This window comes from Ambystoma mexicanum, chromosome 11, assembly GCF_040938575.1.
Source record: "Ambystoma mexicanum isolate Mex_15411 chromosome 11, UKY_AmexF1_1, whole genome shotgun sequence".
Classification (NCBI taxonomy): Eukaryota; Metazoa; Chordata; class Amphibia; order Caudata; family Ambystomatidae; genus Ambystoma; species Ambystoma mexicanum.
The window spans coordinates 442,744,771-442,816,859 of NC_090934.1; positions in this window are offsets into that span (position 1 = coordinate 442,744,771).

Consider the following 72,089-nt stretch of genomic DNA (forward strand, 5'->3'; position numbering starts at 1 on the left):
GGCCTTCCATTTCCTGAAGGAATCCTTACGCCAGGCTCCTGGTTTTAGGGGCACCTTATTGGAAGAGACCTTTTTTAGTGCAGACAGATGTCTATGACTCTAGGATAGTTGGGTAACTTTCACGGCATGATGACAAAGGTGAGGAGCAACCTATATGTCACAAAAGCTACCAGTTTACATGAGGAGAACAGAGGTGGACTGAGGAGGAGAAAAGATGTTTTTCCATCACATGGTGCATTAGGAAGTTGAAGTCCTACGTCCATGGGACTCGCTTCACTGTTTATGCTCACCCTAAGCCTTTGAAGTGGTTGGTGGATATTAAGGGAGAGAATCCAAAGTGGGCCAGGTGGTTAATGAGTCTGCAGTCCTTGAACTTCACTATTGGGCATAGGCCAGATCCCAAATGTAGAGATTGGGATGGGCAATTCAATTGGGATAACCGACTGTAACAGAGTACTCATCCAGGGGTGAATAAGTTCCCCTTTCCCTAGACTGGGGGGAGGGGCGAGTGTTAGAAAATAATTCTCTCTACTGCACCTTTCCTTCCATTTATATGGACCCCCAAACATTTTACTTTTATTTTTGATCCTGACCTGTGCTTTTTACAGTACAGTGAAGCCTTAAGCTTTACTACACTGTCTTTTGTTCATCTGTTATGGGGAAACGGACATATGCTTCAAGCTGTCAGTACTGGGAAACACTGTTTCCTTTAGTCTTGCGACTTTGTTAATACTTTTAGTAACTTGTTATCACTTGTGGTAACTTTTATCATTGTACAATGCATCTTATAATGCAGAACAATGGGGTACTCTTTTTGTTTTGCCCTAGACTAAACTCAAAGGATTTTTGGTTACTGCGTTTACCGTGCTTGGCTACTAATGATGGCTAGTGACCAAACATGGCCGTGCCACATGGTTTTTCGCTTGTCCTTTGGCCATCTTGTTGTATAGACTTCTTCCTTATATGGGTTTACAGTGCCCAGGAAAGCAGAGGCTTTTGGCAGGCTACTGGTGGGCAATGTGTGTTTGCTGGCAGTATGTCGGCTGGGACCATCTGGTCCCAATCCACAAACTGGCTTCAGTGTTTCTGAGTGGTAGGCATAAGTGTTCCCGCCAGTGGGCCTGATTCGACCACTGCTGGTGTGTGTGTGTGGCTAGTCCTGCTATTGGCTAGAAGGAGTATCGGCTCTTACCTGACTTTTAGGATATGAAGAGGACCCCTGCACACATTCTTCAGAGATCCTTGAGTAACGTGATGGAGCCAAGTTCAGTTGTGAGACCTGTGAAGAAGGAGGCCTGGCAACCAATTTCTGCTGCTGTCCTGGTGGAGCCATAGCTTGCTCTTGATCTTCAGGAGTCCTGCAAGGGAGCTGTAACCCTTGGAGTGGAGGGAACATCCATTCCTGACGTCTGCTCTATACCCTATAAAGAAGAGCTGTCGGAAGTGTCGCGGGACGTCCTATGGCTCACCAGCTCTGAGTCTGGGAAACAGTGCTGCTCACATCACTGTTCCGAGTTGAGGCCTAGAACTTGGGGGATCCTCAGCGTGTCCTACATGACTTACCTCAGCCAAATGTCCTAGCATCGAGGGGACCCAAGATAGGAGGGAAAGTCTGACCGTGAAATGTGAGGCCCTTTGCATCACTGTGCTGTGGTGACCACCATCCGAAACAGCTTACCTGTGTCATGTCCAGTTCTGAGAGGGGTCCTGCATCGTATTATTCTGCATTCTTCATCTGAGAGTCCTTACACTAGCGAAAAACACCCACCAGAGATCTGCTCGAACCTGCAACCCTTGCCTATCAAGGACTAAGACTGACGGTGGGAAAAGCAACCTTGGACCTTTATCCATTGAACAGCCAAGTCCTGGGAAGAATCGCAGTACAGGGTCTAAGTTATAGTGGTTATCACCTACCCCTAAACTCTGTTTAAAAGTGTTCCTAACTTTTACAAAACATTTGCTATACTTTGCGCTGCCATTGTTTGCTTGCGCAAGCCTTTCTGAAAGTTACAGACACTTCTATTAGATGGAATATACTGTCCTCTAACCCTTGGAACTGTTCACTGGACCCCAGACACCCTGCCTTCATTGTTTTCTACATCATAAACTGTGTTGGAACTTTTCTGAACTTTTGGGTGTAAGGCCCCAGACAATTTAGGGAAGAGCTTTTGAAGTTAGGGTGAATTCTGTGTGGACCTGTAGTACATAACACCAATCTGAACTTTCTTTCACAGGAGTTTGATTTGTAGTATGCCCTACTGTGTAAATGTGATCTATTATTAGTATTGTGTGTTATTTCTACCTGTTAGAAGTAATTTTTCATAGTGATATTTGGCAATAAATAATTAACTATTGTTATACATACTGTCGAAGAGTAATTTGTGATTCCCATTGTGTGTACCCATTGTGGACTTTTTAAAAGCTCACCACTCCTTGAGACCTAGCCTAGACCTATCATCAATGCTACCTTAAACTAGTTTGTCTACAGCTCCCAGAGTTGTCCTTGTCACAATATAAGTTGGCCTTCTATACATCTGTCCACCAGGCCAGAGTATAGAAAATTAGTCCTAGCACTAACCATGAAAAATGGAAATGGAAAATTATGCTTGAGACCCATTTTAAAGTGATTGAAGTGAGTGCTCCCTAAACCTGGGCACATCTCTCAGATTAACGTGTCCTTGAGTGAGGCAGCCTGAGCATTTTATAATTGTTCTATTCAGAGATAAGTGGGATGTGTCTCATATGGTTCCAAAAATGAAATATCCTCCAAAAGTGGCCAGGGGTGGACTGAGACCAAAAAAGGCCCTGGAAATAATGTTCACAGTGGCGCTATATTACACATTTGTCAGCAAGCCCAGCCCTTTGCTCGTGAGAAAATCTCAAAATTAAATAGGTACCACACAAAAGAGACCCAGGGTGCAGATGCCCCCTGGGAAATCTCCAGAATCCCCTATAGGCCAGTCAGCCCCTGAATGTGGCCACCTTCCGAACATATAACCCTATGAGGTAAGAACAGACTCAGATAGATTTCCCTGCGTACACAAACCTGGGCATTTACACCTAATTGGCAACAACCTGAGCATGCAGATCCTTTAAGAGTACAGTTTGTCCCAATGGCGGTCAAAGTGCCACGCGAAACATTTTAGAAAAATTGGCCATTTTATGCCAGGACTTCAGAGCATTAACCTGTGAAAGGAGACTTTACATTTCTGCTGGCATCTAATGACTGCTTGTCGGGTGAAAGGAGTTTCAGTAGCACACCCGGCACTGTGGCCTCGAATGGAACTTCACACTGTGCTCTCGAATGGGTCTGAACTTGTGTCCAGGCCCTGTCCCAAGGAGGGAAGACTTGTCAGAGAGGCCACGAGAATGTGATTGCAGGGTTTTAGAAAAAAGGGCAATGCTTTAATAAGAGAAAAAAACAAAAACATGTTCAGGATTGTGCACAGTTAACGACATAAATATTGGACAGAAGCAAAACTGTGAACATAGATGTGTTACGCTCTCACAGTGTGTGAGAACTGGGGAGTCTGGTGTCAACAAACCCACTCAAGAGTGCAGACCATTGTTAGTGTTCTATTAGGAGATGATAAGAAGAAAACAAGGGAACTCGATCTGTGGTGATGGGGGCAGGGAAGGACTTTTTTTGTGGGGATGGCGAAGTTTGTAACAAAACATGAAACACACACGGCGACAAATCACCTTGCACCCGCCCCAGTGAAAGGATTCTGCACTAAAAACACGTATAGATAATGAATGAGCTGTCACAAAAAGCCCTCAAGAAACCCTCCCCTCCCACAAACTGTTGTAACAGAGCCAGTTAGGAAGACAATACACTTACACGACTGCATACAATAGTAGTGGGGTCTGCAAGCATCTAGGACGTGTTTTTCTGAGAAAAAATGAACATGTATTGTTGGGAACCGTGGGAGCAGTATATGGAAGTCACGGGCATGCCCAAAGCAGGCATTGGATTCGTTTCATCCTTGTCTTTGAGCCATTACTCTGGGATCATCCCATTTGCTACCTCATTCTGATTGGAACTTGCTCTTCCAGACTGCTGGTGTTATCCTCTTTAATCTATTTCATTCTAAACACTTTGAACCACCTGTTGTGTTATTGGAAAGCGCTTAAAAATCATCGAACAATGCTAACACATCAAGGATCCCTCGGCTAAGACTTGCTCTGGATTTCTGCAAGCGATCGAGACACGGTGCTGTTCACCCCCCAATGGCGTATCTCTTCTTTCTCATAATCAGATAGCACATGGGTGTTAGAAGGTTTGCTTCTTCAGTTCAGACATTCTTCAATTGAAGCCTGGGCCATAAGCAGCTATTGCACTTAGAATGAAACTACACATGCATCCACATGCTTCCCAATGCTTGAAAGGCCTTTATAACCCACCTTGCTAGTAAGCATGATACAGTCAGGGATGTCAATTCACCAACATGCGAGGGGTAGCAGAAGTGACATTGCACACCTGTTGCCATCACATGATGTGACATCACACGACCTTTGACTGCAACGATTTCATGGGCAGTAGTTCAAATCATCATTAACTCAATGATGTCACAGGAAGTGAAATCACTTAAGAAACCTTAGAAAGGGGCTCCGTTCAATAAAACAGCAAGTAGTTACAAAGAGAGGCGGAAATAAAGTGTTAACCAGGCATGGTGCAGCTTGTTGTTTCAAAAATGAATACAAATGCATACGATGTTTAAGAGATGCCAATTACACCTGACGCAATGCTACCTTATTAACTAGGGTTCTTCAGTGATATACCCAGGGTACATACAGCAGGGCCATCAGTGCACAGAACAACTGTCATCATATGCCACTGCATCCTCATAGCCAATTAGCGTCACTCACAGTTAGAGTCTCACATGACAGGACTAGTGTTCCCAACTGCTGCCTTATAAATCAACAATATATACATATGTTACATCTTTATAAGATCAGTTGTTCTCATAATATTTCAAGTTCAAACCTATACAGCAAGTTGCTACATACTGTGCCATTTCTAGTCTCACATGCAGCATACAGCTTTGCATTATCAGGTACAGACATAAGAGGCCAGGTACAGCCAACTATACTTAGAAAGTGCATTCATTTGGCAGGTGGGCTTCATATGTCTCATATAGTCAGATGAAAGGCACAATTTCACAGGGTCAACTTCTGCCATCTAATGATGATTGCAACCTCTCATGCAAAAGTCCTTGAAACACTTATGTATAGGCGTGTTATAAATGTATATCATATCATATGAAATGGCTGGCATAGATTCGTAGTTATAGTAATCACATGCAAAATAGACCCTCACATGCCCAGGTCTTTCGAACTTACACACTGCAGACATACATGCCCATGTAGTGCCATCTTATGTTGGGTATCACATCGTAATAAATTATAGTAAAAATTACAAGTGTGGGTATACCATCAGGATTGCTGCGACTGATTGTGGGATTGTATAGTACTCCAAGGATTTAGGTTATCCTAAACCATCAGCGAGGTTTATCCCGGCCCATCCCTGCCTTGTTTGGGGCTAGACAAGGCTGTTTTTTAGCAGCCTGTCTGTCTAAACGATAACGTGCGGATGCAGACAACTCCTTGCGGTCTTCAGCCTTTGTGTCACCTAAATAGGGCACCTAAAGGATAATATCTCTGGCCTATGCTGATGATTTCTTGCTTTTTGATTGCACTGTGGTTGGCCTTCAGCGGTTGATTAACTCGTTTGTGAATTACATCTCCGTCTTACTGGCATTGAGACAAAGATTGTTAGCCACACGCAATGCCTTGATGATGATAAAACAATCAGGGATAAACAACAATGATAACAAATGAGTCCACGGAAGTTTAAGGAAAGCTGTGTTTTATTAATATAGCACTACAAATGAGGAAAAAGGAAAGATAACATGTGAACCAGAGGGACGAAATAGATATGGAAGAACCACAATGATAGGATAAATGCATAGGGTACTCTGCAGGTACACAGTGAGGTGGTGCAGTACAAACAGCCCAGTTGCAGCTGGTAAGGGCGGTTAGTAAGGAAAACAAACCAGCCATTCCAGTGCCCGATCCATGATACTAATGGTATCGTATAACTGTTTAATGAGGATACAATTGTTGTCCGTTTGAAAGGCGGAGGAGATATCATGGAGCACTGTCCTCAATTTTACTACAAACAGAAATACCATATTCACTTTAATTATACCATTCTACCATATTACATACACGTGTACACGTGGGGGTGTAAGTATACACACCCACATTACCTATAATTACTATGCACATATTGCTATACAATGGGCCTCATTACAAGTTTGGCAGTAGCCTTGCCAGTAAAACCGGCAGGCTGACGCCAAACTTGACATTTTTTCTAGCGCCCGCAAATGGGCAATTACCGGGTTATTGCGGCCCTGCCGGACCCAGTAATTGCCCATTTGCGGCCGCTGGAAAAAAGATGCTCCCCATACCCATTCGCCCCATAGGGCTGAATGGGAATGGGGATGTTGGATGCACCGGCAGCGCTTATAATAGTGCCGGTGCATCCGACTTGCTGTGCTCGCGGGTGCCTTTCTGCCCAACAGGTGTAACCTGGTGGGCAGAAAGGCACCAGTGAGCACAACTCGTAGTTTGCCGGTCTGGGAACTACGGTACCGGCAAATTTCTGATGAGTCCCAATGTGTTGCCAGTGGCCCGATTTTTGCCCTCAAGAATATGGCCACTGTCCACAACCGCCACATTAGAATTAAACCATATAACAAGTACGTACAATACACCTTCACATAACAAAACTCGCCCTGAATCCCCTGCAATTGAAATGATATCCGCGGACACCAATATTGACCGGGGACTCTGCGGCATCTGCAAACCATTTTTTCACTTATAAGAACAGGTCCATTTCATCTTTATTCCACGCCCCAACCCTTTCAGCCATCACATATAATCAAAAGTGTTTTCCAAACTGTGCGTCCACAGCGCTGTCACAGCCCTTTTTTACCTATGAAAAGAGCCACATATCACCTTTATTCCACACCCCACCCTTTCCAGCCCCTCTTTTGACTACCAAATAATCCCAGATGTGTTTTCCAGATTTGTTCCCAACTGCCTATGCACAGACACCGGCGGCTGTCCACGGATCCAATATGACGACTGTTCCGAAAAATATGACGCACCTCACACTTTTCACTATCCAATCAGCGGGAACGCCCGATGTTGGCAGACATCACACTGGACTTCACACTGGACTTCACGGATTTACACCAAATTTACAAAAGCACGCCTTTGGAACCAAGCCGCCATAACTGGTGCAAATTTGGTTAAAATACGTCCAGCGGTTCGGGCTGTAAGTGTGAGCAAAAACAAACTAAAACGAACTAGCAACAAACTTTGCAGAATCATTCCGAGCGGGGCATATACTGTTTTTGCAAAGTTTTGTGAGGATCCGTCTGTGGAGGGTGAATTTATAAGCTGTCCAAAAAGGGCTCTTCCTATGTGTTCAGCAATTTACCCATAACTACACGGATGCAGCCGCAGGACCTGTAATTCACTGAAAAAAACTTTAGTTAGGGAACAGTTAAGGTAATCTGATGTAACGCATTAAACACTTGAAATTCAGCAGATGTGTGAAGTGATGACCATCTTAACTCAGCATCCACCTGTTGATGACCCCTAGAATCTATTGATTGGTTCTCACACAAATAAGAGCCGCAAGTGCACAGCCAACTGAGCTATATTGCTGGTCTCTAACTTTGTCATTGTGAATCCCATCTGTTATGTATGTGCTCATGGGCTTTGCAACAGTGGGGACACGGAGTTATCATTAGAATCACGTTATCCATCCAGTGAATTTCAAGGATTTTGTTTGTGTTAAATCTGATCACCTTAACTTTCCCTTAACTAAAGTTTTTTCAGTGAGTTTCAAAGATTTTGTTATACCATAGTTTATTCAAAGTCACTAACCATGGCCTTCGGCTGTGGCCACTGTGCATGTTCCGCCTACATGTAACCCTTGTCAGAACTGCAGGTCTGGCACCGATCCATTATATTTCATAGTTACGGTATTTAGAGCCACTTGGTGGTTGCTGATGACTAGGTGGCTAGATATGAAGCACACCTATGGTACCTTAAGCTTTGGAAATGTGTGCTGTGTGTGACATGTAGCCAGTATTTTTTGTGAAACTACTTATCCATAGTGTGGGGATTTCATGGTATGTGCACTGTAGAAATTGTGAAATGCTGGTTGTATGGTCTCGTTTCCGTCACAAGGAAAGTAATTCAGATTATAAATCAATCAGAGAAATATTCCACGATTTTGCAGTACAGCTACATTTTCGTCTTTACACCCATGGGACTGGTAGGTGGATCAGGTAAATGTGTCACCGTCAGGGGGGATAGCCATGGTCCTCTGGAGGTCTAAAGAGGACCCCATTGCATTGGTTATGATGGTATGGTCCTATGGTTTAGGGGAGCCTGCATTTTTCTGGTTGAGAGTTGGGAAGGTGTGTACGGATAAGGTGAGGTGTTCCTGTCTGTGCTGAACAGTCCATTCCGGCCTTTGATAGTCTCTCTTCCCCTGAGGGAGATTACAGAAAGGGAGCAGAGAACCTTGGCGAGGGCCTGTCGGTTCAGACGTTCGCTTTGCCAATTCCTGTCAGGGGAAAGATGATGGCTGATGGGGTTAGGTACCTCAATTGAGGACTGGAGACAGGCTGCTGGCTGTGTTCACATGGGCACAGTGCTGTTCTCTATACAGAGGTTACAGTTTTTTTTATTTTTTAAGGCAGTCCCCTACCTCCTCTGATCCAGCGGCTACAGAAAGGCAGGAGGGGGATGTAAATGAATTGCGTGACAACCAGGTTTACGTCTATTGCCCAGTAATGGAGTGAACTGGCTATCGTTGTTCTGGTAATCCTGGTTCTGAGAAAAAAGGGCAGACTTGTTTACTCACTATTGGGGATAGGTTTGACTCGCACAGGTATTTGTTGGGTATTCTGTTTTGAGGCCTCCCAGGTTTGTTACATATTTTTGGTTTCACGTAGAAACACGGTGTGTGACGCAGTGGTCCACAGTATAGTAAGGCAAATTCAGTCTTAGCACCGGGTAACGTGCAACAAAGTAAAAGGTTGTTGCGCTATAATGGAAATGCAGGGATTGAGAATCCACCCGACTTTTCCCACCAGAGATAAACATTTGTGTCCTGGCTAAGTTTGACACGAGAAATTACATTGAGGGTTTCTTTCAGTAATTGGTTGCCTCTCTCCTCTAATGTTCAAGTGAAATGATTCTTGGCACATGTGAGTCATTGTAGGGGAAGGCAACAACACGAGAGAAGTCGTCTATAGGTAAGAACGAAATTGCAGGAGCAGTTGCTATGTTTTGGGTTGGGTAGTTGTCAGAGTATATATAAATGCACTATAGGTGCGTCACGTTAGGGTTCCAGTCTTCACTTTTTTTCATCTATCAATGTTTTTAAGGCTGCAAACTCCATGGCACTGATAATTCAGTTCTTTAATGAGAAGCCAATGTTTTTAAAGCTGTGTACTCTGGTTGTTCATGGCACTGGTCACTTCTTTTAATTGGAAGCCAATGTATTTAAAACTGTGAACTTGGATTATCCATGACACTGGCCACTCAGTTCTTTTAATGAGAAGCTAATGTATGCGAAGCACCAATATTCATCTATGTATCCATAAGGCATCTGTTACCAGGGCCACCTGCTAATGTATGCACAGCAATTCATCCATCTATCCATAAGACAAATGTTACCAGGGTCATCTGTTAATGTATACAAAGCACTCATATCTATCTGTTTATACACAAGGGATCTGTCACCAGGGCCATCCGTTAATTTATGTAAAGCACTGAAATCTATTTATTGATCCATCAGGTAGCTGTTACCTGTGCCATGTAGTAATGTATACATTAGGAAGATGTCTATTATTGCGTGGTGCACATTTTTTTGTTAATGAAATCTGTGTGCTGTTGCAACACTTACCTGGTGTCTTGCAAGGGCGGACGGTGACTCAGTTTCTGAAGGGATGCTTATACCCACACCTCTTTGTGGCGCAAGCTCATGCAGCGCTCTAAGGTGCTCAAACGCACTTGTAGCAGAGGAGTTGGGATGTGTTAGTGGTGACGTTTTGGGATAGCCTCTCCTTGAAATACTGTTCATTAATTGGTACCAACGTGTGGTTGTCTATGGGAGACAGAGGGAATTGTTATAGTGTTTTAGAAATATCCTAGTATGCCTCGCTTCCATTACTATTCCAGATGCCAATGCCAGTATCTACATTTCCAAAAGGATCTCACAGGTAGAACTGTTGTATTCTTATATGGAGTTTTGCTGTGGAGATTTTCCAGTTCCTTGAGTGGATGGAGACCCAGACTTGCTGTGATCTCCACTACTTGCAGGATTCTGTGTTGCTTTAATTAACTCCAAATGTCCACCAATGTCTCTTTTCACTTTCTGGAATGAGCATTAAATGTCTAAGGAAGTCCTTCTCTTTCGTCTTAGAGGTGCCGCTTCATTTAGCAGAAAAGAGAGGCAGCTGAGCCTCGTGCAGCGCTGGAAGCTCTCGAGTCAGTAAGTATGTTTGTGTGGCCATGAAATGCTTCTCGTTCATCACGTTACATTCACAGGCTACTATTAAGTTACCTCACTACGTTATGTTCACGGGCGACTGTAAAAGATCCACTCGGTCACGCTGTGTCTGAGAGGGCGTTATACACACAGGCAGATATAAGTTCCTCATGGGCGAATTGCTGCCACTCCAAAAGGCGCACTGTGTTAGGAGCACATTGACTTCACGTGTTCTATTTAGAAACGCACTCTTACTTCTTGTAAAGCCTTGCTGGAGAGCACGCGATAGAGCTGGCTTAACCATTTGTCTTTTCTTTGTTGCAGGAATCGAATTCGGGAGATGCTGACAAGGATCACCGGAGACTGGACCAGAAGACATAGGATGGGAAGTGCGGTAAGCATTTGGCAAGCGTTTCTAAGCTTGCAATGCAATGCGAAGCATGGGCGTGAACCAGGGCAAGGTTATTATAGCACTGGGTCGTTGAAACACTGCACTGCTTCTTGCTATTAACTAAGAGGGCTAATTCAGAGGTCATCCTGGTCCTATTTCATTTTGGAACACTGGAAGCCTGTTTTGATGCTCTCAAACCTACCCCCACAAGGACCTTGTCAGAAAGTGCTCAGGAGATTCTATAGGAGAAGCAACTAGAAATCCAACAGCAGGAATAAGCTCCACCAAGACTAGTATAGACAACTCGATGATGACCCAGCATCCTGGGATGAATTACATCGGATGTCAGACTAAGGCTAAGTCAGGTCCAACATTTGATCATCTTGGTCAGGTCCATGAACTCTGTAACAACAAGGCTGAGCTGTTTCCAGGCTGAAAACAAAACAGTATACCAACCATGGCATCTAAGCTGGTCTCATTGGGCCTACAATGACCGTCTCAGTCAACCTTGAAGGGCAGAGAACTACATCCCTGTTGGACAGTGGATTTCAGTTCACCATAATGTATAAACATTATTATTGCCAACATATGACACACCTACCTCTGGAATAGCTAGAAGTGTTAAATCTGATGGGAATTGGAGATACCGCCGGCAGATGGATATTTCTGCCTGAAAATTCATCTGACACAAGAAGTGGCTGTAGTGAGCACCACATTGAACACATTGGCATTGGTGTTCACCATGAAGAACCAAAATCCCGAAGTACCACTAGTCATGGGCACCAACTCTGCAATGTGTGACACTGGCACAGCTGTGTAAAAAGTGGAAAGGCCCTCTTTTTGCCTGAATGCTGAAGATGCATCCAGCATGCCAACAGGCTTACCTCAAGAGAGACATGGAGAAGATTAGTTGACCTGAAGGGCCTGTGGGAGACGTGACTACCACCAATCATGGTCAAGCTAAAATAGCACTTGGAAAGACTCTGATGGTGCCTGGATGCATAAGCCTCAGAAAACATGACAGTTACAGAAGTTTGGGAATGGAGGCTACAGAGAGGGAATACATGCCTTGAGGTCTCATGGTACAATGCACGCTGGTACCGATGACGGCCGAGGGCTGAAAAATATTAAGGTCACTATTACTAATATAACAGACAAAAGCATACATATCCTTGGAGATTTGAAGATTGCACAATTCTATCTCACTGACTATATGGCTCAGACTAATGCTAAACAGAGCGTCCATCCTTCATTCGACTTGCTCAGAAGGCCAACTTTGGAGACTCACCACTGTCTGAGCATGAAAAAGATCACCTACACCAGGTGCTGATACCAAGAGCTGATGTCTTTGCCACCAGTGATTGGGGTCTGGGGAGTGGAGCACCACATAAGGCTGAATGACAACACTCTATTTCGAGAGAGGTCAACGAGATTGGCTCCTGGCAAAATGGAAGATGTCAGTCGCCATCTAGAGGAGCTATTGAATGCCAGAATCATTCAGGAATCAAAAAGTCCATATGCTTCACCGATTTTGGTAGCCCGAAAGAAGAACAATGATGTCTGGTTGTGCATAGACTATAGGCAGCTCAATAGTTGAACTATCCCAGGTCAATACACTATGCCACGACTTGATGAGGTGCTCAACTGCCTCGCAGGGAGCCAGTGGTACTCAATTCTCGATCTAAGTAGCAGCTATTATCACATTCACATGATGCCTTAAGACTGAGAGAAGACTGCTTTCATTTGGCCTATGGGGTTTTAGACATTTACACGGATGCCACAGGGAATCTCTGGATCTCCAGCCACTTTCCAGTGCTTGAAGGGACGCACTTTGAGTGATATGAATTTGTGTCATTGTCTTTGGTAAGCCAATTGAGGAACACCATCAGAGACTAATGAAGGTTCTGAATCCTCTTCACCAACAAGGTTTCAAGGTATGATTTGAAAAATGCCAGGTCTACAGAACCACTGTGAATTATATTGGCCATGTAGTCTCAGCAGAGGGAGTCAGTGTGGATCGTATCAAAATGGAAGCACTCTGTACATGGCCAAAGCCTCAGAATTTAAGAGAGATCCAAAGTTTCCTGGGTTTCTGCAAATATTACCAGCGGTTTGTGCCTGGGTTCGCTAATATAGTCTGCTCTCTGACCGACCTCACCAAAGAGTTTCCTGCACCACAGAAGAAGAGTCTGAAAAGGAAATCCAACTGCGCTGTACTTCATCAACCCAAGGAGAAATTTGGGAAGTAATGACCCACTGGGTGTGACCGTGCCCTTACCCATTTGAAAAAGACACTCACAGAAGTGCCTGTTTTGGAATATGCCAACCCACTGCTGCCCTATACCCAGACATTCCAGGATTTTGCGGCATGAAATGGCAAATATTGCGGCATGAAATTGCAAATATTGCAGCATAACCCTTTATTGCTGATTCTTTTCGGGACATTTTGTATTAACTGGAGTTTGTAAGATTTCCACATTGTAGTGAAGAGGCAGTGTGCAAGGCTACAAGAGAGCCAGGGTGTCATTTAATGTATCTTTTGCATTCATTTAATAGGAAGAGTCCCAGATGTCTCTGGCTTGGCAGAACAGTTTTTGTTTTGGCTACAATTTTGGTTTAATGTGCATGCCTATTTAATAGTATTAACTAAATTGATCATTATCAGTTGTAATGCTCCAACTATTCCCCTTCTATGTTCTCCAATCCCCCAAACACCCACACACCTCTCTCACCAACACACATCACACATCTCACTAACTCCCCATTACAACTTGCATTCCTGAACCTCTCACTATGTCATACAAATACTGACATGCTATGTCACACTGCCAAGTCACAATTTGCACTCCCCCGCCCCTGCCAAACTCCAAATCATACTCCCAACTCACAACTTACATTCTACAATACCTCCCACAATATACAGTCCTTCCTTCTTTTTTGCTGCTTCTGCATCTTGCATTCTTTCTCCCATTCTATTGCACTCTTAACTCATCCTTTCTCCCAATCTGCAGCTCACTGCTTCTTTCTGGCCAACCGCTTCCTCTCTGCTTTCTGGCTCACTGCTCCCCCCGACCACATGCTCCATCTACTTTCTGTACCTCGGCTCGCTATCAGATTTCTAGCCCACCGCATCACTGCTTCCTCTGCTCTCTTGTGCACTGCTTCATCCTCTGACCCACTCTCTTCCTCTGCTTTCTTGCCTATCATGTCACATCTCACCCATCACTCTCCCTCTCTCACCTTTCCCTCTTATAGTGTGACCATTTAAAAAAAAAAAATGGGGCATTTAAAAACAGAGCCGAGGATATGCTATTTTTTGATAACCTATTTTTTGGAAATGAGCAGGTCACCTTATTCTCCAAGGTGACCTGTGCATTTTCACGGGGCTGAGCTGTAGTGTAAATTGTGTGCTGGCCAGGTGCCTTGAATAGGGTTCTGGGTTGTTTGACCGAAGTGTAATTATTTAGCCCCATGCGCCTCCTCATGCTTCTGCTCCTTCTAACTCTTGGCCCCCCTACACTGGAACTCCCTCTCGCTCTCCATCCGCTCCACCCCTACATACTCATCCTTCCCCCACTCACTGAAAGCCCATCTTCTTCACTCCCCTCCCTGACTTCCCTTCCCTACCCCAACCCCCCTACCCTTGCACGCCTCCTTTCCCCCATCCTCTCGCATTCCCCTCTGACCTTAAATTGGTAACAAATACTACTTAAGGGCAATGAGGACACCAGATCACCCCCCCTTCCATTCCTCTCCCCCCTTCCTCCCCCATTCTCTCGCCTTCCCCTCTGACCTTAAATTGGTAACAGATACTACTTAAGGCCAATGAGGACACCAGATGACTCCCCCTTCCCTTCCTCTCCCCCCTCCCTTACCCTCCTCCTACCTCAAAATTCTACACTGTAACTCCCTTCACCTACCCCCTCCTCTAACCCCCCTTGTAAATAGTTCTACTTATTGTTCTAATGACCTGTTCATGTTTGTAAATATGCTTCTCTCACTTTTGTACCTGTTGTTATATTGTAAAGTGCTTTGGCTTAAAGTGCTATATAAATTCAATAAACATAAACATATTTGCAGCGGAATTGACCGTAGTCAATTTTGCCTCGAATAGATTTGCAATTCAGCCAAACAACTTAAAACGTACCTTTCCCCACCACGCCACCCCGTCCCATACTTAACTGATTGGTCGCTGCCGCTTCCCCTGCAACCCTGCGGTTTCAGATCCGTCCCTCTAACGATGGTCACATCCAACGCTGCAGGCTCCTTTTTTAGTTTGTTTTTATTTATTTTTTCAGACCCTCACCTCAAATTTTGGGACACCCCTGAAACCAACAAGCCCAAAAATCCTGACCATGGTGAGCGGGTGACACCCCCGCCACTCCCGCTCCACATGTTCGGTATTTATAAAAATCGATTGAATGATACTGGCGAAATAGGTCCAATTGTACCATTTGATCGATTTTTGGCAGTCAAAATGGTTATTACCTTGAATAGAAGCGCTCTTCTGACAGTGTTCTGCAAGCTCCCAGCACCTTTTACAGTGGCAGACCCTTCAAGAGCCTGCCTTTGTAAAATGCGTCCTAAAAAAGCATTTCTAACCTGTTTGAGCAACAGAAATGCAAGCGACACAGCAGCGGTTCATAAAATGCATGACAGGGTCAAGAAAGACCCTGTCATGCAGTGGGATCCACACCTCCCATGCGCTTAGGGTTGCCTACAATTTCTGCACATTTAAAAGTGCATCTTGCTTGGAAATTTAGTATGCACTTTTAAATTGGCAGACACGCCCCTTGATTTGGTCAATGAGGTGAAAAAGGCCATCTGAATGTTCCCATTCAGGTGTCCCTTGTGGATTGGCTGCTCTTTCTTTGGGCGCAAGTGATGAGATGTGTTAGTGCATTTAATTTCTTGCATTAAAAGGTTTTGAGACTCTGGCACCCTGAGTATTCTTTTTATTTTAAATCGTAGTTTTTAAACAGTAGTATTTGCAATTTTTAGCAACTGCTGTTTTTTCGCAAAATTGATGTTTTTGCGGCATATTGCGCAAAACTGAAATTTTTGCAGCATTTTGTGGGATCGCAAAAACGCTATGAGCTGGAGGGTCTGTAATAGATGCCATCCTCGATGGGTTAGGTGAAGTACCAGGCCTGTGGCATTTTCTAGTGGCCGACTCAAGTGGGCGGTGGTGGAAAAACTCCATGACTATCTCTACGGCGCCCAAATCACTGTGTGGAGAGACAATAATCTGCTTACCTACATTCCCAAAACTGCTAAACTAGATGGCATTGTTCATTGCTGGCTGGATGCATTATCAGCTTCCAATTTCCAGTTGGAATATCGTCCAAGGATCAACAATATTGATGCATATGCATTGTCAAGAAGACCGCCATCATGTGAGGGAGAGGAAGCAAAACACCAAGAAACAATCTATTTGGCTGCAGTGAGGGTGCTCAGTGTGAAAGGAACCTCTAGGCATGCAGACCAAGCTCGACTGACAGAAGGGGAACTGCTGATGGAGTTTCAACAAACTACTGTGATGTGGTCGGCCTGATCGCACTTAACTTCCACTTTGTTCAGACAAGATTCACGACAAGCCCAGGTAAATGACTCCAAAATACATGAAGTCCTCAAGGCGAAGGAGAATGGCGACGAAGTACTGCCTAATCTAAGCTATTTGGCTGACAGGTGTGGGCACACCAAATAATCGAAGACTCTAATGATCAAGGGTCGTGTTTTGTTCAAGCAAAGTCAATTTCAGTACTGTCTAATTCATTGTATGGTGCTTCCTCGCCAACTCCGTCAAGTGGCACTGCAAGCTCTCCATGACCAGCATGGGCATCTGGGCAGCGAATGCACTATTGATTTTATTATTATTTTTTGTATTTATTTTCATTTGTAAAGCACTCACACATCATGTGGTCATGGAGGCGCAGTTACAGGAATTGTTTGTTTTTGTTGTGTAATTATTTATTTTTTTGTCTTAGTTGCGTATTTATAATGCGCTTAAATACCCAGAGGTTTCTAAGCATGGACCTGGGGATCGAACCTGTGCTGCTTTATGTCGTCTTGTTTCCAAGGCGAACACGCTGCCGCTGAGCTATCCTCCCAGGATCTAATAATAAATCAATTCTACTGGCCCTGAATGGGCCCTGATGTGGACAACTATTGCCAAACTTGTGCCCGTTGCATTGCCAGGAGGTCACCTATTTGTCAGGCCGCTGCACTTCATCACATGCAGTGCTCTGGACCGATGGACTTAGTCTGTGTTGGTTTATAAGCCAAGAATTAGACAGCAGTGAGATTCAGAATATATCGGTAGTCTCTGATCATTTCACCAGGTAGGCCCAAGCATACCCTACCAAAGCTCAGACAGCGGAGATCTTAGCCAAATAACTATCGGAGAAAGTTTTCCTTAACTATGGCTAGCCCAATAGGCTCTAATGGGATCAGAGGCATGATTTTGAATCAAAACTAATCAATGAGCTAATGCAACTAATTGGGGTGCGCAAGACAAGTACCTCACCATACCATGTTCAAGGTGACGCACTAACAGAGCTATTTCATTGCACCGTCCTGCGTGTGTTGGGCACCCTAACCGCTAAAGAAAAACTCCATTGGGGCCAGTATGTGTCCACCTTGGTACATGCTTATAATTGCAGAATAACCAACAGCACAGCTTTCACTCCATATCAATTCCTGTTTGGAAGATGCCCCAGATTACCCATAGACCTGTGTTTTGAGATCTCAGTTGATTGGACTAGAGCCGAGAACTACAGTAAATATGTAAAAGATCTAAGTGAACAATTAAATTAAGCTCCCCGATTGGCCCATGCTGCTGCTCAACACATTGCTGATGAAAAAAAGAGATATGATGCTAACGTCAGGTTCCAAAACTTGTTATTTTGAGGAAGTGCCTACCTCTAGCACCTCTAGCACCAAAAGAGCATCATGTGTATGGCAGTTCTTTACCACTGCTGGGGATGTACCAAAGGCTAAAGCTACCAAAGCTATCAAAGTGAAAATGCACTGAGTGCAACGTTGTACTCAGTAACACATGTGCAACATCTTCCCTTGACCGCCTGCCCCTCCATATTAGTGCTTACTGCCCCTTCCCTCATTTCCCTCCCCACCGTACGTTCTAACCACTTCCTTTAGGAAACACCTTTCACAATTAAAAAATAGAACTAAAAACAAAATCTTATAGACTCCATCAACTTTACATTTCTCAGTATAGTACATAGATTCAATAAGATTTTCCAACATTACCTTAGCATTTTGTGTTATGCTAATGGGAATAATGTGGAATTCATCACCTGTTCTGGGGTTTGGAACGGGGAAAATGACCCACCAGCCCAAGTTATCGACCCAACTGATGCGAGGGTGGATAACGAGGGCTCTGGACCCTTATCACTGGTTCCAGCCCCTGCAATGGGGGATGATGGCGATTAGCACCCCGGGTTGCCAAAGCGGTAACCAAAGGTGCTAAAAAAAGGATCTTTCTTCCTATAACGGGATGTGCGCAGCTTTCAGCTGTAGGAAGGGAAAAAAAAACCTCTTCCCTTTCCATGGCAGCCTGCAAAAGGCAAAGAGAGAACCCTATGACCATATAACCACAAACGCATTTTGTTTCCCTTTCAAATCTATCCCAATTTCAGAAAACTTTACTACATAGCCCCATTGTCGGTCCCTTGTGGTCATTGCCAGTAGCCAGATTGTCCGGGTCATGACCTTATGCCATGACCCAGACAATCTGACACCTGCCCATGGTCGCAGGCTATACCTCAGTCACCAAAGGTATATCACTATTTTTTGTACCTACATTAAGACACTTATCAAAAATTAAAACCCAGGCACATTTGCTAAACCATGCTTTCAGGTCCTTTCCAATGCTGCTTAAACGAGTTTGCTGGAAATCCGCTCATGTTTTATTTTTTCAAAATGTGCGTACATACAATAGTCATATAACTTAGCCCCCACTAGACAAAATCCATTCAGACTTTGAACAATCAGTCACAGGTGGGTCTCTAATCTTTTTCAAAACATTTGCCAGATTCGTCAAACGGCAACAAAGTTATAGGCGATCTAATAATGTTGAGATCCCCCCTCTAATTTATCCCCTGTTGACAAAACTCCACCAAACTTTGCAAGAACATTTATATCAAGATCTAAAATCTTTTTGCAAACTTTTGTGCAGACTCGTTAAATGGCACTACATTTATAATGCTTTCCAATATTTTGAGACCCCCTCTAATTGTGCCAACTCTTGACAAAATACCACTAAACTTGCAAAGACATTTATATCTAGATCTAAAATCTTTTCGCAAACATGTGTGCATATTTGTCAAATTGCACCACATTTATAAGCCTTCACAATATTTTGGGACCCCCTTTTAATTTTTTTCCATATTGACAAAACAGCACCACACTTAACTGAACCATTCAGAATCAGGTATAGAATGCAATTCCAAATTCTCATGCAGTATCATTGAGTGGCACAGAGCTATTTCATTATAAGCCATCCAAAAACTGCTTTTCACCAACCCTGTAATGCAAAAATAAGCATAGATTCCCCCAAACATCTAAGATGTTCATGGACATCACAGGACTGCCCCAGACTGTTTGTGAACATCGGGGAAGAACTATGGGCCTCATTCCGAGTATGGAGGTAGCCATGGCGCTTTTAGCGGCATGGCTACCTCCATACCGGATACCGGGTCCGGGTTCCGGGAATGGGAAATACCGGGCCATTCCAACCTTGGAGGGCCCAGTATTTCCCCATTCCAGGAACCCGGACCCGGTACATCGCCATTCCCATTTGAGCCCCCATAGGGCTCAATGGGAACGGGGAAGATGCTAACAACGGGCCTGTTAATGATGGGCCAGTTGTTTGTTAGCATCCTGGTCTGCTCGTGGGTGACACTAAGGATGCCTGGTTTTACCAGATGTCCTTAGCGGATCCGGTGAGCAGACCTTGTAATGGGGCAGTAGACAGATAACGGGGCCGGCAACTCTACCGGCTCCATATCACTCTACCGCATTCCTCGTAATGAGGCCCTGTCTGTTCTTTGGCTTTTTAAGGCCATATACCATTCCATTTATAAGCCTTTATAATATTTTGGGACCCCCCCTCTAATTGTGGTCCATATTGACAAAACAGCACCACACTTAACTGAACCATTCAGAATCAGGTATAGAGTGAAATTCCACATTTTTATGCAGTTTCATTGAGTGGCGCCAATGTTATAAGCCATCCAAAAACTACTTTTCACAAACCCTCTAATGCACAAATAAGCATAGATGCCCCCGAACATTTAGATGTTCACAGACATCACAGGACTGCCCCAGACTGTTTGCGGACATCGGGCAAGAACAATGTTTTTTTTTTCTTTTTCTGGCCTTTTAAGGCTATATACCCTTCTATCTCATCCTCATCACCCTCACCTCCCCAGTGATTGTTTGATAAGTTTGACAAGTGCAATGTGTTGTTTTTCAATATGCTTTTACTGTGATGTTCACAGACCATGGTGGATGTCTGTGAATCCAACATGGTGGACGTTTCCAAAAATCAGACGCACTTCACGCATTTCACTATCCAAACAGCAGGCCCGTCCGATGTCCGCGGACATCACTCTGGGCTAATCGTAGGCCCGTCAGTGGACCGAACATAGAAGTGAGTCTGCGGACCGAACCCAGATATGACTAATTTTATTGAAACTATTTTTGGTAATTTAAAAAAAAAATAATGGATGGATTTACACCAAATTTAAAAAAGCATGCTTTCGGGACCAAGCCGCCACTCCTGCCAGAAAACTTGGTGTATCATTGAATTGTCTACAGCTTACAAGGGTTGGAATTAAAGACATTCATTCTATATTTTGTTGAGTTAATTGGTCATGACATCAGGGGAAGATGGGTTCTGCCCATATAGCTCATAGATTAGTATAGTTTTTTAAGTTAGATTTTGCATCTTTAGTGAGCAGACCAGTTCTAATGCTTTTTAAAATGTTAGCATAGCTGAGATATGCAGACTGATGCATGTTTTGAGTTAGCTCTCTGTAGCTAAAAGGTTACCAGAGATTTATATTTCAATGCCGCAGAGCGTGTTACGGGATTGATTGTGTCCTAATGTTTTGAAAATAGTTTGACCTTATACTGGTGTTAACTGTAGGATGTCTCTGACAACAATAACATGTTTTACTCCAAATAGTTCTTCAGAGTCGGTTTTTATGATTTCTTCTATTCCCAGAAGAATTAAAGCCAAAATGAGGTTGGAAAGCATGCTTACTTCATCTATGAGGAGCACTATGATTTGTTTCAGAATTCTACGTACTTCAGTAGCAGCTTCTGCTGATAATTTGTAGTATTCTAATTTGTTTTGGTGCTCTATTTGGGAGTAGTCACTGTAAAGTTACACCTCCTGTGTTGTAGGCAGCTAAAACTGTGGGGGCTGTTACAACTCTTCAAAGGTTGTTGTTTGTTAAGTCTTTTGGAAATCTGTTGATTAATTGAATTAAGAAAGTTTGCCAGAACCAGCTTCACCACTTACATACAGGAGCAGAGGTTTATCATTTTTACAGCTACAAATTTGAGTTTCATGTTTAAAACCAGGCTTATTTTCTTCACTGACTTGCAGATACATGGTGAGTTGTTCATCATTTAGCTGTGATTTGAGCACTGACAATTCTTCTTCAGATTGTTTCGATTAATGCATGGTATGTTCTACCTCAGTCATGGCTATTTCTGCTTTTAGAATAAGTTGTTCTTCAGGTGGTCTTAGGCTTCCGTTAAGAGAAGGTTGACTGCCCTCAGGAGTGTCTTCATCTAGTAAAGCTTCAATTTATTCTTCTTCTTGGAGTTTATTGTCGAACATTTGTTTGTGTTGTTTGAAATTGACATTTGCTATACTGCATTCATTTGCCTTGAATGCAGCTTCAAAAGGGTCATGGTCACCTATCAATTAGTGTTCTTTTCTCCAAGGTTTAAAAATCTGCAGTAGAGCCATGTAATAAAGTTCTCTATGTTGTGGAGATTTAAAGTATAACTTAACATGATTAAGTAGACAGGGCGTGGTGAGTTTTACTAGGCTTCCTTCATAAGTTGAGACTGAAAATTTGCCAGTTGTATCATCTGGTGTGACATTTTTTTTGTACGAGTAGTTTTGGGCTATGTCATACAGGCTCAGGCATATGTTTTCTAAAGCAGTGCTTCTGTTTGGGTAGTATGTGTCAATTATATCCTTTTTGAAAATATCCTGGCTGTTGGGATCATTTGTGGCTATTGTTTCTATCCCTTGGTAGGATTTTAGTACTCTTTCCCGGGATGAAGCTGGGCCCAGGTTTAGACAGACAATGTTTTCAGATTTGCCATGTAAGGCTGCGCCTGTTAAACAGTCTGCAGCTTGGTAGCACTGCATACTCTGCGGGAGAGCAGTTTTATACTAAAGCTGTACAATTTTTGTGACAGTATTTTGTTAGATGATATGTCATCCGAGAGGTCTGTTTTCACACCTCTGGTGAGATAGTCTGTGACACATCTTGCAACTACAGTGGAATTGTCTGCAATGTATTGTATGTCTATATTTGCATTAAAAAAGAGGGCAATGATTGCATTGTAATCATTAAGGTACTTGGATGTTTCATTCCTTTTAATGTTGTATGTGTTTTTAGGGGATGTGCCTTTTACATGTGTCAAACAGAAGACAACAGGTTATTTACTTGTCCTTTTGTGCAAACTGGTCTAGGGAAGCCAAAGCAACATTTCGTATAGTATTTACCTTTGTTTTTATATCTACATCAGCAGTATCTGCCACACTTATGTTTTTGGAAGTGTAAAATGTGTGTACGTATGTCCCTATGTGTGGTTTGTGAAGGAATGCTGCAGGTAATGTATTTTTCAATAAACTATAAAACAGTGGCATCACTGTCATTGTCACATTTGGGAGCATCTTGTATCCTTGTGGTGCTCCTCTAGATTGATATTCTTTACTCCAAAAAGTGTTACACTTCTCCGAGGGGTAGTTCTATTGAAGATTAAGTGCAGAATGGCAATGAAGCGATGGTGAAAGTACCTTGATACTTTGACAGGGTCAAGAGAACAGAGTTCTCCTTGTGTTTTATATCTATTCCCTCTACATTTTGGTTTGCAGTGTGTAAGAAGTCATGCAAGTCATCCCATGCATATTCTGTACAACTTAAAGTAACAAACCATGTGGGCGTGCCTAGGTTCCTTTGCATATAACGCACATCAGCGTGACGACGGAACCAGTACACTTTTGTACCACACATGTTTGCCTACAGATTTGTGATACTTGACTTCAAAACTTCATCTTTGTCTTTTATCTTTTGAAATAGTTGGGTAGCGGACATGTTTAAAAAATTAGAGCCTGTTTTTAATTTGTGTGCAACTCCATAACATAGAGTTGCTAGTTCACTTCAAACAGGAGGTGGAAAATATATTATACATATTGGGAGTCATCACGAGTTTGGTATAACCCTTAAATGCGGTGGTAACGCTATTACCACTGCATTTAATGTTCTGCCAAATCATGGGTTTGGCAGGATTTACCACTGAGCTGGGGCAAATCCACCATGATTTTGCCGATTTTTGGCGCTATTACCATGCGCTAATACCGACAACGGTAGTAGCGCCAACAATTCCCCTTTGGGCCCAATGGGGAATTCCTGAATGGGCCCAATGGGGAATGGGGACTTACCGTTCTGCCAAACCTGTGATCTGGAGCTAATAGTACTGGGGGGGTTTGACAGTAATGCTAATCGCCCCACTGGTAATACTGCCGGGGATACCGCCCAACTCCTGATGAGGCCATTGTCTGAATGTCGAGTCTTTCAGAATACATTTGTAAAGAGCGATATTCTGATGCAGTAATTTGTGTGGATCTTTCACTGTATCTTCCTCCTTTTCCCATAGGAAGGAGTAGAGGAAAAGAATGTGCTTCTACTTTTTTCTCCCATATGCTCATTGAGGATCCTTTGACTTGACACATTTGATATGTTTCTAATGCATCTTGTATGGTGTCTTTGGAGTGTAGTGGTGAATTGTATTCTAGTCTTAAATGTTGGCTGCAGTAACATGATCTACACGTTCAAAACTGAAGTTTTTGTGTGGATTCTCTAATGTTTTCTTCTATGTTTATATATGTGTAGGGAGGATAGCTCAGGGGCAACGTGCTCGCCTTGAAAGCAAAACAACCCAGAGCAACACATGTTCGATCCCCGGGTCTGCTCTTAGAAACCTCTGGGTATTAAGCAGCTTTATAAATAACCAATCATATGTCTAGTATTTGTTTTCATTGAGAAATCGTAGAGCTTGTCTAACTTTGTTTAGGTCGACTAGTTGTTGCCAAATCGTTTTGTTTTGTCTTTTGCTTTTACACCATTAACTAGTACAATCAAAGATTAATCTATTGGCCATTGTACTCCTAGAGTTTCTACATTTTCTTTAAGATCTATTGGCAAATATACTACTTTGCCACAAATGCCTTTTAGAAACTCTGATGGAGCAATTTGTCTGTTGCGGTTGAAGCCATATTATAGCTTGCAATGGGTGTACTGTTTGGACTATAACACTCTCATACAAGTTAAGTTGTTGGAGAGCCTTTGAAAGTGGGAATGGTTCTAAGTTATTAGTGATAGCACATAATGGCATGTGGTTATTGTCAAGCTTTGTTAGTTATCCAGCTGATTGGAACCATTTGAATTCCTCATTGCCCTCTATTTTGTAGGCCATATGTGCTATTTCTGTGCTCTTTTCATAAAAAGTTCCGCGACAACAGACACATATTTGGTCTGGTATTTCAGCAGATGTTTTTTGTATCTTAGCTATTTCTTTTTGTATGTGTTTGTTAGGAGGTTGGTGTTTTTGAGGTTTCTACTAATGTTTTCTGATGTTACTGAATTTTCTAAGTCAACTTCAGTTCCAAAATATGTACTTTAGTTGTGGTCTATTACTCAAAAGAGTTAATTGGCTGTTCCGTGTAGGGGAATGTTGTTTTTAAATGTTGAGTTCTAGAGCAGGAATGTTGTGTTCTAACAGTTTCATGCAGTGGAAGGTGGCTATTTCTGCTTTTAGAATAAGTTGTTCTTCAGGTGGTCTTAGGCTTCCGTTAAGAGAAGGTTGACTGCCCTCAGTAGTATCTTCATCTAGTAAAGCTTCAATTTATTCTGCTTCTTGGAGTTTATTGTCGAACATTTGTTTGTGTTGTTTGAAATTGGCATTTGCTATACTGCATTCATTTGCCTTGAATGCAGCTTCAAAAGGGTCATGGTCACCTATCAATTAGTGTTCTTTTCTCCAAGGTTTAAAAATCTGCAGTAGAGCCATGTAATAAAGTTATCTATGTTGTGGAGATTTAAAGTATAACTTAACATGATTAAGTAGACAGGGCGTGGTGAGTTTTACTAGGCTTCCTTCATAAGTTGAGACTGAAAATTTGCCAGTTGTATCATCTGGTGTGACATTTTTTTTGTACGAGTAGTTTTGGGCTATGTCACACAGGCTCAGACATATGTTTTCTAAAGCAGTGCTTCTGTTTGGGTAGTATGTGTCAATTATATCCTTTTTGAAAATATCCTGGCTATTGGGATCATTTGTGGCTATTGTTTCTATCCCTTGGTAGGATTTTAGTACTCTTTCCCGAGATGAAGCTGGGCCCAGGTTTAGACAGACAATGTTTTCAGATTTGCCATGTAAGGCTGCACCTGTTAAACAGTCTGCAGCTTGGTAGCACTGCATACTCTGCGGGAGAGCATTTTTATACTAAAGCTGTACAATTTTTGTGACAGTATTTTGTTAGATGATATGTCATCCGAGAGGTCTGTTTTCACACCTCTGGTGAGATAGTCTGTGACACATCTTGCAACTACAGTGGAATTGTCTGCAATGTATTGTATGTCTATATTTGCATTAAAAAAGAGGGCAATGATTGCATTGTAATCATTAAGGTACTTGGATGTTTCATTCCTTTTGATGTTGTATGTGTTTTTAGGGGATGTGCCTTTTACATGTGTCAAACAGAAGACAACAGGTTATTTACTTGTCCTTTTGTGCAAACTGGTCTAGGGAAGCCAAAGCAACATTTCGTATAGTATTTACCTTTGTTTTTATATCTACATCAGCAGTATCTGCCACATTTATGTTTTTGGAAGTGTAAAATGTGTGTATGTATGTCCCTATGTGTGGTTTGTGAAGGAATGCTGCAGGTAATGTATTTTTCAATAAACTATAAAACAGTGGCATCACTGTCATTGTCACATTTGGGAGCATCTTTTATCCTTGTGGTGCTCCTCTTGATTGCTATTCTTTACTCCAAAAAGTGTTACACTTCTCCGAGGGGTAGTTCTATTGAAGATTAAGTGCAAAATGGCAATGAAGCGATGGTGAAAGTACCTTGATACTTTGACAGGGTCAAGAGAACAGAGTTCTCCTTGTGTTTTATACCTATTCCCTCTACATTTTGCTTTGCAGTGTGTAAGAAGTCATGCAAGTCATCCCATGCATATTCTGTACAACTTAAAGTAACAAACCATGTGGGCGTGCCTAGGTTCCTTTGCATATAACGCACATCAGCGTGACGACGGAACCAGTACACTTTTGTACCACACATGTTTGCCTACAGATTTGTGATACTTAACTTCAAAACTTCATCTTTGTCTTTTATCTTTTGAAATAGTTGGGTAGCGGACATGTTTAAAAAATTAGAGCCTGTTTTTAATTTGTGTGCAACTCCATAACATAGAGTTGCTAGTTCACTTCAAACAGGAGGTGGAAAATATATTATACATATTGGGGGTCATCACGAGTTTGGTATAACCCTTAAATGCGGTGGTAATGCTATTACCACTGCATTTAATGTTCTGCCAAATCATGGGTTTGGCAGGATTTACCTCTGAGCTGGGGCAAATCCACCATATTTTGCCGATTTTTGGCGCTATTACCATGCGCTAATACCGCCAACGGTAGTAGCGCCAACAATTCCCCTTTGAGCCCAATGGGGAATTCCTGAATGGGCCCAATGGGGAATGGGGACTTACCGTTCTGCCAAACCTGTGATCTGGAGCTAATAGTACTGGGGGGGTTTGACAGTAATGCTAATCGCCCCACTGGTAATACTGCCGGGGATACCGCCCAACTCCTGATGAGGCCATTGTCTGAATGTCGAGTCTTCAGAATACATTTGTAAAGAGCGATATTCTGATGCAGTAATTTGTGTGGATCTTTCACTGTATCTTCCTCCTTTTCCCATAGGAAGGAGTAGAGGAAAAGAATGTGCTTCTACTTTTTTCTCCCATATGCTCATTGAGGATCCTTTGACTTGACACATTTGATATGTTTCTAATGCATCTTGTATGGTGTCTTTGGAGTGTAGTGGTGAATTGTATTCTAGTCTTAAATGTTGGCTGCAGTAACATGATCTACACGTTCAAAACTGAAGTTTTTGTGTGGATTCTCTAATGTTTTCTTCTATGTTTATATATGTGTAGGGAGGATAGCTCAGGGACAACGTGCTCGCCTTGAAAGCAAAACAACCCAGAGCAACACATGTTCGATCCCCGGGTCTGCTCTTAGAAACCTCTGGGTATTAAGCAGCTTTATAAATAACCAATCATATGTCTAGTATTTGTTTTCATTGAGAAATGTAGAGCTTGTCTAACTTTGTTTAGGTCGACTAGTTGTTGCCAAAACGTTTTGTTTTGTCTTTTGCTTTTACACCATTAACTAGTACAATCAAAGATTAATCTATTGGCCATTGTACTCCTAGAGTTTCTACATTTTCTTTAAGATCTATTGGCAAATATACTACTTTGCCACAAATGCCTTTTAGAAACTCTGATGGAGCAATTTGTCTTTTGCGGTTGAAGCCATATTATAGCTTGCAATGGGTGTACTGTTTGGACTATAACACTCTCATACAAGTTAAGTTGTTGGAGAGCCTTTGAAAGTGGGAATGGTTCTAAGTTATTAGTGATAGCACATAATGGCATGTGGTTATTGTCAAGCTTTGTTAGTTATCCAGCTGATTGGAACCATTTGAATTCCTCATTGCCCTCTATTTTGTAGGCCATATGTGCTATTTCTGTGCTCTTTTCATAAAAAGTTCCGCGACAACAGACACATATTTGGTCTGGTATTTCAGCAGATGTTTTTTGTATCTTAGCTATTTCTTTTTGTATGTGTTTGTTAGGAGGTTGGTGTTTTTGAGGTTTCTACTAATGTTTTCTGATGTTACTGAATTTTCTAAGTCAACTTCAGTTCCAAAATATGTACTTTAGTTGTGCTCTATTACTCAAAAGAGTTAATTGGCTGTTCCGTGTAGGGGAATGTTGTTTTTAAATGTTGAGTTCTAGAGCAGGAATGTTGTGTTGCTAACAGTTTCATGCAGTGGAAGGTGCTTTGGCAAGCAGTTCCTGAAATGCAGGCTAATGAATGTCCTTGCAGTTCAGGGTGGCTGCTCACTGGGCAGGAGTCCATGGTTTGTAAAGTTTTCATTCTACTTTTGTCTTAAGTTTCACATAGTGATTGAGGAATTATCGTACAGATTTGAAGGATTGTTGGCGTACGTTACATATTGAGCTGCATGTCCATTTGTACACTGGAATATTTGCTTGAAAGTGTGTTGGGGAAGTTTTTCTATAAGTTGTTCTTTTGCCATAAAGGTGTCTCCTACTGTTTCATACCCTCAGCCATTACTGTCTATGGCAATTGAGATGTTGTGTTCTTGTTTACAATCTTCTTCTTTGGAATATGGTTCTGTGCTGCTTGTGTGAATCCATTCACCTTCACAGAAGTTTAAAAAGTTATCTATATTGACATTGTTCATGTTTAGAAGTAACTTTTGTAATGGCCTCATTATGAGTTTGGTGGTAGGGCACAGCTACCGACAAACTCGCTACCGGCACCAGCACCCGCAAATGGGCCATTACCGGCCCATTATGAGCTGAATGGGCCGGTAATTGCCCATTTGCGGGTGCTGGTATGGCCGTGCTCCCGATCCCCATTCTGCCCTAAAGGGCAGAATGGGGGTGGGGAGCATGGTTACACTGGATCAACGGTGCCGGTGCAATCATGAGTTCTGCTCGTGTATGCCAGTCTGCATGCCTGGTCTGACCAAACGTGCAGAGCGGTACCTGCGAGCAGAACTCGCAATGTGGTAGTATGGTAACAAGGCCTATTGATTCATTTAGCAAGTAGTTTGATTCTGTGAGCTGTCATGTAGAGCTTTCAGGATTAGTCTTCTGTGGTAGTTTTTAAGGGTACATCCGTACATTTTAGCTGTCTTTATAAGATTGTGAAGAACTCTACGGTGGAACATTTTTTGTACATTAAATGTTTTGGAATGCTTTATTATGGTAGATATAGTGTTAGGTTCATAAGTAGGTCTGCTTTTGTTTGTACATCTTTTTTTACTTTTACCTTTTGCTAGAGGGGCCTTACTTTTTTAGTGGTGGCTGATTTAGTTTTGTTTAGAGAGGTAACTATTTGTTTTATTGTAAAGTTTTCTATACATTGTTCTAGAGCTGGATGAGTATATGGTTTGCTTTTATTTGTATCTTCTATTTTTTCTTTGATTTCTACCAAGTTGGTTTTTAATAGGCATTCTGTACTGTCTGTTGGGAAAAAAGAAAGTTTGAGTTTGAAAATGTGTGGAATGCCTATGCATGTATGTTACATGGGTGTGTGGATGTGATTGTAGAGATAAATAGAGTGCTGTGTGATTGTGTAGTGGAATTATAGGTGTGGTTGGGAAGGTTGTAAGAGTAAAAGTCTGTACAGGTATGATCTGCTTGGTTTAGTGAGTTAGGGAGTGGTGGTGTGATTGAATAGGGGCATTATGATGTTTTTTTCTTTGCATTATGGGATTTGTAGCTCCACTTTTCCCATTATAAAACATGGTCTACAAGTCCCAGAATGCAGAGAAGAAAACAAGACTTGATAAGCACCTGCATATTGCAATGGCTCATGTTAGCAAGTATGCATGTACTGCCAATATATTAAACTTCCACACACCAAGTGTTAATTAAAAATGTTCCACACATCTTTTCCATCTGTATTTCCTTTTGTTTAGAAAAAAAGTTACACACAGTGTTGCTTTAAGTGCACATATGCATTTTTTTAACTTTCATCAAAATGCTAATAAAAAGAACATATTTTAAATGCACAGCATTGTAATTAACTGCCACTGGATGTTATAAGGTGTTGAATGCTGCAATGCATGGCATTTGATAGATTGGTTAAAAAAGAGAATATGCATATTAAGAAGTGTATTGCATGGTAAGTTGTAGCCACCCTGTATACATATTTATGAAGGTGTTGAAAAAATCTAAACATACCTGTACTATGTCTTGTTAGATGCAGCTATTGTTGAATATGCAAATATAAATGTTTGAGAGTTGTACAGATGTGTACAGTAGTTTTGATGTAGGTGGCTGTGACTAGCAGGGGATATGTACTTTTAGTGTTCAGGTGTACATCTGAAGGTTTGAAATGAGGTGATAGGGTTACATGTAGAGTTTCTGGAAGTGATTGGTGGATAGATGTGTGACTGTTTGAAAGCAACCAAAAAGGGAGTGTTACAAACATAAAAGAAAAAAGGGTAGATGAACTTCCTTGTGTTAAGGTGTCCATGAACACTGCCGTAGTCTGCTGTCACGGCACATGCCTTCCGTGTCCTTTAAGGATGCCTGCCATTGAAATTGGACTGCAGCGAACATCGGGGGATGAACCAACCAGGTTTCCTGGTTGTGGTGTACAGGAAGGCAGGGTTGCAAGAGTTATCTTTGTTGTGTGCTGTGTTGAAGGCGTATTGTGAGCAGTGTGGATTGCCTGTGAATCTTGTATTTGAAGAATTTGACATTTCCTGGTATGGAGTTCGATGAATGAAATGCGCGGACTTGCTCCCATTTTGTGAAAGTATGGGTACTTTGAAGAATCCAGACATAATTACAGTTCACTTTGGAATCAACAGTTTGGGCTATGTCACCAGAATTTCGTTACAGTGTGCAATAAAGGATACATTTGCAAAGTTAATGGAGCTGTTCCCATGTTCGAAGATTGTGTTTTCTCTGATAGCTCAAAGAAAAATGTGGAAATGTTTTAATTTTCTTTGTACACAAATCGAGAAAGGAAGGCACAATGTAAATAAAGCTGTATGTATAATTTTGCAGGATGTTGGAATGACATCTTTTCACAATGAAAATATAAAGTTGGAATTGTCAACATTTTCCGAAGAGATGGAGTGCATTGACAGATGTTGGCAATCAGATTTTTGTGGAAAATGTTCAAAATGCATTGAAACAGTTTCAGTGAATACATAAACATTTGATTGAAGTATTTTTTGGCAGTTGAGGTAAACAAAAACGAAAAACAGAAGAAAAAAAATGAAGCACCTTTTGTGAAAGTTTGAAAAATATTTAAGTTCAGGAGAACATTTGTTAGTTCAGTTTATAAAACCAAATAATCCTCCAAAAATATAAAAGCCAGAAAGAGAAGAAAAAAGTTTCTTTTAAGAACCACCATTTGTAAACAAAAAACAAGTTAATTGATTTTCATTCCCCCACACCATGCATGGAATTTAACAGGTGTCTATGGACTTTTGTACTGTCCGCAGACTAAGCAGGAAGCAAAAGGGGCTGTGATTTATTTTTTAGTTCTATTTTTTAACTGTGAAAGTTGGCTCCTAAAGGAACCTTTTCTTTTGTCTGTTTGGTGTTTATATTTTTGGGGGATTTTATTTTTTCATAGGATAGGCAAGGTAACATGGAGGAGGAAGGGGCACCAACCACAGATACGAAGGAGTAGGTGGACAGGCCTTAAATTTAAGGTAGGTGGCAGCGTTTCTCATGCTCCTTGACCGCGGCCTTGAAAGCACTTTGTAACTGCTCCCCCCTGCAGACCGATGTGTCGCAGTACAGAGTACTTTGACCCTCGAAAAAGTAAGGGTCAACAGCATTCTGTATGGCCTATAAGGTGGCTGACAGGATCCTCTGCACCACAGGAGTATCCTGTGAGGTGATATTAGCGTTGAGGAAAATAGGGTAGAGGACATTAACCTGCTTCTTCCTGAGCAAGGATCAGCCTTTCCCAAAGCCCCCAGATGGTTGGATCTGGTGTGGTGGTGCATAGACGTCGTGCTATAGGAGTACTGCCCAGGTTCTCCATGACTGAGTACAACATTGCACTCAGTGCATTTCGCCTTCGCAGCCCAAGCCTTCGCTACACCCCCAATGACGGTAAAAAAATGACACACCCATGACTCTTTCTGAGCGCTGGAGGTAGGCACTTCCTCTACCTCTACTTCCTCTTCCTTGTCATCCTCTTCTGCATCACTGCACCAGGCCCTCCAGGTGGTTGTCGTAGTAGTGGTGGTGGCCCCTGGGAAGAAGGGTTAACCATGACAGATGCCACTGGAGCATGTTTTCAAAATTCTGCAAAGCTGGTCTTCTCCAAGTGCTCTCTCCTATATAGCCAGATTGAGAATGACTGAAAGTAATAGGCGGGTCCCTTCAGAGGAAACGTCCATGGACCAAGTAACTGTCCATGGACTACCCAGCCGAAAATAGGACTTGTAAAGTTGTAACAAGTTGACAAATAAACTAAGTATGTTTCTACTATCTGTGCAAGGATACACTTTCAATGTGAAACATCCTAGAATGGCTGAAAATGCAGTTTCAAACTGTCCATGGTCACATACACTGTCCGCGGACCGGCCATCAAGTTGCACGGGTGCTGTCCCATGATGACATCCGGGGAGCACCTGTGGTGCTGATGGTTTTCCACGCACCTCAGCGGGCATGTGCCGCCGGGTGCATGCACGGGGATGTCTGCAAATGGGCATGCATTCCGTGAGCTAATTAAAAGTGCATCCTGCAAGACCAGACATGTCCGGACATGGCACAATGTCTGCAGATGCCTTATTGCCTAAACGGATATTACTGACAGCCTAACATTCTGCAGACTATTAATTGGGGAATTAAAAATAAAAATGAACCACAAAATAATATACAAGATATTTATAGTCGAAAAAATACATTTATTTAGGGATGGGGTATCGGAATCGGAAACATAAATCGGAGAATTAGGAATTTCTAGAAAGTTATCCTCGGGAGAATGGGAGAGACTTTTTATCAAACCGTCTTTCATTTATATTTTGTGAATTTGATTGGGGTGATTGCTGGGGGAAACAGGGACAGGTGCAAGTAGGACTGTGGTAATCAACATTTTTGAAACATGACAATTTTGCAAACAAGATCATGATTTAATTGTGTACAGTTGGGGATTGGGCTTGTCCTTGCGATTGTTGGGATTCTTCATGATCAATTTGTAGTGCAGTTTATTCAAGTAATGTATGTATTATAGGAAAAGAAATCATTTTTATTTCTATGAGCTGTACATAATTTATATTATGTATTTATATGGAACGATGTATTGTTTACCATTTGAGATTTCATCATCACGCATTTCGTCTTTGGGAATGTTTTCATCTAGCCACTCAAGTGTGTTTGACATTTATGTCAAAATAAAAAAAATGGTAATATTTGCTTATGAGAAATGTTTATATAATGAATGGTAATAATAGAGAAATAAATACACTGTACTTACCATTTGGTGAGAGGTTGTTTTGCAATGAGCTGCCGGTGTATCTCAGTCTGTATGAAAAGTTGCACTGAACTGATAATTTGAGGTGTACAGTTATGGTTTGTGCTTGGTGCATTCCATAATATTGTGTGCAAAATGAAAACAATTGTTTTTACATTCTGAAATGTTGAATTGTACAAAAAGGTATATTTGGGTGAAGTAAATATAAGCTGTTTTATGAATATGTTTATGTTTGTTGAAGTGTACAACATTTTCTGTTGTCCCCTGTGCTTCTGGGCTCCTGCTTTCTGCAGACTTTAGCACTGTCTTTGGACTCTGGGGCTGCTACATTGGGGGTGAGTATCATATAAGGAACTTGTAGCAAATTAAGGGTGCACTGGTAGAAGGCTACGACATTCAGTGAAAAAAACGTTGTAAAACCAAAAAACACAGAAATGTTTCAGTTGTGGTAAACTCAGCAACCATAACTTGTGTCACCACCGTGAACTGCTAAGACTAACACCCAGGACATCAATGATGACATCACAAATGTTATTGATGACATCAGTGATTACATGACTTATCTAAATAATTCTGATGACATTTTTGTAGAGCTTGTGTTTACAATGTTGGTAGCAGTATATATGGCATGATTGGGAGTGGTCTCATGAACTACTTAATGGATTACAAAATGTACTCTTTTAAACAAATTGTTATATTGGAGGGTTCTTTTTAATAAAACAACCTAATAATATGTACACATAGGAAATGGGTGCAACATGCGCCACAGAAGTACAGTATTTTTAATGTCGTAATTTTGGCTTGTAAAATAATGAATGTTACCTTATCAGAGTTTTGAGCAATGTTAAACATGGAATAAATAGCTAATCATTGAATACTTACTACATACTTGTTGTGAGGCTGGAAATACATTGGAGAGACAGGGCTTCCATATCCTTGTCCTTTATGGCTTCATGTGTGTTCTGTCTTGTTTTCCATGCAGGAGTTCATGTGGGACTCCTGGTGGTGCGGCTCTTCCTCTTTTTGGTTGTGATGAACAGACCCTTGGGATACCCTTATGGCACCCATGGGTGGGAGTACAACCCTGTACTCCTAGTGGATGTTTTTGGGCACCTGTGTGTGGCCCACAGAGCAGGGGTATGGGCTGGTGGCAGCTCCATGCTGAATTTGAGAGGTGCTCTGAGTGTCCTCCATTTTGGGATGCACAGGCCCTGCCATTGGAATCAGTTGATTCCTAATAGGAAACAAGATGGCCCTTGTGGCCTCTTGCTTTCTATTGCCTGTTACCTTACTTTTCCCGATGTCCCGGGAAGCCGTGACTCTGTCCCTTCCCCCTGACTGGCTGTTGGGTGGAAGTTCCATATATGGTATTGTGAGGAAGTCCAGGCCAGACTGGCTGGAGACTTCCCAGTGACTGCATGTTGTGGGTACGCCCATGGGGTGGGACCTGGGTGAATAGAGTGTGTGACGAATATGCATTTCATGTTATGGGTGTCTAGTATCTGGTGGTTGACACAATGACTGAGACAGCTCTGCCCGTAACTGGTATGAATGCAGTATGGATTGCTGAATGGCAGAGTTCTTGTCTGAATCCACATTCCGTGTTGTCAGAGTCTGGAAGGAGAAGAATGGCCTGAATGCACTGTGAGCCTGATTGGCTGCCTGAATGCCTGGGTGCCCTTCTAGATGATTAGTTGCCTGGGTGTGACCCAGCAGAGTGAATGGGAGATCAACAGTATATCTGGGGGCCTCTCACTTATGGAAATCTTTCAGAAGCTGAAATCGATACTTGATGGTTAACCTTGAAGCTCACTTGAAGAAGAAGGATTGCTGCTGCTATCTTTTGCTAATCTGAAAGCTGTGTGACTGTCAAGGGTCTGATCCAAGAGAGGACCTGGCTAGGAGGCCTCTTCCCGAGCTACAAGGGACCATCGTGCACCAGCTGATCTTTGCCAAAGCTCCCTGGATGTCAGACCCTCGAAAGGCTGCGGACCGGAGACGGGGACAGTTGCAGAATCACAAAGCAAAGCGCCCGGACATTGTAGACCATCACCGTCGACGACCGCCATTGCCGACCGGAACCGCAGTGCTCCTTTGCCTATGTAAATTGAAACAAGCACTCCCTTGCTCATCACCATTGAACGCTTTCATCCTTCCGTAGAAAGTCAAGGCCGCCGACGACAGAGGAGAATACACCTGTGGGTTTCCCGCCACCCGAAGACCGCAGAGACACTGACGACCCGACACCCATGCAAGAGTTCATGTGGGACTCCTGACGGTGCGGCTCTTCCTCTTTTTGGTTGTGATGAACAGACCCTTGGGATACCCTTATGGCACCCATGGGTGGGAGTACAACCCTGTACTCCTAGTGGATGTTTTTGGGCACCTGTGTGTGGCCAACAGAGCAGGGGTATGGGCTGGTGGCAGCTCCATGCTGAATTTGAGAGGTGCTCTGAGTGTCCTCCATTTTGGGATGCACAGGCCCTGCCATTGGAATCAGTTGATTCCTAATAGGAAACAAGATGGCCCTTGTGGCCTCTTGCTTTCTATTGCCTGTTACCTTACTTTTCCCGATGTCCTGGGAAGCCCTGACTCTGTCCCTTCCCCCTGACTGGCTGTTGGGTGGAAGTTCCATATATGGTATTGTGAGGAAGTCCAGGCCAGACTGGCTGGAGACTTCCCAGTGACTGCATGTTGTGGGTACGCCCATGGGGTGGGACCTGGGTGAATAGAGTGTGTGACGAATATGCATTTCATGTTATGGGTGTCTAGTATCTGGTGGTTGACACAATGACTGAGACAGCCCTGCCCGTAACTGGTATGAATGCAGTATGGATTGCTGAATGGCAGAGTTCTTGTCTGAATCCACATTCTGTGTTGTCCGTGTCTGTAAGGAGAAGAATGGCCTGAATGCACTGTGAGCCTGATTGGCTGCCTGAATGCCTGGATGCCCTTCTAGATGATTAGTTGCCTGAGTGTGACCCAGCAGAGTGAATGGGAGATCAACAGTATATCTGGGGGCCTCTCACTTATGGAAATCGTTCAGAAGCTGAAGTCGATACTTGATGCTTAACATTGAAACCCACTTGAAGAAGAAGGATTGCTGCTGCTATCTTTCGCTAATCTGAAAGCTGTGTGACTGTCAAGGGTCTGATCCAAGAGAGGACCTGGCTAGGAGACCTCTTCCCGAGCTACAAGGGACCATCGTGCACCAGCTGATCTTTGCCAAAGCTCCCTGGATGTCAGACCCTCGAAAGGCTGCGGACCGGAGACGGGGACAGTCGCAGAATCACAAAGCGAAGCGCCCGGACATTGTAGTCCATCACCGTCGACGACCGCCATCGCCGACCGGAACCGCAGTGCTCCTTTGCCTATGAATATTGAAACAAGCACTCCCTTGCTCAACACCATTGAATGCGTTCATCCTTCCGTAGAAAGTCAAGCCCGCCGACGACAGAGTAGAATACACAGCTGGGTTTCCCGTCACCCGAAGACCGCAGAGACACTGACGACCCGACACCCTTGCTGGACCGAAGTTCTTCATTGACTCTTTGCGGCAATGAACGCTCGCCATCGAGGTGCACAACACGCTTCAGTTTGCAGGATGTTTTCAAACAATCGTCAATGAGCACCACAAGAACTGAAGCTGCTGCTGCAATGACAGTGTTCACCCTCTTCTCCACTGCATCTCGATGACGTTTGGCTCCTGCTTTAAAGGGAGTGCACTCAAGAAGGGCCCGTCGACGACTCACCGAAGAACTCTGCGAAGCCAGGTACTTTGGGTTCGTGGCACCTTTAGAAGGACTCAAGACTATATTGAGCATAATTGGACTGGGTTTGTCAAATATGCTTTGTTTACTAATTGCCCAGGTGGGGGGATCCTCGCACATAAATGTCTGTAGGTAGACGGGAGAATTTCTGCCATTGCTTGATTTAACTTTGTTTCTGTAATCTATTGTTGATTCATCTTATAACCTGATTGGTATGCCATATGAACTGTTAGCAGTTGATGCATTTCAAAGAATCGATACTTAAGAATGGTACCCGGTAGATCTGTGTACATTTTCCATTATAGTATTGCCAGAGTACAAAGTGTGTCATTGTGATTGTGTACATAATATGAACCTTATTTATATAAAGACTGTGTTTTCACTAACATAGTTTGTGGACATTCCTTTGTGGGTGCTTGGGACTACACTGTACTTAAGAAGTAGCCTGCATCACCTCCTGAGAGCTTAAGCCTTTATTGCTCGACCATAGCTACCGCATAGAGAATCTTGTTTGGGGTGCTCTGTGCCCCTCCTCTGCCATATAGACCACAGGAGTACATATAACCCCCCTCCAGTATTTACACGGTGGCAGCGGTGGGATGCTAACGGTTTTAAGAATCAGTGTGTAACCTTGCCACTTACAAAATACCTACTGTACTAGATAACTACATTACAAGCAATGGATCATTTTGCAAATGGTAAATTGACTAGGATGAGCTTAGAAGTTCTCCAGAGTGCTTGTGAAGCCAGGGAGTTAGACTTTGAGGATAAGTGTAGGGCTGAGCTCATAGCTGCCCTGGTGTACTACCGGAATGATTGTGAAGCTCTTGAAGGGAGGATGCAACCATTGAGGCCCCTGGCCCTGGGGGTGTTGTTGAATTTGATTCTGGGAATGCCACCACTCCTGATGCCTCTGTTCCGACCTCCAGCAATGTTTCTTCATAGAAAGGGGTCAGTATGAGTGAGTGAAATCTGCTTTCATTGGCAAGTTTGGCAAGACACCTACCCAATACCTTAAAAGGTTCAGGAAATTTAAGAAGAGGGAGAATGTTTCTTGGATTGACTGGGTGAGTACTGCACATATGAACATGATGGAGTGGATTGATGGTTAAAAAGTGAAAATGTTTGTTGAATCGTCTCACCTTTTGTTTTTTGAGCATTTTTCTGAAGCCTTTTCACCAGAACTGCATCAGTATGTTGCTGACCAGAAAATGGAGATCCCTTTATGCTGGCCAGGCTGGCTGACAAGCGGGTCTACCACTGGGTGTCCCCTAAGGACTCCGGTGGGAAGGACAAGGACAAGGACAAAGAAAAGGGGACCTATCAGAAGTCTGAGGGGTTCCCAAAGCAGTCACAGTCGGGTAAACCAAATCCTTCCTCTCCTAAGACCCAACAATCTAGTGGAGATAATGCCTTTGTGGGTGGGAGTAAAAGTAGTGGTCCACTTGCTGCAAATCAGGCTCCCAGTGGTTCCAGTACTGTACCCCACATTCCTGGCACTTGTTTGGACTGTGGGGCTCTGGACCACAAGAAGGGTGACCCCAAGTGTAAAGGTGAAGCACTCAGAGTCCAGGATGTCAGCTTGACTTCCCCTTACCCCATGCCTGAAGTGGAGGCCACTGTCCTCCCCTCCCCTACAGGAATCACATTCAGTGCTCCTGTAGAGATTTCCCTAGTGTACCTAGGGGCCTGGGACAAGTATGCAGAAGTACTGGCGACAATCCCACAGAACATCCATAGGTTTTTTAGAAGTGTCCTCCTGAAGGGCCAGCCTTCTACTGGTTTGAGAGACACTAGGGCAAGCATGACAGTGGTGGACAGGACCCTGCTCAAGCCTGAGCACTATGTAGGTGCTCCTCTGAGAACCACCAGGTTAGCTGGTGGGCCTCCCAAAAAATCGCCTGTAGCCTTTATCAACATTACCATTGGAGACAAGACAGAAAAGCTTTCTGTCCTTGTTCAGGACAATATACAGGCTAACATTTTGTTAGGAAATTATTTGGTGGAAATTGGAATGATCACGGTCTATCCATGGCTGCTGCGGCGGTCACCCGATCACAGGTCACGCTGTAAGTATGGTACCCCCACCAATGGGGAAACCCAAGGCACGCAGAAGGAAGAGCAAGAAGGGCACCTCTGCGAATGGGGCTCCTTCTCTTCCTGCTGATTCAGCAGCACCCACTGGGATTTATGCTCTGGATGGGATGGGTGCAGTGGTAAACCTAAACTCAACTCCTGAGTGAGAAGAGGCAGAAGGCCCTCCTTCGGGAGAGGTGTTCAACCCGGAGGACCCCCCTCCCGTCCTTCAATGCCTGTTTGGTGAAGGGGGAACCTCCCGGGCGGACTTCTATAAGCGTCAGAGAGAGTGCCACTCTCTCAAGGGTCTGAGGAAACAGGCCCTGTTCCAGGCACTGGGAGAAGTGCCTAGGACATTCTGGATATATTGGGAAGGTGAGCTCGTTGTTAGTGCGCTTACTAAGCCTGAACCTGGTGCCCTCAAGAGGTTGGTGGTACCAGAGTTTTATAGGCCCTTCCTACTGCAGTTGGCACATGAGGTGCCCTTAGCTGGTCATCTTGGGACCAAGAAGACAAAACAAAGGCTCTCAGCCCATTTCTACTGGCCCCGGATGTGAGTAGAAGTGGAGTCCCACTGCAGGACCTGCCCAACTTGTCAGTTGTCTGGCAAGACTGGAGACAGTGTCATTGCCCTACTGCAGCCATTGCCAGTGGTTGGCACACCAGTTGAGAGGGTGGGCATTGACATTGTTGGTCCCCTTGACCCTCCCACTTCAGGTGGACATTGGTTCATCCTGGTCTTGGTTGATCATGCCACCAGGTACCCTGAGGCTATACCCCTTCGGACTGTTACTGCCAAGGTGGTTGCCAGGGCACTCCTGGGCATTTTCACCCGTTTTAGATTCCCTTAAAAGGTTGTCTCTGAAAGAGTATCCATACTTCATGTCGAGCTACATGAAAACAATGTGGAAAGAGTGCGGGTAATCTACAAGTTCTCCACCTCTTACCATCCCCAGACTAATGGTCTGGTTGAGAGATTTAATAAAACTCTCAAAGGCATGCTAGGAGCTTTGGAAGAGCCCCTAAGGAGGACATGGGATCTCCTCCTGTCAAGAAGGTGTTGGTTTCAGCCCCTTTGACTTACTCTTTGGCCATCCAGTGAGTGGGCCCCTTGACTTGCCTTGAAGGGGCTGTACACCCTTACCAGATGGAAATTCCTTGCAGTGTGGAGGACCTCCCAATGCAAGGGTGCATCAGCACATTCTGAGACTAGCAAAGCAAAGGAGCGAGTGAAAACCACACCTGACAATCATATCTTAATATTGACAGCATCACCAGGGTCCATGAGCACCAGCATCCATATATTGCAAAAGTCATCCCAGGAACCAGCTGGAGACCACATGCCACTGGTAGTCGCAACCTTGTTGTTGGGGCTTAATCCACATGACTGGCTCATGTTGGATGTGGACATATTCTATTTCTAGAGCAAGGGTGAAATTGGTATACATAATCTGCAGCGCCATCCTTCCCTTCCCTTATGTAGGTAGCTGTGCATGGGGAATGAGACGGTCATGGACAGTGAACGTCCACTCAGGAATACTCCCCCATAAACAGGAGTGGCTTATTTCTGCGGAACTGAAGAAAGGACTCTGGGCATGTGTGATGCTTGTGACAACAGTAGGATGGTAACAATGTATTGGCATGAAAGGTAATGCCATGTCATCCTCTTCAGCAAGTCTGCCTGTGGCTATGTCCTCTCATTCACTACTAGAGCCATCTGCTTCCCACCCACAGGCACCAAAAATAAGTACACTCCACGTTTTGGTGTCAAACATGTAGCGGTGGCTAGTCACTGTTTTCATCTAAGCTGCTGTTCCAGTTGTGGGTATGTGACTTCCCATAGTCTGCTGAAAGCAAGCACCCATTCATTTTATTTAAATTTGAATTCTTTTACACACATCACCAATAGTCTCCAACTGTGTTCAGAGCCAAAACACACAGCCCCACCGAAACTCTCTCGTACTGCACTCCCTTGGGGGTTTGTCAGCTGAAAAAACCCTTTAAAACTCTTGCAAGTGCTATCAGCCATATGGAGCAAATACTACAACAGGTCATCAGCCCTTTCAATTGGGTGAAGTAGATATGCATAACACACATGCGCAGCTGCCGATCCACTGTCTGTTCTTTGTGTTGCATTATCAGTATTCAAGATGCCAAAGCCCATCAGAATGGTGTCCCACAGCATTTCCTCTCCATAGGTTGTCCCAGCACTGGTCATGAGTCTTTCTTCAGGTTTCTGCGAGGGTGTGACAATTGGGCTGTCAAACAGGACATTCCTGTTGTTTTTGGCAAACCTTGGAGTAGGTGCAGGTCTTCTTGCTTCCTGTCCCCTTACCCGAAAATGCTGCAGCAGTGCATCCTTCCCTGCTTTAAACATGAATCTGCCTTGTGATATGTTTTGCAAATTCTCCTCCCCTGTACAGGGCGACTATAAATTGCCACTTATACCTTAAAACATGAGTTCAAAAAGGAAGCTACAGGTACCATACATTCTTACTACCTGTGGATCACCACATAAGGCTATAAGCAGGCCCCCCATCAGTTGGCGGCCTTGTGAATACCTGTCAAGTTACAGGCCTCTGCCATTTTGAAGTGGTTTAGTTAAGGTAGCTATCCCAAAGGCAGAATTTCAATGGTTGTCACACTGTGATGCATGACACTCTTGGTAGCCTCCTCAAAAGGTTGAAGTACAGAGCAGGCAGTGTAAAGCAACTACCACTGGCTTGGTCTTAAGAAAAAACTCTATCTAGTAATCTGTTGTGTATGTTGCAATAGAGTTGGCATTAAACCTTTCCCCCAGCCCCTCCAACATGTGGCGCCATGGGGGTCCAAACAAGTGTCCAACAAGGTCTTTAAATTGTGCTGTGGCAAATTGCGACACGCAAGTAATTGGCGTAAGCATTTTTCACATGGCAAAGAGTGCCGACAGAGTTTAGTGACTCTGCAGTGTTCGTGATGTTATGACTGCAGTCTCCTAACTGAGCCCGCTGTCCCTTTACCTCCATGGCGAGAAGGCGATAAGGTGGAGTGCTTAAAAAGGGAGCTCGGCGTGAAGCACCGGTGCAAAGAGTGTGGCACAGAGAGCAGTCACTCTGCAGTCAGCCTGCTTGAGGACTCTGGGGCGATGGCAGCCAGTAGCAACTGTCTAAGGAGCAACAGGAAGCAGAGGGGTACAGCCAATGAGGGGACGATCGACTAGACGTAGCTCGTACCTGTTGACCTCCCAGGGGAAAGCACGTTGAGAGCGGTGAGTGATGCTATGGATGCTATAGTTGCTTTGGATGCTGCTCTGTTGAAAGCTACATCAGAAACTGCATACGCTTCGATGAACAATAACAATTGCAACAATCCTAGTAATGGTTTTTGCTACCAGCCCTTCCTGGCTCAAAATGAGATATCTGATAGAACAACCACAAAACTGAATACAAATGTACTTATACATGGCTTGTATGTTGTTAAAGTTGCAAATGTGGCAGCTGTTAAACCTGTCCACGTTTGTCCTAAATAGGTGGCAAAATTAACAGGAAGTGAAATATGACTGTTCCCAGTCCCAGGGCCCGGTATAGGACTCAGCTTGGATATTGTTAACACTGAATGCTTGGCAATTGGGGATAGCGTTTCTGACCCCGAGCGGCCGGAGCCCCCAGCTTCCTCCCCAATGTCATGACTTGTGAGTTTGCCCCCACTAACCCCCTAAACTAGGGGGAGGAAAGACATATTCCATCTGCCACAAATCAAAAACAGGAAACATGTACAGCTTATTTCCTGAAAGCCATCCAAAAGGGCAATGAGCAGAGGGTGAGTGGCTTGGATTAGGTCAACAGCGCAGAAATATCAGAAGGAGCCATGGAAAAGGTTTACACACATACAAAATCTCCACCTATGTTACTTTGTGACCCCCTCCCTTCTCTACAGACGGTTATATACATAGCCATAGTCTGCACCCCCAAAGTCAATGCTGGTAAAGCAAAGCCACACACCAGCACACCTGCGACTTGCCCAGGGATGAACCTGGAGAAAATACTGACTACAGACTTAGAGCGAATAACCTGTATGCTATAAAGCATTGATTCAGGACATCTGAACTCCTACATGAAACCAGGTGTGGTGATGGCAGAAAATGATAGAAGGGAGTGACTTGGAGACCCGTGGGGGAACTAGAGAGACCCCTTTCATAACTGGGAATGGCCACCACTTCTCAGAAAAAGGGACCCTTATTTAAAGGTATCCCTCAGGAGTCTGTGCTATCTTCAACACTTGATTCTACGATTTCTGAGGTGGAAGTGGAGTTTAGAAGACCAAAGTTCAGCCTGATTGAGCGAAGTTTAAATCCGCTCAATCCTGAAAATCTCAATATAATGTCTGCCCCAACAATCACCTTGACCCCCTTCTTGAATCTATATGAGTCAATTAATGATAACATGAAATATTAAGCCACCTTGCTGGCGATGCTCCACTTCAAAGTCATATTTGTGGAAGGTTACATCAAAGCTTCAAGACTGGAGGCCGATATGGCCCCTGTCCATGCACTGGGGGTCCAAAGAGAAGACCTAAATCAGTGCGGCTTTGCTCCTGGATACCCTTGCACGTCTGAGATAAGCCCTATAACAGAGAGAGAGAAGGACGAGGAGAGGATCATTGAACTAACATATTCTACCATAACCTCGGGTAGCCAGACACAGATGCAAATCAGGATAAACTCAAACATGGACCCCCCACAGGAGGACTGTAAGGGAGCGCCCATAATGACAAGAGTCAGTGAGAGAAGACCTACTTCGATAGAGAGAGATCAAATTGATCCTATCAAAGTCTGATGAGAGAGAACCGGCAGCAGAAGAGCCTATCAGTGAAAGGGTCACTGAACCTGCCTCCCGAGTTGAGAAATACCCTATCTTTCAGCAAAAGAGGCGGACAAGACAAGGAAAGAAAGTCCTGTCTAAGAAAGCAAAAAACCAAAAGCCTTAATCTAAGGTGAAATCTAACTACTCACGGAAATTCCTGCAAAACTTGCCCATCCACCCACAATCACCTGACCATCAACTTATATCAGGGAAGAAGTGTAATTCAACCACAAGGGCGCAGACAACTGGCCACTGAAACCCAGAGACACCACACCATGAGGACAGGGTAAACCAGGGGGCGGGGGAGGGGGATGAAGTTACAGTTCTAGACACGCTCATAAACTTGTCATCCTACACAGTGGAATATGCTGAGCTCTATCAGGCTGTTGGCTTATGCTTGACAGAGAACGCCAGTACATTGAATGAGAGAAAGACACCCCAAGAATTGGGTGATTCGTGAAATTCCTCCCCAAAATGTCTGACTATGGCCAAGAAAATACAAATCCTCAATGCTAAGTTTAGTCAGCAGAAGAAACTTCATTCAAACTATCCCTAGATGACCAGGAGTGGAATAAACCTGGGGCTTACGAGCTAACAGAAAAGGTATGATCCAGATAAATGCATGCTTCTGGTCAGACTAGAGAACACACAAGATTACCTAATCTTGAGCCAAAGAAATGTTATAGAGCTGCTACACTGCATAACCAAGCGTAGGCCACTTTGCTCCAGGCACATCAGATTGGTTGAATTTGTGAACTAGGAATAACTTGATTGTTTTATCCCACACCTACAGTCTAAAATTGTGAAGCAGATGTTGATCGAGGCAGCACCGTGTTTACTGCCTTTTGGGTTCGACTTAATGATTGTCAACAAATAACTTTTATCTCAGATTTGTGACAAATAGGGAAAAAGTGACACCCATCAGACCAGCTGGGTAAAAGTTCTAACTGCCACTCGTAGCAAACATAAGAAATTGAATCTAGGGAGATCGATTGGAAAATGAGAGTGTCACTCCTAAAGCCTAGTAAGGAGTGCCCATTAAACATGTCAACTGGGAGGAATAGCAGCCCTGATAGAAGGGTGCAATTGGCCCCATCAGGAGAAGGGACAGGCAACAGAAACCTCATGGTCCTAGATAGCTGAAGCCCTGCTGATAAACTGAACATTTTAGCTAAAGTTCCAGGATGCATCAAGCAACATAGACATTGTAACATGATTGGTCATTCTCACTTATTCAAGTGGGCCATCTAATATTTGAAGATCATGATGTATTAATTTTCCAAGATAGTTGGTTGTACCTCAACCCATGCATGGATTGTTTCACCATGCTCCTAAACCCTGCAAGGAAGGGGGTGACAGGGAGACCGTCATAGGGGATACTGGTAGCTACACAAAATGTCAAAGGCATTACCATAGGTGACTTGAGACATCTCAACCCGTACATGCAGATGGTGGACCTGATTTGGGATTTTATAGCACACCCTGGCCATAAAGGTATAACGATAATCAATTATACTTGAGCCATGTGGTAATCCCTGATGAAGCCTTTATCGAAAGAGCAATCAATCTGATTGATGAGGCCTATGCTAGAGTGGAATACCATAGGATTATCTTGTGTTGAGACCCACAAATAGCATGCAGGGACAAAAAGAGTGTGTTATTAACAGAATTAATTTAATCTCTAAAAGTGTTAGAAAAAAAGAGACCTATGTTGCTTAAAGGCAATGGAATCTAGAGAACTACACAACTTAAATCGGTACACACAAGGCAATAACCTCAGTAAAGTGATATGGACAAGAGGCACACAAGAGGTAACATTAGAATACATACATATTTGTGACCAGAAATATGTTAATCTTTATAGAATAGTTTTATGAAGTCAACTCCCAAAGTAGTTACCACCATCATTTGAGAATGCACTATTTCCAGGGGTGTGGGGGGTTGTGGGTGGAAACATTGGGGGTGGGGGGGTGACATGTATACCCCTAAAACTCTGGGGGGAATCTGCCTAAGAATGACGCACGATAACATGAAAAAACACACCTCACAATACAGTAACTGTGTGATAACATGGAACAGGGAAAATACTAGGGAGGTTTTGGAATATACCCCCATATTAGAGAGCTTTGTAGAAATGAACAATGGGAGTGGGAGGAGGGCTTTTCACCATCGACATGCCTTTAACTCAGAGATGGTCGCCCATAGGAAGCAACTCAGACAAGATCTGAGACAAATAAAAATACTTCCTATACTAGAAGCGGTGCCAGCTCTGATTAAGAGAAAACAACAAATACAAATTGGCTGCACTTCTATTACGTGGCAATGTGACAGTTAAATGCTGAAACTATGTTGAAGGTAATATGTAGAAAGCAAACAGGCGCAATATCAATGATGATTAACCAGAGACAACACCCCACAGGCAGCCCTCCAGTCGAATGTGGTAGACGAAAAGGCTTGGATTGACCATTTTAAAAGCCTCTTCGTAGGCACGGAAGTGTTAGTACCTGTCAAAGATAGCAGGGCTGGTGATAAATTGAACATTTCCCATGAGAAAGAGGATATCATAGAATTAATTTAAAAAGCTAGTGGCTCCTGAGCTCTGGGCCGGACAGGCTAAAAAAAAGGACACAGAGTTATGGACAGTTATGACTCCTCTTTGAACAGATAATGAAAAACAGGGAGATACCACCATCTTGAGGGTGGCCATTATTGTCACGATATTCAAGAAGGGCACCAGGGTCCACCCAAAAAGCTATCAACCAATTGCCCTCTTGGATGTAGCAGGGAAAAGCCGTACATCCTTGGTTAGACATCTTCCAGACTGGGTTTGTTAAAGGATTGGGGACCAGCATGAACACTCTCTTTAATAATATACTTAAGAGCAGGGCACTTGAGGTCGCAAAAATACATGTGGCCTTTGTTTACTTAGCCCAACCATTCAACATTGTAGATTGGCATCTCTGTGGACTAAAATGCTCAGATGGGGATGTCTGTAAGGATATTTGGCGTGTTACAGCACAAAGTACAGCACTACTGCACAGGTAGCAATTTTTTTTTGATGCAGCACCAAATGCCTATGGTGCATTGCTATATGTGTTACCAGATTAACAAGGAAAGACAGGCTATTCAGTCAAAAACGATTTTAACATATAAGATGCAAATCTATTTTTACAGTTAAAAGCACACGTGCACATTCAAAAATGCACACTATTTTTCACCTGAAATGCCTATGGTGCAAGAGACACATTTGAAAATTAATAACTAACATTACTCATAACTAACCTGACTAATGAAACTGAAGTTAACATAATCCACTAATAAAAATGTGTCTCCACTGCAGAAATAGGCCTACTCTGAAAGTGAACTTTTAAACGCACATTCATTTTTTTTTTGTTTTCTCTGCTGCTCTGTCCACATAACTACAGGAAGCAAAAGGGCTCGAAAGAACAGGAAATCAGTTGGTTACAAAGTATTACTATAAAAATGAGCCATTGTGTAGAGAGGGAGGAGATGGCATGATTGATTCTGATTGGAGCAGCGTCATAGCAAGTATCATGCTAGAGGCAGTGATTAGGGTTTTGCTGGGGGGAGTTTGAAGAGAGAAAGAGAACAGTGGAGATTTGGAGAGCTGGGAGAAGGACCTATTTTTTCCTGGTTGGAGCATTTCTGCTGAAAAAGCTGAGAGTTCCAGGCAATGACCCCGGTTTGAGAATGAAAGGCGATCCTTTTCACTGGGGTTAATCTTCAAGGGAGCCACATTCAGAAAGAGAACAGCTGAAGAAAACTCGGGCTGAACAGATAAGGTAATTACATAAGTGTGGGAGCTGAGTGTGTACGAGAATATTCAGTCAGAGTAGGAAAGGAGATTCCGGTGCCTTAATCACATGTTAATGTTGCAAATCGAGTTCTTTTCTCCGCCACTCTCTTTTCAGTGTATCACAGACAATGCTGTTACTGTGCTATTTTATTTATTTCTGTAAAGAGTGAGATCGTGTTTAAATGCAACTTTTATAATACAGAAAAATATTTGAAAGCAGACGGGTGGTGTGTCTTATATTTACCAATACAGTGCTGATGATGAGGGGAGATTTTTAAACAATGCAATTGTCATTTTAAGACAGATGTGTGCATGATCATATTCAGTATGGACAGTTGAGAGTGATTGTTTGTAGTATAGCTCGTTGGAGGTACATGAGCCAACGGGAAGAGGGACTCTCTGAACATAGTTCCCTACCGTATATAAGGTAGTGGAAATTACCACAAAATTACCACATATAGCTCTCTGTCGTAAATAAGTCAGTGAGATCGCCCATGGTGGCACACTAACACTAACACTGAAAATGTGGTATTCCTAAAATGTAGGTCTGAGGTCTCTCTAGTGATTACACGAAAAATATAAGCAAAGATAAGGGATTCTGGACATTGGGGCCACAAATAAAACAAGGGAATTATGCTCACCAAAATACCACCAACCACGCATACCAAATATGCATGTCTGGGTGCTGAAATAATGCATGTCCACTGTATTATTGTTGCACATGGCCCAATCTGAATACAAGGAGTGATTATTGCTAAGTTATTTTTCGGCGGTAATAAAATACTGTCAGGCCCCAAATCTCCACAAAATACCCTACATGTCACAGAAATGTGCTTGAGGCTATAAAGGCCCTATATTCACGTACATCCTTGAGAGCAATACTGAACTCAGCAGGCTGCCTGTCTAGGAAACCTACGTTTAAGGGCTTGAAGCTGGGTTGCCCCTGGCACCAGGACTATTCAATCTCTTTATTTCTGATTTGGGTGGTACCATAGGGCAGGGCAGATTCTGCCCACTGCTTTTGGAAGGGAGGTCTATAGGCCGGCAGTTGTATGCCGACGATCTGGTCCTTTTGGACCAGACGCCAATTGGCCTGCAACTCCAGCTTGATAAGCTGAATGAGTACATCCATAAAAATGGCCTGGAAATTATTGTTCCGAAAACCAGAGGAAGAGGGGACGGACATACCCCATGGCGGCTTGAGGACGAGCCCCTGGAGTGTGTAGACACCTTCAGATACTTGGGAATCAACATTAACTCGTGCATGGTGGATGCCCCAAGTGAGAAGTTGTTGAAAATGAGAGCTTACAAAATGTGCATCCGAGGGAATTATACTCCATAGGAGGTTTGGGCGCTTCTCGTCTCTCCCAGAGCGCCAGTTCTACAAACTAAAGGTGTTTGCAATCTTAACCTATGGAGTGGAATCATCATTGTTTACCCTGCAGGTTCTCTTGCCAATCCTGGAGGGAATATTCTGGAAGAAAGTCCTATCCTTTCCAAGGTCTACCCCAATTCAGGTTGTGAGATATGAACTGGGTTTGCTGTCTTTACGTGCTAAGGTATGTTGGAAAGCCTTAGCATTGTATGGGAAGTGCCTAGTAATAAACACTCCTCCAGTGTTTCAAATATTGAAAACCCCACTAGATAAAGCTAGATCAAGGATACTAGTTGAGTGGGGTATGGCTTGCAAAGGTCTACTGGCCAAATTATGGAGGAAGACTTAATAGCCAACCCTGACAGCGTTAAGAAAAACATTTAGAAAGATGATTGGGTCAGCACGCAGGAAGAGGCAAAAACACTTAAATTGTTCTACCCTCAAAACCACAAAGCGAAACCATACGGCTCAGTGCCTATGTATCTGAGCATATTCCCCAGCAGCTATTTCAGAAACCAGTTCCCCGACTAAGGTTTAACCTATTCCTGATTAAAGAGGTCCATGCTCTGCGTTTAGGTGCTGGGGACAAATATTTGGTTTGTAGACACTGTAATGGGAAAAACGTGCATGGAGTATTACAACACGTACTAATATTTTGCACAAGTCTGACTGCTTTAAGAACGGAATACTTTGGAAGTTTGGTCGCTCATGTAAGCACTTTAACCCCAAAGGAATGGTGGATTAGCTAAATAAGTAGAGACAACACCTATTTGGTTTTAACTAAGGTACAATTTTAGAGGTAGTATTTTTTAAAGGAAATTGTATGTGTGAACATTATTTTACCTGTAAAGAGTTGTATGGTGTTGTTAAAGATTATTTAAAAATGGAGGAGAATGTATTATTGCAGTAGCCCTATATTTATTCATTTATTTATGTTGGTATTTTGATAATTGTTTTGTTATTGATTGCTAAAAGGTTTGTCATAAACCAAATGAAAATAAAAGATAAAACGATTTTACATGGTAAGCCTGGCTGAAATGGGAGTTTATCTTATGCCACTGCGACCATTTCCTTTAGAAGTTGACAGTCATTGGCACATTGGGTGACAACCATGTACTTGTGCACAGCAGGATTGTTGCATAGTATTGCCAATTCTTAAGGCAGCAATGACATTTAGGGGGTAATTCATGGAATTCAGCGCACAAGTGGCGCACGTGGCTGGCGCACAGTGTGCGCGTGCGACAGCCTGTGCCAGCCGCGTTCACCAAAATCCATTTCCGCGCACAGCGTATTCATGGATTTTAACATCCATTTGCAGCCGTGGCGCAGAGTGGCGCAGCGACCCTGCAGCAGCGCCAGTTACGCCATGTACAGCGCACAAATCCCGTTCATGGCGCAAAGGCCAGCGGACCAGCATACAGCCCACAACCATGAACACGCCTGTAAAACTCACCGTGCACCCCTCCGAATACACGTACCCCGCTGTGTGGGGAGAATCACACGCGATTGGCCCTATGCGCGTGGGGTACGTGTATTTCAGGGGTTCGCGTGGAGTTGCAGATGCGATTGGCCCTGTGCGAGCGGGGTATGTGTAGTTCGGGGTTTCGCGGGGAGTTTCACACGCAATTGGCCCTGTGTGAGCGGGGCACGTGTATTTCGGGGGTTCTCGTGGAGTTTCACACGTGATGGCCCTGTGCGAGCGGGGTACGTGTATTACTGGGGTTTGCAGGGAGTTTCACACACGATTGGCCCTGTGCAAGCAGGGTACGTGTATTTCTGGGTTTCGCGGGGAGTTTCACACGCGATTGGCCCTGTGCGCGTGGGGTACGTGCATTACTGGGGTTCGCGGAGAGTTTCACACGCGATTGGCCCTGTGCGAGCGGGGTACGTGTATTTCGGGGGTTTGCGCAGAGTTGCACACATGAATTGGCAGTGTGGGTCCTCCCAGGTGTGCCCTCTACCCCCTCCACAGCCCCTGCAGGCAGCCCACACCACAGGGGGCTACACAGCACCCCTGGTCATGTCCCCCAGCACCCCCACCCACCCAGCATTGATGGGCACCTGCAGGCAGGCCCCGACTCATGTCTCTCAGCACCCCCACCCACCCAGCATTGATAGAAACCTTCTAGCAGGCCCAGACTCATGTCCCCCCACCTACATAACATAAAGATGCACAATCATGGCCCACATCTCCACCAAAATACCACAGCACTCCACCCCAGTCTTGAGACGCAATGATTTCCCAATCCACCCCACACTGACATGCCTATCTCAAGAAACAAACGAAAAATCAACTATGTACATCAACACATGTCCGTCACACACACATCCACTGGTAGGCATTGATTGTGTAAACCCACATTTTCACATGAATGAACTCAATGAGTGAATTACACACATGGAAGTAAAATATCAAAATGTATTATGGAGAAAAATAAAGTAATGAAATGAAAGCATAAAAAAGGTGCAAACATGAAATGAAAAGCATGTCCAAAAGATGAGTACATGAAAAGTATAACCAATCCAAAGAAATCCAAAAGAAAAATAGTCCAAACTCTCCCTCCACCAAATCAAATCCAAAGGAAACGTAAAAAGTAAAATACATTAATCCATGGTGAAATCTAAAGAAAAAGTTCCAATAAATCCATTGTCCAACTATGTACAATCAATTGTCAAGGATCCATGAGCCCTACGAAAGAACAGAAACCTATGAAAAAAACGACCTAATAAAAAACCTATATACGAATGTGTGGGGCAAAGTCCAAACACCCCAAAATAAAGGAAAACGAAAATGAAACCTAACACTAAAAACTATATACAATGGCGGCGGGCTAGCCCGACAGCTCACTTTCCGATTTCCCGGTACACGGCATCATCAAACTCCTTCTCAATGTGCTGGAGGTGGTCCTCTTCCATGGCCCCGAGGGTTCGCAGGGACGATGCCATGTTGACCTCCAACTCCCTGCGAATTGCCTCGAGGCACTCGGCCCGCCTTAGTGCCCTCCGCATGGAGTTCTCCGCCCTGACCATTGTGAGCCGTGCCTCTTCCGCCCACCACCGCTCCGCACCTATGGCCTGGCCCAACCACTGCCACACGGAAGACACTTCCAATCCTGGGTCCTCCTGCCTTCTAGCCGATGCCTTCCCCTCGGATGTTGAAGGACCCGAGCCATCATGGCTCCCACCTTGTTGCTGCTGCTGCTGTGCCTGTGCCCTGGCTCTTGCTGCCTGCACGTCCTCCTCCGGCTGGGGTGCAGTTGTTGAGGTGGCCATCCCTGCTGGACGTCCGACTCCCGACTGTGGCAGGGATCTGTCCTCCACCAGCCTGGCCACAGGGTCAGAGGCAGCTCCACATGGTACCCAGGTGATACATGGGTGAGAAGATGGCATGGAGGACGACCGGCGCATAGGGGGTTCAGGTGAGGAGGGGGTCGGAATAAGGTCCAGCATACGGAGGAATCCAGCCCTGGTGACCCGTCTCAGTAGGTCAATGCGGTCAACGAGGCATCCGAGATGACGTGCAGTGTCTTCACAAAAACACTGCAGGTCACCTCGCATGCCCCATTGACGCAACGCCATCCCAGACAGGACAGGCTCAACCCGGTCCCGGATTGCCACGTCTGCAGGGAGAGGAAGGTCAGTTGTTGTGCGCTCATCCCCTCCCTGAAAACAGGTCGGGATGTAGGCATCCCTGCTGGTGCAGGATGATGCAGTCACATGATCGGAGACAGGATTACACACAGGCACCTCCGCGGCGGCCTGTGCTGCCTCCTGTCCCTGCCCCTGCACTGCACCACTAGCACCAGTGGAATCCCCACCTCCAGACCCCGGGTGTGTCCCTTCCACGGCCCCCTCCTCCACCAAACCCCCCACCAACCTGTATGACTCCATGCCATCTTCCTCCGTCGGACCCTGTGGGGTCTCAGCTGTCCCTTCTGCTGCCGAGGAGTCCACCTCTGCCTCTTGGACATACCCTCAGCAGCTGCAGCCTGGGATGCGGCACCAGACTCCTCACTCCCCGACGAGATGGCAACCTGGGAGGGGAGCCGGGCATTGCGTCTCCGGCTTGTGGTGCGATCCCTACCGCTTTGCTCCACAGCACCCTCTCCGCCCTCTTCATCAGTTGAGGCTGCAGACAGGGAGAGATAGAACACAGGCATCAGGACACTGTACAATGGACTGATACACACATGACAGTTGCACATGAGTGGCAGTGTAAAACTACAGACATGGCATCACACTCCCCAACAAACATGTCATTTCAACTCACACACATGAGCAAATCAAGCACCGTCCATACACAAACAAAAGCACGAGCAGCCGAAGGTGAGCCTGACGTAACATGAAACACAGAGATTGCACAACACATGCACACATGCCACCAAACTGACATGCATCTGTACATCTCCACCACTGCAGTGATAATGTCACCATCCATGTCACATCTGGCAATCAGCCTCCTACATGTCAGTGTCACATGCATCCATGTTGCATCACAATTGCACACTTGTCACATACACACACATGCACATGTACACAGTGCAGATACATGCAGCAGGAACCCCCATTCATGTGTGACACCACAAACATGCCACAGTACATAAACATAATTTTCACATGTGCGCACCCACACATGCATTTGGCCAGCATGCTTGACAACACATACACCATCGATGTGTCTCACACATGAGAGGAATCACATGTGGCTGGTTCACGTCCCTGTACATTTGCATCCATACATGGCTCTACAAAGACATATGTTGAACCTGCACACTCCTGGCACACCACAACACGCACAGCGTCCTATCAGTAGGCATGTACACTTACCGCTCGACTCCAGACAGGTCTGCCTCTCAAGGACCTGGATGTGGAGCGCTGGTCATATGCATTCCAGGACCCTCATTTGGTGGTCGGACAGGTGGCCCCGGCACCCCTTGGCATCTGCTGCCTTCAAGAGGCGCCAGGCATTGTCGAGGGTCCTGGACCTGAAGTCCTCCCAGCGCTTCCGGACGTGTTGAATGTCACGGACTGCCACCCCCTCCGTGTTGATGGCAGTCATGATATCCATCCAGATTCTCTTCCATCCTTCATTGTCGGCGCGCAAACTTCGAAAGAGGGCATCATACTGCCCCAGGACATGCTCCACCAGGACACCAACTTCATTGGAACTGAAGCTGGTGGCTCTCTGCCTCTCTGGCTGGGGGTTTTGCTAGTGGTGCCAGATGGTGTAGACATGGCAACCCCAGAGGCAGGTTTGGGTGGGCAACTGGGTCCTGGGGCTGGGCTGTGGAGCAATGGTATCCCAGTTGGGAGTCTTCAGTTCCAGCAGGGGTGGTCACAGCAACTGCACCCCTGGCTGACGTGCAGGCACCAAATAGCAGGGCACATGGGCAGCAGGCAGGCAGGCAGCAGCAGATGGCAGGTGGGAGCATGCTCGGGGCTCTGGGGGGCAGGAATATGGCCTTCTGGGCAGGAGCGTGGTCTTCCGTGTGTTGTTGCGTGGCCAGCTTGATACAGAGTGATTTGGCACGTGAAAAAATTACACGTCAGCGTGTAATTCGAGGAAAGGCCCTTAGCGCGTAAGCGCGTCTGTGGCATTACACGCGCTGGCGTTTCCCTCATGACGTGGGCATAGTCGTTCAGCTTGTGATAAAACTGCACGTCCGCGTGTTAATGCGTGTAATCTGAAGAAAGGGCCTACACGCCTAAGTGACTCAACACACGCGGGCGTTTCCCTCAGCACGGGTTAAAGGTGAGCGGGGCCAGTAGTTTGCTGTACGTGCCTTTCGTGGAGATCGACGTGTGTTGCTACTTCGTGTTGTTTCGCACTCCATCACAACTTCACAGCGGATCAAGGACGTATCTCTTCTTTCGGCAGGGATATTGGCTATGCGTGTTTTTCATCATCACGCTAGTCTGACGGTGAGTCGCGCATGCTATTTTCCCACTGTGGATGCCCCTGTGTATCGCATCCATTTTCGAGGTCATAGTAGCCTGCGTGTCCCACGCGTACGCGTTTTTCATGTTACTGGGTGCCACCGCATACTGCTCCACACACGTAGGCTGCAGGGTTGTGTGCATGGTTTTACTGCAGTTTTGGGATGCCTGAGCATTGCGTGACCCGTCACTACATCACCATGGTCACATACAGCCTTGCAGGTGCAGGGGGGCTGTTAACATCTTGCATCCCACCCCCTTTACCCCAATTGCCCAGGACAATTGTGGTGTACACCTCCCATTGGCACTCCTCCATCTGTGCCGGCACTACTCCATCTGTGCCATGGTTGGGAGGCCACCAAAGGAGAGGGGCACCTCAGCTGGGTGTCCTCCTCGTGGCGGGCGTGGTCAGGGACGTGGCCGGGGTGACCAGGGAGTAGGGGGACTCCAGGGTGTCCAGGTTGGCCGCAGAGGGGGAAGAAGCAGGGGTGTGCCACTTGAGCACCATGTTGTGCCATGTGTCGGTGCAGTCATGCCACCACCCCCTGTGGTTCCGGGAGATGCAGCCTCTGCGTCTGGCACTGGTTCCTGTGTGACCCGGTAATGCGTTTCATCGACTGCCACGGGCCCAAGTGTAGTGGTAGCTGCAGGTGCAGCTGTGGACACCACCACCCAGGCTCAGGGTCTGCCAGCGCAGGCTGCGTTGGCACTTGAAGAGTCCTTGGGAGATTTCCAACAGGGCAGGAGGGAAACCATAGGTGCACACAGGGCTGCTCTGACCGAGACATGTGTCCCTGGGGCAATAATGTCATGTGCTGCCCCGAACAGCCAGGTGTTGGCAAGTGCAGGGGCAGATGCAGCCAACAACACCCCGGTTGTGAGTCTGCCAACCAGGACAGTCGCGGTCAATGACCCTGCCACAGCTGATGTTGCTGCGCAGGGTCCATTAGAGGGCACCCAGCTGCCACTGACGCAAGTCAGGCCTTTGGTCGTCCCTCCACCTGCCACTCCCTTGGCTCAATCCACCGGTGCCACTGGCCATACTGATCAGGGCAGCATTTGCCAGCAAGGGTCTGCGCCACAATCCAAGAGGAGGACGTTTGCAACTGCAGCACAGGCTGGGACCCCACACAGAGCCACGACTTCCTGCATGTCGAGGAAGAAGCCTTTCTGCAACCTGGAACTGGACTACCTCGTGGACTACATGCAGGACCACAGCCTTGGCATGCTAGTGGGGCCTAATTGTCAGACTACGGCTGCCCACCGTGATACCCACTGGAAGCAAGTTGCGGAACATGTGAGTGCATTCGGCCATGAGGCGCGCACGGCGCAAGAGTGCAAAAAGTGTTGGAATGACCTCAAACGCAGCGCTAAGGCTAAGCGTGCCTCAAATTACAACTTGACTCTGGTGACTGGCAGTGGGTCTGCACCTGAGGAGGAAGACCTCACTCTGCATGAGTCACTCATTGTGGAGTTCATACCACCTGAATCGGTTGAAGGAGTGGGAGAGATGCCGGGCTTTGATGCCCAGTCCAGTGAGTGTTGCTGCGTTTTTGTTGAGGACATGTGTGTTTTACTTGTGTGATGTGTTGTGCATGACTGTCACTACATGTCACGTGTACATGGTTCTGATGTGCAAGTAATGCAATGCTTCACTGATGCATGGCTGCTCTGCTGGATGGTGGACATGTGGAGCAGACGGGGACAGTCCTCATCACCACTATTGCACCCTACTCACATGCTGGTCACCAGGATGCCCCTCTGGTCCATGTTCCAGCTCACTGGCCCTTCTGCGTGTAGCCTGGGGTGACCTTCCTCTCAGCCCAGGGACTATGTCATGGCATGACTGACGTGCATGTGTCCTCTGCGTGCATGTGGGTACTCCATGTAGGCATGCTCCCTTGTCCCTCCACCCCCCTCTGCACCCAAATTCAACCTTTGTACTGGTCTGCTTCAATATTGCCATTGAGTACTTGCCTGTTCATGCGTCCTGTGTACATGCTAACTTCCACCGGCAAATCTGCCAGACATATGCTGTGTGGTACATCCTTTGTACTTGATGCAGGGTGTCTCACTTGGACTGTGCAGAGGTCAGATGCCCCGCAGGGACATGAGTGCCCATTCATGCTCCATGTGTATTCCACGCATGCCCCTATGTGTCCTTGACTGGATGATCATTGTAGTACGAGTCTAGGGTGACCTACATTGCATGGCATTTCATCAGCCTTCCCATGGCCACTCTGGCTCAGTCCTGCGCCACACACATGTTTAGGGTGTGACAGTCTGTGTGGGTCACAGGCCTCAGCCTGTTTAATGGCCAATGAATCTGTCCAACTTGTGTGGTGTCTTCTTCACATGTGGGTGTACTCCGGAGGTTGCATCATGTGTCCTGCTTACTGTCCCATCATCTTTTGTTGTGTTGTCACTTGATTCACATGATACAGTTGATGCTAGTCAACACTGTCTGTCAATACATAGGTCTATGGTCATCCTTTTGATACCATGCAAGGCATCCCTGCATTTGCACTTGGGGGGAGGGGTGGTTTGCTTGTAGCCTTGCTACCCATTGAAGGCACATTGCACGTGATGCCTGAAGATGACCTTGCACTGCCTTCACATTTTCAGATACACATCATGAAGTACTTGTACATGTAGATAGTGAGTAACTTACAAATTTGCTGCACTTCATCGACCCACTTCTGAGCAATATGACACCATTCTACATGCTTAATCACAGAAGCAATGTCAAGTTGACCCAGCATGCATGGCAGGTTCTCTTTTGTGTGTGACATGTCTGCTTGGTGTGTTTGGTGTCTGTGTGATGTCTGTGTGTCTGTGTGTTGTGTGCTACTAACATGTGTAGTGACCTTTTTTCTCTCTACTTTTCAGATGATGACGCAATGGAGCCAGAGGATGGTGTTGTCATGCCAGGCACAGGGTTGTTATCACTACAGCAACCCGGCACAAGTGGGGGTCGTGGAGTGGTAGGCCACGAAAACCCACATGCGCTACAGTCCATCTTGTCTCTGGCTGGCAATGAGTCCAGCCCTGATGACCACTCTGACATCCATGTCGAGTTGGATATGCATCAGGTCCATAAATCAGGGGTGAGTGATTCTGATGTGGGCACTCCTCAGTCCGCGACACCTGCACTGAGGGGTCAGACAGTGTTGGAACCTCCGCCTGTGGTGGATCAGGACACAGGGTCGCTCTCCACACCAGTCACTGATGTGCCTGGGACATGGTGCCAACACAACGAGGACACCTGGTCCTTGGGTCCCGCAGGGGTCAAGTCCAGCAACTGCAACCGCAGTATACTGAGTGGGAGCAAGAGATGAATGCCAATTCTGAACGCCAGGGGGCAGCAATGGAGAACATCGCTGTGAGCATGGAGCGTGTGGCCCAATCCATGCTCCCCCCTGCTATGCAGGTGCTTCTCCAGCAGCAGGCGGCACGGTCCACGGCCCGCTCGCTCAGGCTGGGCATGGTGGCCTCATACAGGGCACGCCAGGCTGAAATGTTGTCTCTGTGTCAAGCAATTGCTGCTCACGCAGAGGCACACATGGAGGCCCTGAGGGAGGAGTATGCTTCCCTCAGATCCACTCTGGGTGTTCTTCTGATGTCCCAGAGGGAGCGGTCAGAGGAGAGGTTTTCGCAGCTTGAGCGTACCATCTCGGCTGAGCTACATGCTTGCTGGGAGGAGCATCAGTTGTCCAGCCAGGCCTTGCAGGAGGAACTCCATGTTACATATGCTACCTTGCAAGAGGAAGCAGGTGTATCATGGGAGGTTCTGCATGCAGACCTACGTGTGATCGCCACACAGAACCAGGCTCACCCGTCCGGCTGACTTGCAGCCGAAGAGGGGCAAGCTGCGGCTAGGCGTGTTCAGGCTCCTGTGTCACGTCCTCCTTTCCAGGAAGAGCCAGACACGGACGACAATGTATCTCCCACATAAGTCGGGCTGTGCAGTCGTTGAGCCCATGGAGGTTTTTTATTTCCTCAACATCATCGCATGTGGATGTTGAGCAGCACCCTGTACCTCCCCCCTCCTGGGTGTCTCCCCTCCCGGGTCGTATGTGGCCATTTTTGATTTTTCTTTTAGTTTAGTTAGTTAAGTTTCTATTTGATATTTAGTTTAATTAAGTAATGTAGGTTTTTCATAGTTAGTGTAATTAGTTAATATATTGTGCTTTCATGTGATGGTGTGGTGCTTTGTGGCTTTTGAAAGCATCCACTGTCTGTTCCAGCTGGGCCCTTCAAGCTTGTCTTGTGTATGTGTTTTCAGCTTGGGGTTCTGACTCACATATGCCACTCCTGCTTCCCTTATCCATGGGCTCGCAAGGATGGTTCGGTGTAACAGCCTATTACACAAGGGCTTTGGACTGTCATATCTGTGGCTTGTCTGCTGCTGTCCTACTTGTGTTAACACCCATAGTGGGGATAATAGGGGTGTCATTGACCACTGTTCTTCTTTTGCTAGATGGGGGGTTTCATGATTCATGTGTACATTATTTGCTATACATTGTGTAGTATGTTTCTTATCTTTACTGTACATGTTATTGTTGCAATTCATGCTGTAGATAGTGTGTACCACACTTTGCCTGTGAAAGACGCACTGATGGTGTGATTTCTGATGTACGTCTATGACATGGTCCAGTCATGAAATGCCTGAAGAGACACACACAGGTGATTCTAAAGCATTAATAATGTGTTTCATGCCCTTTCTACAGGGTGATAAGCCCCCAGACCACCTTTGCCAGCAGACATGGCCCATTGGACGCTTGGAATCTGGACATGTTTGGTGGTGCCAACATGCGCATGTGTGCGCAAGCAGAGGCACAGGGATTGCACTCATACATCCAAAAAAAGATGATGTGTTTCAAGGGACTCCAGGCAAGGTGAGCAGCACAGGGGGGCCACACCGCAGCCAACCTTCCACCAAGCCAGTTGCAAATGCATGCTTAGTAGCAGCACTGACGGTGAGCTTGGACAAATGTTGGTGTTGAAGCGCACAATACAGCTGAGATGCGTTGGTGGACTAATGGCTAGTTGATGGAAAAGTTGTCTAGGGCACCTGCAGGGGCAGTGGCACATACCCTCCGGTCGACCATGGTCCATTGAGGCAGTTGTATTAGCCATGTAGCATTCCAAGACATGGAAAGAAGCAGCTCACAGGGACAGACAGCGAGGGACAGACGTGTGTGCAGTGCATGTAGATTTTGACACATGCACTACCTACTTTATTTCGGTTATGATGGAAGACAACTTGTTCTGAAGTCGTACCTTGCTATATGCGTCTGGCTGCTTACCCAAGGAACATTGCATGTTGTGTGAATCATGACACATTAGTCTTCCTTTTGCCACTCCCCACCAGCACCTGATTTACTGCATTAACTGTGTATGAACCATCACAGGGGGAATCTTATATATGGGTACGAAGCACCACACCAGATTGTTTGTTTGTAGAGTAGTTTGTTACTTTGGGGCATATATGGTGGTGTGTTTGTGTGTCATGGGCATGCACAGATTAGTAACTGTGGCTCTCTTTGCAGCATTGAACTGCTCCTGTTACCGGACCAGAGAGTGCGCAGGCAGGATGCCCGCACTCACCCTAGAGATAAGTTTCTCTTTGACTTCCATTTGAGTAATTTGTTACTATGTGCATGATAAACAAGTTTGGTCTAATTGTGTATGTGTTAATGTGAGTAGTACAGTTTTGTGCATTCCCTACTTTTCCTTGTCAATCATACTCCCCTCTCCTGCCCCTCATTCCGGTTATCCAGTATACCAATGCCTTTCCCGACTGCATATCCCTGACCCTCCTTCCCCACCAGGGTCTCAGAGGCCTGTGTGAGTTTGACCTTCCAGGCACCCAGACCACGGTGGGGGTGGTTGGTACGTGCCACTCCTGCGCCTGTACAAGTGAGCTGTGACAGTAGACATCAGTTTGTGGTGCATCATTCTATGTTATGTACCACACATGGTACACATCCTGTTGTGACATTGTTTTACTGTGCTACTTTGGTTGTTACATCATTGTGGTACTACTTGGGCTTTGTGACATACTGCTACTTCAAGTCATCTACTGGAGGCTCTTCTGGTTTGTTTTGCCGCCTGCAGGCGTTTTGCTTGGCTTCTGGGTTGGCCTGCTTTGAGTCTCTTTGATTTGGTGTTTTTACAAGTCAAGATGGCCTCTGAGGGTGCAGGACACTTTTACACACAAGGTGGAAGAAGGTGACAAAGGGGAAGGGTGAGCCTGTGGCCAGGTGAACTTCAAGGATGAAGGCTACATAACCCAGGTGCAGTTGTTCAGTGGGCCATGGTGATTTGTGAGGGAGGGGGGTATTCTGTTGTTGACAGTTGCCTTGCCCTACAGTGTGATGGGCACCCTGACATTATAATTGTGGTATCCTATGTACACGATGTATTCTGCTGATCAATGCCTGCTCATGTGTTGTGTTTGCCTTTCAGGTGTGAGGGTATAGTTGTGGTTGGACATGCTGGAGTGTACATATGTGTAGAGGACACTGATGGTCACTTGATTGCACATGCATGTATTGAGTGCAAAATACAACTGTGATTAAACTCACATAACAAGAAATGTATTAGGTTTAATAAAATCCTTGATACGAGAAATTCAAATTGTATCCTCTGGATGTTCTTTTCAAGACTAGTTTCTGTTGCTAATACCCTCTTCCAGAGAATGGGGTTTCCTGTGCCTTTCAGAGAAATATTAATTCAGCCTTTGGCTGTGCAGGTTATATATTTATATTTTTATGACTATGCCTATACCCTATTTAGGGTACTGTTATCACTATTTGTAATTTATTTTGTCTCCTTTCTTTTCATTTATTGCATTTTGTGTGTCTTTTGGTGGATCTCAGGCTGGCGGCTCTAGATCATGGCAGAAATAGATACTATTTCCTTTACGGAAGCCCAAATTTCAGAATTCATAGAAGGTCCTTCCCTTTTTTGATAATCTACAACTTCCCACACAGAGTCAAGGGTCTACGGGCGAGGCACTTTTGAGGCTAAAAAAGAAACAGTTTTGCACTGAAATGCATGGGCATATATTAAAAGAATATTTAAGATCTAGCATTATTCCCCAGGTACTGCAAGTGAAAATTATTCCATGTCTCTTCCTAGATGACAAAGACTATAAAATAGCATTCAGTCAGGTGGCCACAAAGTGTAGCCGTGACTTACTAGTCCTAACGATCACGACTGCCCAAACAGTTAGCTCCACGATTTTCGAAACATTATCTGAACAAGAAAAAACCTTTCTGACAAACACTTTAATTACAGAGGCTAAACAAAAATTGGAACAGATAGAAAAATCCTTCCAAGAGTTTAAAACTCTAACTATTGAAAAAAAGACCGCAAAATTAAAGAAAGATGTCTCCCTCTTTAAGAAGGAACAAGTCTATCCATACTTGGCGGATGATTTTAATCCCCAAACTGCATGGAAGAGCAATGCTAATTGGAATGGGGGGGGACCAAATGGGAATAATAATAAAAAAAGATGGGTGACTTTTTCAGATACATCCTCTAGTAATTCAGGTAATGATGATTCCAACAACCAATCCCTGGGTGAGAACCCTTTTCGAGGAAGGGGCAGCCGAAGAGGCCGCAGAAATGCCCCCCGAGGCCGAATGAATCACAATATACCCCTGCAGAACACCCCAGGACAGGGTATGATGCACCGCGACTTTCAGACTTGCAACCGTGCATACAGGTGGTAAATCAAAATCAACCACAGAGTACCTCTAGCCATATTTTGCCCATTTTCAATCTTTCTTCTTGGGTTTTAACATCGGCAGAAATCTCTATTTTGGAACGCAGGCTTTCCTTCGTCCCAACTCAGAACCCTAGTGCCATGTCCTAGTGCCATGTCCATAATAAATGAAATAAAAGGTTTTTTTAAGAAAACTGAGACTGCGTTTCTACTTTTTGAATAATGAGATTCCTAGAGAACAGAATATTTCTGGGCTGTCTAGACCTTCTACCTTCACCCCCAACTCTAATGACCTTCCCCCAGAGGTGATCATTTTTGAAAAAATGGTCCTTAAAGAAATTGAACAAGTAATTCGTTGCTCAAGGACTCAATCGGGCCCCAACCTGAAATTGCAGGAATTTCAAGCAATTCAGACATTAGCTGAGGATCGCTCGATAGTGATAAAAGCTGCAGACAAGGGAGGGGGTATAGTGGTCTGGGATGCCTCCAAATACGATCAAGAAGTGTTGAGACTCTTGTCCATCCCAGGCCACTATACCGACATCACTAATGATCCTTCCAAATTAGTTAAGGCAAAGATTTTGGCTCTTACTGATGAAGGTAATTATGCAGGGTTCCTTTCAATAAAGGAAACTGAGTATATCAACTCTTCAGAAGAACGAATGCCCCTTTTCTACATTATGCCAAAAATACATAAAAATATGGAAAACCCTCCTGGTGGGCCAATAGTTTCCGGTTGTGGTTCGCTATTGGAGCCCATATCCAAATATATTGATTTTTTATAAAACCTTTGGCCATGGCAACTCCCACATCCCTATTGGACTCACGGGATGTAATCAACCTTGTTGAACTAAAACCCGTTGATCCATCTACACAAATACTGGTCTCCTTGGATATAGAGGCTCTATATACCAATATACCACAAGACAGGGCCATTTTAAGTCTGAGGACGATTTTGGACAAGCGACCACCTCCACACTCTGTTCCCACAGAATTTCTATGTAAAGCAGCTCAATTGGTTCTCAACAACAGCTTCTTTAAATTTAAGGAAGACTTCTTCCTGCAAAGCAAGGGTATGGCCATGGGTTGCACCTTTGCTCCCAACTTGGCTATAATCTTTATGGCCTTACTCGAGGAAGAGAAAATCCTACATGTTTCCAATCCATACAAAGAAAAAATCATGATATATCGGCGATACATTGACGATATATTTATGATTTGGGAAGGATCATTGCAGTCATTGCTGTCTTTTATAGAATGGCTAAATCAAGTAGATGTGGACATTCACTTTACTTTCGAATATTCCACCTCGAGAATTGCCTTTCTGGATTTGTCCATCTTTTCCAAAGGGGGGTTCCTCCATACGGAATTACACAGAAAGGCAACAGAAAGAAATACTACTCTAAAATATGAGAGCCAACACCCGGCTAGTCTTTTGCGGAACCTACCGTATGGTATGTTTTTGCGGGTTTGTCGTAACTGTACAGACATTAATAACTTCACTAAACATGCTTTGATCTTAGAGAAAAGACTTTTGGAACGGGGATATCCAAGAAGGCTGATAAAGCAATCCAGAAAAAGAGCTTGTTTTACAAACCGAGAGGCATTATTGCAACCCAAAACCCAAGTCAAGAAAAAAGAGGAACTAGTTTGTGTATCAACTTTTTGCCAACACAATGAAACTATTAAAGGCATTATATTAAAAAACTGGCGCATCCTCTGCAAAAACTGGCAATGCACTGCAAAAACCTCTTTTTGCATTCAAAAAGAGTAAGAATCTTAAACAACAAATTACTCGGGCCAGCAGAAGTCATTTGAAATCACCTAGAGTTCGGGATTTCAATCAAAATCCAGTTATCGGCCATTTTCCATGCACCACTTGTGTAGTGTGCAAATTTTCTAAAAAGACTACTAATTTTTTCATGGCAAATAAAAATTGGGATCTTCGTACTTTTACTACATGTAAAAGTAAGAATGTAATTTATGCAATTATCTGTCCTTGTAAAAAAATGTACATAGGAAAAACCGCTCGGGAAGTAAGCACCCGTATCAATGAACACCGCTCAAAGATAAAAACACGGAACTTAAATGCTCCGATGGTCATCCACTATGTGGAAATGGGCCATAAAGCAGACCAGATGGAATGGTTTTGTGTAGAGAAGGTATTTGGTCAAAATTCGACACAGCTTGCGAAAAATCTAGCTTATAAAGAGAAATTATGAATTTTCAATTTAAAAACATTGACAGAGGGGCTTAATACTATAGAACCCTGACATTCAGGCAGTTAATATGCCCATATTCCGGGCTCCCATCATGCAGACTGGCGGTATGCCATCACCATACATGATTGTTGAAGCATTTAAGATCTGTTTTTTTTAAAAACGTCTGGCAAAAACTCCCTGAATCTTTGGCAATGGTTCTTTGCCTATACCTAGTACATCTAGCCTTGTGGGTAAGCTGAGGTTCATTACTAATCCTCCCCAGTTTTCTCTTCCAAATACCTTAGCGGTTCTGTTCAGAGCGCTCTCCCGCCTGGAATGCGCGTAAGGACGCCAAAAAAAGATATGGCGTAACGCACAATACGATCACGTGAGGAGTCTAAGTCGGATATTTAAATGCTCATTTAGCGCTGCCTTTCAGATGCGAATCTCCAGTCTGTATTGAAGGTCGGGGAAAGTTTGTGTGCATGACTTGATCCGGGGACAGGTCCAGCACGTCGTTGGCTGTCAGCTTCAGGTAAGCTGGACCCACATTTATGCTCGAATGCAGGGATTTGCTGCTATTTATTTAGCCAACCCAACTGCGTATTCAACCGCTGGGCTCACTGGTGTATTTAGTATTTAGTATTTAATATCATATATCTTTTAGGGCTTCCATTAGTAGGAAATAATTACTTGACCCGAATTGATGACTCTAAAATTAGGTCAGGAGTCCTTCTTTTGTAAAATCGGTAGAGAGTATAATTATGTAATTATATAATTGCATAACTATTCACTACCTTTTTTTCATATGCCACATTTAGGTTCCACTCTCCTGGTAACTGCAGCAGTTCTTTTGAACAAACATCCAGCTAGGGGCACTACCAGCACCACCAATAGGTCTATTGTGACCCGACCCGTTGGGGTAAGAAGTATACTGATTTTGTATATGCTTGACATTTGGGCTAGCTTAATGATTTGGGTCTTGTGACCTCATATATAGGTTCTGGCCCACTACTCTTTGCCAGAGGGCTTTCCTGATTCTTCCAACATATTTTAACCCCTTAGATTGAAGTATTAAGTACATTCTTCTACAAAAGTGGGATCCTCTATCTGAAGGCTGAAAAATCTTAATGACAGCGGTAATACACCACAGATTGACTTCTGTTGGTGCCTTCAAGGTCAGTAGTTGTGGTTGTCTCATAATTAGACGGACTTTCCAACATGGGATGCCACTCTTTGCACGCAGTAATTGATGTATCACATTTGGTGGGTTTCGAGTCCTGATCTAGTCCTGCCTTGCCTGGGGACACTGATTTCGGTTGGTAGCACTCCTTACATGACGCCCTATGTTTACCCCGGAGGTATACATACATTCAGGGTCATAAGCAGCATAGGAGTAGATTTTTCTACTTTAAACTTGAGCACGGTGTATATACACATTTGCGCTTCTTCACTGTCTATATATTTGTTTAGGGAAATGTATGTTTCTTATATTTGTTTTATTTTTAGAAAATATATTAATATCTCCTGATGAAGACGTAACACAAAAAACGTTAAAACGTCGAAACTGGTAGAGAAAGTGTGGATAAGGCTATTTGTGAAGATCTTCCATTCTTTGCCTATCCGAACTACTGACCACCCACAAGAATCACTGTGGTCATTCTGTTTGTTGTTGTTTCTTACACAATATAATAATGTTTGTACAATAATTGTATTGTGAATGAATTGTGATGTCTCTCATGTGTTTTTACTTTGTACTTATTGATGTTGTGTATGAATGGGCTAATGTATGGTGTATGGCTGAGGACAAATGTGTGAATGATTCAAGAGTATGAATTTTATGGAATTATGATGTGTTTTTAAACAATTTTGCTGCTATGTTAAATAAATAATTGTTTGAGAGCAAACTAAAACTGTGATTAAACTCACATAACAAGAAATGTATTAGGTTTAATAAAATCCTTAATACGAGAAATTCAAATTGTATCCTCTGGATGTTCTTTTCGAGACTAGTTTCTGTTGCTAATACCCTCTTCCAGGGAGTGGGGTTTCCTGTGCCTTTCAGAGAAATATTGAGTGCATGTCCCTACTGACACACCCACTCGCACTATGATCCACAACATGTACAACCACCCTTCCATGTCCACATGTGCACTCAGTTTGCCTTCTGGGGCCCACTGTGTCCCTGCAGCACATGATCTATGACCATTTGTGGATCCTGTACATGCCTAATTTGCTTTTTGATGTAGTTTGTCATTTTGATGTGATGCTCAGGGTGTGCGTCACACACAATAACTGGTCACTGTGCTGTGTGCTGAGAAGTGTGTTGCAGGAGATGGACACAGCACACGGAATCTGCAGTGTTGATTTAGCAATGCACAATGTGCATGTAAACAGGCATTCATTGTTATGTTACAACTACAACTGTTGGAATGCATTTGGGTATGACTTATTTTGGGTGGGAGGTTGTTGGTCAGTCATTTCATCTGATTCCATGTCAGGCATCATTGTCTGATGCCACTTTACATTTTTCACATGTCAATCTGTACCTTATTGGTGTTTGTGTTTTTCTATTGCTTGCCATGTCATGCTGTGGTTTGGGAGGGTTTGGGTGACATACCAGTGATGGCCATGGCCTGTTTTGCAGGTGTGTGTGATTCACACCTTGTATGTGTGCCTTTTGGTCACACAGGATTGCGTATGTTTAAGTAGCTAGGGATGCACACAATGTGGTACTTCCATGGCAACATTCTCAGGGTGGTAAGGTTGTGGCAGTCGACTGTCTCTTTGTCATCATCAATTGTCACCTGGTATGTGCCTGGCCTGTGTGCACTCCGCAGGGGTGGGAGTTTAGGTGAAAAAATGTGGCCACAAGCTGGGTCCGGGCTGCCTCGCCACGTGCCCTATCCCCTCCCATGGGAAGCGCCTGTGCCTGTGGTTGGGGATGTGGGGGCACCACCATGCCCACCAGTACGCCCTGCCGTGTTGCAACATTGTGCAGGACACATGCTGCAACAATGATCCTGCACACTACTGGGGGTGGAGTAGCTGCCCGCCAGAGCGGTAAAGGGAGCGGAAGCGTGATTTGAGCACTCCGAATGTGCGCTCCACTATGGCACTGGTTGCAATATGGGCCGCGTTGTAACTTACCTGGGGTGGTGTGGTGGGGTTCCGGAAAGGCGTCATCATGTGGTTGCTCAGAGGGTAGACACTGTTTCCCGGAGAGGTGATAATAGTTGTGATTATTGGGGTTTGTGTATTTGTGTGTGTGTGACATGCATGCATGTACACGGGCATTTGTACTCACCTAGGAGCCATCTGTCACCATGCTCTCCAGCTTCCAGAGACCGGCTCAGGGCGGACATTCTGTATATGAAACTGTCATGGGTGGAGCCAGGGCAGTTTGCATAGACAGAGGTGATGATTCCCTTTGCATCGCATACCACCTGCACGTTGATGGAATGCCAGTGCTTGCGGTTTCGGTAGATGTGCTCAGTGGCCCTAGGTGGACTTAGGGCCACATGGGTGCAATCTATGGCACTGAGCACTTTGGGGAAGTGTGCCACCCTGTAAAAGTCCTGGACAACGGCCTGCCTTTCTGCGGGTGTTCTGGGCATGTATATGTGCCTGCGGACTGAGGGGCAAGCTGTCATGATTGCCAAGACCTGGTGTAGGCAGCATGATTGCGTGGCCTGTGAGACCCCCCCACTATGGCAGTGGTCCGCTGAAATGACCCAGTGGCCAAAAAATGCAGGACATTGAGCACCTTCTCCAAGGGGCTCAATGCTTGGGAGCAGAGGGTGGGGGATGTAAGGTCATCTTCCCACTCCCTGACCAGGTCTAGGATGATACGAGGTGGAACGTGAAACCTATACCTGCCGTAGACCTGGTCGTCAGGCATCCCAAAAAGGCTTGTCCGGGGTGAAAAAATGTGTGCCCTGGCTATACTCCTCCTGCGGTGTCCCACGATCAGTGCTGCGACAAATGGGGCATTCATTGTAGCTGTATATACGTGTTTGTTGTTTGCGCGCACGTTTATACTGTGCGCGGGGACGCTTCTGCCTGCCTTCGTGTGGTGGACACGTTGACGCCTATGCGCGTCTTTTGCCATGCGTGGGATTCCGGTATTTGAATCCATGAATACTGGTTGTTCGCATGCTTGTGGGCGTTCTGTATAGTTCCCTGCAGTACTTCCCCAGTTATGCCTTCTTTTTCACGCGTTGTTCTCCATTCTGCGTGTTATGCCCCGTGTCCCGCATCCTTTTTGGTGTGTGCGCAGACGTTGTGCGCTTTCCCGGTGCGCGTCGCGCACGGCGTTCGGGATGTTGCAATGACGTGTGCACCCATGTGCGCCACGCAAGGGTTTGGTGCACATTTCGGGTAAAACCCACGCAGGGACTTCCATGAATCGCACGCATGCACGTGCGCTTCATTTTTCACGCTAGCGCCTGCTTGCGCCAGCTTGCGCCACTTTTTTCGGTGCACGTTTGTTCCATGAATCGGCCCCTCAATCTATAGTCTGCTATGACAAAGCCCAACTGCAAATAACAAGTCCTTAGCCAGTTTGACTTCTCATAAATAACAACTCCCTTGTGGCGTCTGTCCCTAAATAATTGCATGCTAAGTGTTGCATGATGTTATACAAGCATGTGCTGTCACCTTGCATTATTCTAGGACCCCTCTTTCCTTGAGGAGAATGGAACGGCTAACCAGTGTGCAGTTATAGCTAACAGTCAATTCTCTGAGCACTGGTCCACATTTCCATTTTAATATGCATTTCTTTACACTCAGATTGCTCTAGCATTATCCCACGTTTGCCTTAATGACATTTTCCAATTCGGGTACATCTTTCTGTGAGTGAAAAAGGCAACTGGGAATTTCACAGTGATGATCAGCTATTCCCAAAAGCTTCTGAAATCTAGATTTCTCCAAAAAAGTGTTGGGTACGATGCCTGCTACCAACACCGTGGCAAGATTTGCATGGAGCAGGCACTGTCTGTCATGTGGCCTGTGACATTTTTGCCTGCACTAAAATGCCATAACACTGCCCTGAAACAATGGGGTGCTATTGGCATGGACCCCTGGGGTGAAGAAGGACAGGCTCGGTGTACCAAGCAAAGCAACACATGTCTTATTTTAAGGGGTAATTCTTTGGATTGGCGCTTCTATGCTGCTTTATATTGGTAAACCAAAGGAACCTCTTCAGGTCTTTGACATGTTTCCATGCCTTTATCTGGTGCTGCATTAAATGGGTCTCCAAAGATGTGGGCCTAAATTGGTCACTGCCTTTTCTTGGCATACTGATTTTCGTCAGATTGTGCAAGTAGCAAGATGTATTTGTATTGTATTCTTTGTGACGTAATGCCAATGGATTTACATGGTGAGCTAACAATATGCATGCTGGGTGCATGTGAATATGATAATGGTGGTAGTGAGAGTCATGGTTTTGTTCTTTTTGGTGACACCTCTTGATATTTTTCCCTATCTGATGTGTGACAGGACACAAAACGCAGACATGCTTCTCCTACTTCTGCCTCTCTCTCACTTGTCACATTCACCTCCTGCTCTCCATCTCAAGTGTCACTGCTTTCCAGCAGCAACGCCCAGTCCCTGCAGACACTGATTAATTGTAATATTTATCTTGATCACCATCATCTATGTCATCCTTTACATCTTCAATGTTGACATATGTCTCCTTAGTGGATGGTAGTGGACGAGACAGAGGCCTGCAACTTTCAACCTGCCCTTCATGGGCAGTGTGTATTTCTCTGTCCGATCTTCATTACATGAGATATGGTCCTTGCCCTCTGCAATAGTAGACAGATGTGAAAGTTCAAGCTCCTTTGAACATCTTGTTACACAATTACTGTGGTGTAAGACCTGTGCATGTACTTGTACTGCATGCTTCTCAGAATGACTTGATGCGATGATACATTCAATTGTCCTTGTGATGTTCTGGCATCACTAGTGCCCACAGCAAGTTCTGCAACTAGCATAAGGAAACCGGGATCATTATGTCTCTTGTGAGGGGTCAGAAATGCGAGACGAGCACAAAGGTATAGTTTACGCAATGTTTGCCATTTATTAAATGAAAAGGGATGAGATAAACATATATCTTTCCCTGTCCTAACAAGGATGTCCCAGCCTAGCAAACTAAAACTAATGAAAATGACCTAGAGTCTGAAAAGTATAGGACCCAGACACTAATAGAAGCAACAAAACTATACAGGCAATGTTTGACGGTCTTCAGTTCAACAAAACTATTTAAATGTTCTAATGTAAAGGTTTCAGAAAGTACCCCATGTGACCAGGGTTGGAATACCTTGCCCTGGATCGAATCAGGAATATTCTTGGTAAACCTCTGATTCAATAAAATGCTGCTTAGTGTAATACAAAAGGTATTTTCGTTCCAGTGCGTCCTTCCACTTGACACATTAAATGTCTCTTTCTCAAACACTTGCTCACAAATCAAAACATTTGTTGTTTTCTAAAAGTATCCTTCTTGGAAAAGCAAATGTCTCTTTCTCACAAAACATCTTGGGAGAGGAAATGTCTTTTTATCTCAAAACACACATTCATAAACCAAGGCAATTGTTCTCCTCGGGATGCAAAGCAATTATTAGCATGTCACACATATTATACAAATGAAATGCTTTTGCCAGGAGAGCCTCTTGGCTGTTGTCAAAGCAGTGTCCCATATAAGGGCTGTTGTGCCTTTGTCACCTCTGCTTCTGCTACTTCTCCTGCATC